The 60,948-nt window shown below is 36.8% G+C and overlaps 3 protein-coding genes and 1 pseudogene across 12 annotated transcripts; 2 read left to right on the forward strand and 2 right to left on the reverse strand.

Moving 5' to 3' along the window:
* The first annotated feature begins 33,817 nt into the window (after nucleotides 1-33,817).
* Nucleotides 33,818-42,180, forward strand: LOC107618033 (RNA-dependent RNA polymerase 1). Of its 5 annotated transcripts, XM_088499266.1 has the most exons (7): nucleotides 33,873-33,902; nucleotides 34,179-34,234; nucleotides 35,161-35,217; nucleotides 36,294-36,835; nucleotides 37,615-39,485; nucleotides 40,334-40,484; nucleotides 41,180-42,180. In XM_088499266.1, exons 4-7 carry the CDS (start codon nucleotides 36,320-36,322, stop codon nucleotides 41,990-41,992), a joined length of 3,351 nt encoding a protein of 1,116 aa, XP_088355392.1. In that variant the 5' UTR covers nucleotides 33,873-33,902; nucleotides 34,179-34,234; nucleotides 35,161-35,217; nucleotides 36,294-36,319; the 3' UTR covers nucleotides 41,993-42,180. The 5 variants fall into 5 exon arrangements, with proteins under 5 accessions (XP_016175444.1, XP_088355390.1, XP_088355392.1 ...); XM_088499264.1 differs by lacking the exon at nucleotides 35,161-35,217 and having other exon boundaries at nucleotides 33,845-33,902; XM_021112433.2 differs by lacking the exon at nucleotides 33,873-33,902 and having other exon boundaries at nucleotides 33,931-34,234.
* Nucleotides 42,181-43,502: 1,322 nt separating this feature from the next.
* LOC107619214 (22.0 kDa class IV heat shock protein) lies at nucleotides 43,503-44,314 on the forward strand. The gene has a single exon (XM_016321458.3). It carries the CDS (start codon nucleotides 43,569-43,571, stop codon nucleotides 44,172-44,174), a length of 606 nt encoding a protein of 201 aa, XP_016176944.1. The 5' UTR covers nucleotides 43,503-43,568; the 3' UTR covers nucleotides 44,175-44,314.
* A 1,279-nt stretch (nucleotides 44,315-45,593) lies between these two features.
* On the reverse strand, nucleotides 45,594-47,634 carry LOC107619213 (uncharacterized). 6 transcript variants are annotated; one of them, XM_021110476.2, is made up of 3 exons: nucleotides 47,469-47,577; nucleotides 47,030-47,092; nucleotides 45,594-46,936 (listed from the first exon to the last, which is right to left on the reverse strand). In XM_021110476.2, exons 2-3 carry the CDS (start codon nucleotides 47,073-47,075, stop codon nucleotides 45,816-45,818), a joined length of 1,167 nt encoding a protein of 388 aa, XP_020966135.1. In that variant the 5' UTR covers nucleotides 47,076-47,092; nucleotides 47,469-47,577; the 3' UTR covers nucleotides 45,594-45,815. The 6 variants fall into 6 exon arrangements, with proteins under 6 accessions (XP_020966135.1, XP_016176943.1, XP_020966132.1 ...); XM_016321457.3 differs by lacking the exon at nucleotides 47,030-47,092 and having other exon boundaries at nucleotides 47,469-47,634; XM_021110473.2 differs by having other exon boundaries at nucleotides 45,594-47,163; nucleotides 47,469-47,628.
* A 9,223-nt stretch (nucleotides 47,635-56,857) lies between these two features.
* LOC110267439 (uncharacterized) lies at nucleotides 56,858-57,319 on the reverse strand (annotated as a pseudogene).
* Nucleotides 57,320-60,948: the final 3,629 nt, after the last annotated feature.

Consider the following 60,948-nt stretch of genomic DNA (forward strand, 5'->3'; position numbering starts at 1 on the left):
ATCTCTGTAGCTCAAGTTATGTTCCATTGAAGAAGACATGGTCAGCCTGCCAGAATTGCAGGCATTTTTGGCAAACACGCCTGTGCCAACGTGCTCAGTTTCTGAGGTTCTAAATGAAGCCAGATTTTGAAGCTTCAAATGAACTCCAATCCCATGATATGATATATGGTTGGAAAGCTCTTGATGTCTACTTTCCAATGCCACTAAAATCACCTCATTTGGAACTTTCTAGCTCAAGATATACTCCATTGAAGAGGACAAGGTCAGGCTGCCAATTTTTGCTGGAGTTGTTACTGGAGTTGTTGGCAAACACGCCAGCAACAACGTGCAAGCCTTTTCCTCCATTTTACATGGGTGTTGTTGCCCAAGTTGTTGGCAAACACACCAGCAACAACGTGCAAGCCTTCTCCTCCATTTTGCTGGAGTTGTTACTGGAGTTGTTGGCAAACACGCCAGCAACAACGTGCAAGCCTTCTCCTCCATTTTACATGGGCGTTGTTGCCCAAGTTGTTGCCAACTTGGTTTCCAAGTTGCCAACTTGCTTGTTCTTCCTTGCTCCAGGCACACACATTGGCGTTGCCAACTTGGTTTCCAGGTTGCCAACTTGCTTCATCACCTAAGATAAACCAAAAGATTTTCCTCAAAGTCTTGCCATCTTATGCAATAATTTTCAAGGGAATCATTCACATCAACTTGTATATAAACTTCTTGAGTCATTTACATGGATTATGCCAAATTTCGCTTAGTTCTTGGTTCATGAATACATGGATGAAAAGCTCACAAAATTGCTTATTTATTTCAAAGAAAATGAATGAAACTAAACTAAAACTACTTAAACTAACTAGCTAATATAGCAAAGATGCAAATGCATCAGCAAGGAAGCTTGATGATGCTTTCTGGGCATATAGAACAGCTTTCAAGACCCCTATAGGAACATCACCATATCAATTGGTGTATGGGAAGGCATGCCACCTACCAGTAGAGCTGGAACACAAGGCCTACTGGGCAATCAAACTCTTGAACCTTGATGCAAAGGAAGCAGGAGAAAAACGGTTGCTCCAGCTAAATGAGTTGGATGAATTATGACTTACTGCATTTGAGAATGCAAAAATTTATAAAGAAAGGGCCAAGAAGTGGCATGACAGAAAGATTTCTTCCAGAGTCTTTGAACCTGGACAGAAAGTTCTGCCTTTCAATTCTAGACTGAAGCTCTTCCCTGGAAAGCTTAAGTCACATTGGACAGGACCTTTCCTAATCACTAATGTATCATACTATGGTCATATAGAACTCCAGTGCAATTACTCTGATAAACGATTTACTGTTAACGGCCAGAGAGTGAAACATTACTTGGGTGGTGAGATTGATCAAGACAAATCCACCCTATTACTGACATGAATGCAGTACCGTCAAGCTAATGACGTTAAAGAAGTGCTTGTTGGGAGGCAACCCAGCCATAATCAAAGTTATTTCTCTTTTTCATTAAGTTTATTTAAGATATCTTAGTCTAATTTTTACATTTGTTTAAGTTTGTGATCATGTGCAGTAGTTAGAACAGAAACAGAAATAGTTAGAGTAGAAAACAGAACACCCTGGGGAAGGCCCCTTGCTGGCATTGAACGCTAGGCAAAAGGGAAAGAGGGGCGTTGAATGCCCCCAGGAAGTAGCAAGACTGGCGTTCAATGCCAGCGAAGAGGTACTGGTTGGGCTTGAACGCTACAAATGTGCAGCAATCCTGGCGTTGAATGCCAGCCAGGGGGCACTGGCTGGGCATTCAATGCCCTGAAGTGGGAGGCAAGGTTGGTGTTGAACGCCAGCCAGGAGCACTGGCAAATGCCCAGAGAGAAAGAGCAGCCTGGCGTTGAACGCCAGAATGGACACCATTCTGGGTGTTCAACGCCCAAAAGGGAGGAGCAGTCTGCCGTTGAACGCCAGAATGGATACCATTCTGAGCATTCAACGCCCATAACAGGGTAAGGAGGATGTTGACTTTTTCAATACACATCTTTTCTATATCTTGTCTTTTTAAATCATATCTTCTAAACAAGATTCTTCAAACTATCATATTTCAACTTCAAATTCCTTTCAATTTTAAAATCTTTTCAAATCTTTTTTAAAAACTCATATCTTTTGCAACTCCTTTTCAAATCTTTTTCAATTCTTTTTCAAATCTTTTTAAAAAAACTCATATCTTTTGCAACTCCTTTTCAAATTTTCTATTTAACTTTAAAATCTTTTTCATATCTTCCATCTTATCTTTTTCATATCTTTTGATTTTAAAAACTTATCTTTTTCTATCTTTTACTAAAATGTGAATCATATCTTACTTATCTTTTATCTAATTGAATTTCGAACTCCCACCCTCCCCATCCCTATTTATACCATTCGGGCACCCTCTTCCTCCTTCCATTCATATTATTCTTCTCCTCCTCTTTATCTTCTTTCCTTTCTTTTGCTCGAGGATGAGCAAACCTTTTAAGTTTGGTGTGGAAATAGCCTTTCCTTCTCATTCCACTCGAATTCCATGGCTCCAAAAAGTGAAAATTCCACTTCAAAAAGCAAGAAAGAAGACAACCAAGTAGTTATTTTTAAACCTTTCAGATTCTACACAAAGCAGCATGAAAAAATTATTACAAAATAATGTGCAAGAGGACAGTGATCCCGGAAGCCAAATTCGAATTAAAAGAATATGAGTACCCGAAGATCCTAGAGCAAATTTGGAAGAGAGGCTGGGAGATTCTAGCTGATCCTGAGATCAATGTTGGAATAATAATGATCCATGAATTCTATGCAAATCTGTGGATGACAGATAAGCAAAAGAAATATGGACAAGAATTCCATACTTTTTGTACCATGGTGCGAGGGAAGATTGTCTATTTTCATCTTGACAAGGTGAGAGAGATCTTCAAGTTACCTCCCCAAAAGGATGATCCAGAATCCCTTAATAGAAAGGTGGTGGCTAATCCAAAGTTAGATCAGATTCTAGAAAACATATGTCTGCCTGGAACTAAGTGGATCAACAACACAAAAGGTAATCCAAACCAACTGAGAAGAGTAGATCTCAAACCAATTTCTAGGGGTTGGTTGGATTTCATTTGGCGTTACATACTCCCTACTAGCAACTATTCTGAAGTTACCATCAGAAGGGCTGTGATGATTCACTGCATTATGATGGGGAATGAGGTGGAAGTCCACCAACTAATTCCTTTTGAGCTGTATAAGGTTGCAAACAGGATATCAACTCAAGCAAGATTGGCCTATCCAAACCTTATCTTTTGCTTGTGTAGAGAAGCTGGAGTCATGATTAACAAAGACTCATTCATCCCAGTAGAAAGCCCAATCACCAATCAAGTTGGAAAACGCCCAGGTACCAGCTGATCAACCCAAAAGGAAGGCGCTTGAGCCTCTTCAGGTGCAAGAGATCCCTCCAATTGAATATTTGACACAGCTGAAAGCATTTGTTGCACAATTACAAACCACCTTGGATCAGTTAAGAGAGGAGCAAAAAGATCATACTAGCATGCTTTGCAAACTGGTCAAGGAACAAGAGAAGCAGGGGCGTGAGCTAGAAGAACTAAAGCGTCAAAAATTTTCCCCTGAAGAGCCTAACGCCTACCATGATTAAGGTGGTTGAGTTCCACCTCCCTATTTCTGTGGCTATTCTAATTCCTATTTCTTATGTTTAGATTTACATGATCACTAGTAGCATGTTAGGTTTTTATTTAAATTTCTGTCTTTTAATTTAAGAATTGCATGAGTATTATTAGGATTTAAGTTTTTATTTTCCAATTAGCTATAAAATGTTCCTTTTATCATCTCATTGAACTTAATAAAATTTTGATTTTTTTAGAAGCAGTAATGATACATAAATTTCGAATTCAATATTAAGAATGGTTCAATTAGTTGATGTGGTGGCATTACTTTTGTTTTCTGAATGCATGAATGAACAACGCATATTTGATGTTGGAGTTAAGAATGTTGGTTCTTTAAAGAATGAGGATACAAGAGAAATATTATTGGTGATCTGAAAAATTCAAAAATTGATTCTTGAAGCAAAAAAAAGCAGCAAAAAGCAAAAAAAAAAAAGAGAAAAAAAAGTAGAAAAAGAAATAAAAATCAGAAAAAGCCAATAGCTCTTTAAACCAAAAGGCAAGAGCAAAAATCCAATAGCTCTTTAAACTAAAAGACAAGAGAAAGGAACCAAGGCTATGAGCATCAATGGTTAGGAGGGCCTAAAAGAAATATCTTAGCCTAAACAATTCAATTGAGCTGCTCCCCTAACTATATGCTTGTGGTGTGAAGGTGTGAAGTGAAAAGCTTGAGACTGAGCAGTTAAAGTCGTGGTCCAAAGCAAAGAGTGTGCTTAAGAACTCTGGACACCACTGGCTGGGGATTCTAGCAAAGTTGAATCACAATCCTAAGGGGTTCACCCAGTTAAAGTGTTTGTGGCATTTATGTGTCTGGTGGTAATACTGGAAAATAAAGTGCTTAGGGTCACGGCCAAGACTCTAAAGAAGCTGTGTTCAAGAATAAAAAAGAACTTAACTAAGAGAATCAATAGTATCATCTGGATTCTAAGTTCCTAAAGATGCCAACTATTCTGAGCTTCAATGGAAAATGAGATGCCAAAACTATTTAGAAGCAAAAAGCTATTAGTCCTGCTCATCTAATTGAAACTGAGCTTCATTGAGAACTCTGAAATTTATTGTATCCTTGTATTTATTTTTATCCTACTTTGTTTTTGGTTGCTTGGGGACAAGCAACAGTTTAAGTTTGGTGTTCTAATAAGCGGATATTTTATACGCTTTTTGGCATTGTTTTCATATAGTTTTCATTATGTTTTGTTTAAGTTTCATTATGTTTTCATAGGTTTTAGTGCAAAATTCACATTTTTGGATTATACTTTGAGTTTGTGTGTTTTATGGTGATTTCAGGTATTTTCTGGCTGAAATTGAGGAGCTTGAGCAAAAGTCTGATTCAGAAGCAGAAAAAGGACTGCAGATGTTCTCAAGATCTGACCTCCGTGCACTCGAAGGAGCTTTTCTGGAGCTACAGAAGACCAAATGTTGTGCTCTCAAAAGCTATGGAAAGCTAACATTCAGGAAATTCCAAAAATATATAATAGTTTATACTTTTCTTTAGAAATAAAGGCCCAAAACTGGCGTTCAATGCCAGCCACCAGTCCTACTCCTGGCGTACAGCGCCCACAGGGGAGTAGCTGGCGTCCAACGCCCAAAAGGGAGCCCAGGGGTGGCTTTCAATGCCTCTAAGGGGTACTAGCTCGTGGAAGACACTCAAGCTCAGCCCAAACACTCACCAAGTGGGCTTGATGATCGTGACTCTCGGCGATTTAGAATTTATCTAATGAGGTCTCGTTGTTAAGTATAGTTTCTAAACCAACCAATAGTCCTTTCACACAAAAATTTAGGTTGTCACAAGTAACAAACCCCAATAAAAATTTACCAGAGTATTTGGACTCCGGGTCGTCTCCCTAGGAACCAATGGAGCGCATGCGTATTGGCTATGATGGGGTAAAAAGGGGGTTTTATTTATAAGATGGCAAGGAAGTAGACTAAGTGAGTAAGTAAAGAAAGCAAAATAAAGAACTCTTGGCTAAGACTTGGGTACTTGAGATCACCATCCTAGTTAACAAACCAATTATTGACAATTATGAGAGGCCAACCCATTAAGTTTACTTCTCGAAGCCTTAAGTACGTAACATTTACTCCTAGACTTGAAGTATGTCAAACATGCTTGATCACATCCACCCATAAGTCCTAACCTACCTACCAATTGGCTTAGTAGTGGGTTAGCGTCAATGGGCTTCAAATTGATCACACAGGGTTCTCAAATTACCAAATCCATTATATCCAAAAACTCAAGACCACTCAAGTCCCTTGGCTTAGGCCAAGAGTTGATAAAACTACTCAAGAACTAAAGAGAGCATTTCATCAAACACTTAGAATGCAATGAAAATCAACATCATAAATTGCAAGATGCTAAAATCTACCACTATCAATTGCAAGAAAAGTGAGACCACAACTCAATTCATCAATTAAAGAAACATCAACATCAAAATTGCATTAAATGTAAACAAATCCAACATGAGTCATCATCACAAAAGAGAGAAAAATGAGAAATTAACATAAAAACTAAGAGAATCAAGATGTAGAAAGGAGAAATTATAGAAGAAACAAGATGAGATCAAGTAATTAAACATGAAATTAAAATAATCTAACCTAATCCTAACCTAATTCTAGAGAGAAGAGGGAGCTTCTCTCTCTAGAAAACTAACTAAAGGCTCATGTTGGCTAAACTAATTGCTCCCCCTTTGCTTGGACTTCAATTCTATATGAAATACACTTAGAAACAAGTTGGATTTGGGCCTGGGCATCTCAGAAATCGCCCCCAGCGTTTTGCCTTCAAGTGGGCCACGTGAGAGTATCGGCGCGTGCGCGCCATGTGCGCGTGCGCGTCGCTGGCAAATTCTCAACCCGCGCGGACGTGGCATGTACGCATGCGAGTCCATAGGCGAAATCACTTTTGCGCGTGCGCGCCTGGTGCACGTGTGCCTCCTTTGGTGCATTCCCAATCTTTGTTTCTCCATGCATTCTCCCTTTTTGTATGATTTTCTCCTCATTTCTTCCATCCAATACTTGCCTTATGGACCTGAAATCACTCATCAAACACATCAAGGCATCGAATGGAATTAAAGTGAATTAAAATCACCAATTTAGGGCCTAAAAAGCATGTTTTTACACTTAAGCAAAATTCAAGGGAGAATTATAAAACCATGCTATTTCATTGAATAAATGCGAGAAAAAGTGACAAAATCCCCCAAAATAAGCACAAGATAAATTACGAAATCGGGGTTTATCAAATCTCCTCACACTTAAACTAAGCATGTCCTCATGCTAAAATCAAGAAGAAGCAAAAGGGTATTAACATTTATTCAATGCAACTACTAAATGCAATCTATCTACATGATGCAATGGCTTAGTCAAAATAAATCAACCTCCAAGAATACGCATATAAGCACAAGGGCTAAGGTATTAGCAATCAAGCAAACCATAATTGGATTGAATCATTGAAAGAGTTCACAAACTTGCAAGAAAAGATGATCATGGGTGGAAACATGTAATTGAGCGATCGAACCCTCACCGGATGTGTATCCGCTCTAAGCACTCAAGTGTATGGGGTTGATTCACTCAATTCTCCCTTAATCATGCTTTCCAAGATTTGTTTTTCATCTAACAATCAACAATTACTTTATGCATGCATACAAATATCATGAGGTCTTTCCCATAGGTTGTAATGGGGCTAGGGTCAAGGTAGGATGCACATGGTCAAGTGAGCTTGAGATTTGAATTTTTGATTAGCTTAAACTTTCCACCTAACCTATGACAACCTATACAATTCTAAACAAACCTAACTACCCATTCTTCACTTTTTCCACACACTCATGTATTCTCTTTTTGATCACCACACCTATGCATTGACTCTTATTGAACTTCACTTTGGGGCATTTTGTCCCTTTTTTATTGCTTTTCTTTTTCTTTCTTTTATATATGAAAAATTTATTTAATTTTTTTTATATACAAGAGCATCAATGCATATGATTTACACATAATTAATACATGAGTATGTACCCAATTCCCAATATTTTTCAACAAGAACATAAACACATTTTTATCTCTACCCAATGTTCCCAACTTCCCCAAAATCAGATGATAAACACTCTCACTAGTTTAGGCTAATCAAAGATCCAAATTAAGGGATATTTATTGTTTTTCACTTAGGCTTGTAATGTGCTACAATTAAGAACAATTGGGTTAAGCAAAGGCTCAAAATTGGCTAACAATGGAAGATAAAAAGTAGGCTATTTGGGTAAGTGAGCTATTTGAACAATGGCTTCACTCATATAAATGCATGTATACATAAATTAATGGACATAAAGAATCAAACAAATCAAGGATTACAATCATAGGAGGAGAATAATGCACACAAGAATGGAAGTAAGTGGTTATGCATGATGTAACCACACAATTAGGCTCAATTCTCACATGCTTGTATTCTCAGCTCAAAACATGATCCACAAGTATATAGCTCAAGCAAGTTCTAAAAAAAATTTCAACCAATTGGGGTGGTGCCCTAAAAATGAGTTTCTTGGAAATTTTCATCATATTGATTAAGCTTATTCTAATGCAATATTGTGATTTAGAAAATTTTAAAAATTCTCCTAGTTTACCCCTTTTTCAATCAAAACACATTTCTTATATAAAAAGGGTTGACTAGATTTTTAGCAATCCATTAATTTTCTAATCACAATCAACAACTAAGATGCAAAACACAACCAAGATGCAATTATATATATATACAACATAAAGTATCTACAATAGCATAAATATGTACAGTAATCCGAAAATGATCTAAAAACATAAAGTACGGAATAGAACAAAATAGAGTAGTAGCGAATAGAAATAAAAGTCTGAAAGTTCACCACATAAATGCAAACACCGGTCACGAACGGTGACCTCCCCACACTTTAGAATTAAGCATCGTCCTCGATGCTACTACTGAAGCTCGGGATAGGGGTCAACAATCGCACCAGGCTGTGGTTCATGCTCAGGCTCGGGCTGTGGGATTGGAGGTGGTACTGGCTGTGGCTCAGGAATGTCATGCTGGACCTCAGGAGGCTGTTGGACCTCAGTGGTGGTCTGCGTCTTTGGTGGTGTCTCCTGCTGTGTCAGCTCCTCACTATGCTCCTCCTCCTGGTCCTGCTCGTCAGAGGTGGGAGAGTCTGGGAGTGGAGGAAGCTCAATGCCCTGTGACGCAAATACCTGGTCTAAGCGGTCAAGATGTCGCATGACACGACGCTCGAAGCACACCATGAAGCGAAGAAGGTGCTGCACCAACAGATAAGTCGGCTCAGGTGCTGATGGAGGTGGTGGCACGGATGCTGCGGCTGCTGCGGCTGCTGTGGAGGAAGAGGGTCCTGCTGCTGCTGTGGAGGGTGAGGGTCTGGCTGCCTCAACTACCGCTCTAGCCCGAGAACGACGTCTTGTCGAGGGCTTTTTGTGCACCCATCCACCCCATGGAATAGTAACTTCCTTGTCGTCGTCATCTGGGGGTGTGATGAGCGGATAATTTATACGCTTTTTGGCATTGTTTTTACTTAGTTTTTAGTATGATTTAGTTGGTTTTTAGTATATTTTTATTAGTTTTTAATTAAAAATCACATTTCTGGACTTTACTATGAGTTTGTGTTTTTTTCTGTGATTTCAGGTATTTTCTGGCTGAAATTGAGGGAGCTGAGCAAAAATCTTATTCAGGCTGAAAAAGGACTGCTGATGCTGTTGGATTCTGACCTCCCTGCACTCAAAGTGGATTTTCTGGAGCTACAGAACTTCAAATGGCGCTCTCTCAATTGCGTTAGAAATTAGACATCCAGGGATTTCCAGAAATATATAATAGTCCATACTTTGCTCAAGGATAGATGACATAAACTGGCGTTCAACGCCAGTTCTATGTTGCAGTCTGGCGTCCAGCGCCAGAAACAAGTTACAACTTGGACTTCAACGCCAGAAACAGGTTACAACCTGGCGTTGAATGCCCAAAACAGCCCAGGCACGTGAGAAGCTTAAGTCTCAGCCCCAGTACACACCAAGTGGGCTCCAGAAGTGGATTTCTGCGCTATCTATCATAGTTTACTCATTTTCTGTAAACCTAGGTTACTAGTTTAGTATTTAAACAACTTTTAGAGATTTATTTTGTACCTCATGACATTTTTAGATCTGAACTTTGTACTCTTTGATGGCATGAGTCTCTAAACTCCATTGTTGGGGGTGAGGAGCTCTGCAGCGTCTTGATGAATTAATGCAATTATCTCTGTTTTCCATTTAAACACGCTTGTTCCTATCTAAGATGTTCATTCGCGCTTCACTATGAAGAAGGTGATGATCCGTGACACTCATCACCTTCCTCAATCCATGAACGTGTGCCTGACAACCACCTCCGTTCTACATCAGATTGAATGAGTATCTCTTAGATTTCTTAATCAGAATCTTCGTGGTATAAGCTAGAATTGATGGCGGCATTCATGAGAATCCGGAAAGTCTAAACCTTGTCTGTGGTATTCCGAGTAGGATTCAAGGATTGAATGGCTGTGACGAGCTTCAAACTCGTGATTGTTGGGCGTAGTGACAGACGCAAAAGAATCAAGGGATTCTATTCCGACATGATCGAGAACCAACAGATGATTAGCCGTGCTGTGACAGAGCATTTGGACCATTTTCACTGAGAGAACGGGAAGTAGCCATTGACAACGGTGACACCTTACATACAGCTTGCCATGGAAGGAGCCTTGCGTGTGTAAAGAGGAGTACAAGAGAAAAACTGAAATAAAGAAGACAAAGCATCTCCAAAACCCCAACATATTCTCCATTATTGAGTAACAAGTATTTGTTTTATGCCCTTTGACTTTTTACAATTAAAACTAAGAATTATTATTGATATTATATCATGACTAAGAGTTACAAGATAACTATAGCTTTCTTCAAACCAACAATCTCCATGGGATTCGACCCTTACTCACGTAAGGTATTACTTGGACGACCCAGTGCACTTGCTGGTTAGTAGTACGAGTTGTGAAACGTGTGATTCACAATTCGTGCACCAGGTTTTTGGCGCCGTTGCCGGGGATTGTTCGTGTTTGGACAACTGACGGTTTCTTTTGTTGCTTAGATTAGGAAAAATTTTTCTTTTTGGTTTAGAGTCTCTTATTATTGTTCTTGTTAAAATTTTAGAATCCTTATTTTCTTTTTCAAAATTTTAGTTTTCGAAAAAAAAAATTTATTTATACCTTGTTAAAACACTTTAAATTTATAGCTTAATTAGTTAGAGCGTGCTGCTTATGTTCTTGGTAATTGGCTATCCTTTTTTTAAAAAATCCTTTTTTCAAAAATAATTTTTTTTAAAAATCTTGTACCAAACTTTAAGTTTGGTGTTTTCTTGTTGATTTTTCTTTGTTTTTCGAAAATTTTAGCTTGGTTTTCTAAAAATTTTAAGTTTGGTGTTCCTTCTTCATGTTCTTGCTGTTCTTGTGAGTCTTCAAGGCATTCTTGAGTTTTCCTTGTGTCTTGATCTTAAAATTTTTAAGTTTGGTGTTCCTTGGTGTTTTCCCTCCAAAATTTTCGAAAACAAGGAGCATTAGATCTAAAAATTTTAGATCTTGTGTTATTCTATTATTTTTCTCTTTTCTCATTAAATTCAAAAATATCTTTTCCCTCTATTTTGTAGTTTTTCGAAAATCAATTTTAAAATTCAGATTTTTTTTATTTTTTTATTTCAAAATTTAAAACCCTTTTCAAAAAAAAATCATATCTTTTTCAAAACTTCCTAACCACTTTCTCTCTCCTTATTTTTTCAAAAATCTTCACCCATTTTTATTTATTTTATTTTAATTTATTTATTTTCAAAATAAATAAATAATTAAATAAATAAAAATATTTTTTCTCTATTTTACATCATCTCCCTTTCTCCATCATAGATCTAAGTGGAAATGAACAGTCCAGAAGGACTCTGGGGTCATACGCCAACCCCTCTACTGCTTCATATGGGAGTAGTATTTGCATACCCTCTATTGGAGTCAGTAGCTTTGAGTTGAATCCTCAGCTCATTATCATGGTGCAGCAAAGCTGCCAGTATTCCAGTCTTCCACAGGAAGAACCTACAGAGTTTCTGGCACAGTTTTTACAAATTGCTGACACAGTACATGATAAGGAAGTAGATCAGGATGTCTACAGATTATTACTATTTCCATTTGCTGTAAAAGACCAAGCCAAGAGGTGGTTAAATAACCAACCTAAGGCTAGCATAAAGACATGGAAACAGCTGACAGAAAAATTCCTGAATCAATACTTTCCTCCAAAAAGGATGGCACAGCTAAGGCTGGACATCCAAGGCTTTAAACAAGGAGATAATGAATCTCTTTATGATGCCTGGGAGAGATACAAAGAGATGCTAAGAAAATGCCCCTCTGAAATGTTTTCAGAGTGGGTTCAGTTAGACATCTTCTATTATGGGCTTACAGAAAGAGCTCAGCTTTCTCTAGATTACTCAGCTGGTGGATCTATCCACATGAGAAAGACAATTGAAGAAGCTTAAGATCTCATTGATACAGTTGCCATAAATCAGCATCTGTACCTAAGCAGTGACCCTTCCATGAAAGAAGAGGTTAAAACAGTAACTGCTGAACTCAATCCTGCAGAACAAGCTGCTGAATTCAATCAGCAATTAGATTTTCTAACAAAACAGTTAGCCGAATTCAAGGAGAGACTACAAGAGACAAGGATGGCTAATATAAATATGGAAGAACAATTAAAGCAAACAAAGCAGCAGCTGTCAAAACAAATAACAGAAGAATGCCAAGCAGTTCAATTAAGAAGTGGGAAAACATTAAATACCCCACCTCAAGGCAGCAGGAAGCCAAGAAATGAGCAAACCACCCAACATTCATTTGAGGACAGTAAGAGCCCAGGAAAAGATAATTCTGGAGTTAAAACGCCAGAAATTGGGTGGAAGGCTGGCACTGAACGCCCAGACCATGCTCAGGACTGGCGTTCAACGCCAGAAACAAGCAAGGAACTGGCGTTGAACGCCCAAAGGAGGCACAGTTCTGGCATTCAGACGCCAGGAACAGATGAGGAGTTGGCGTCTAACGCCACTCCAGCTTCCAACCCTGGCTTTCAAATGCCAGTGAGGGATCAGACACCTGCAAGTGCTGATAATAGATCCCTCAAGAAGGCTTCTCAACCTACCTCTGTAGGAAATAAACCTGCAGCAACTAAGGTTGAGGAATACAGAGCCAAGATACCTTATCCTCAAAAATTTCGCAAAGAGGAGCAGGATAAGCAATTTGCCCGCTTTGCAGACTATCTCAGGACTCTTGAAATAAAGATTCCGTTTGCAGAGGCACTTGAGCAAATACCCTCTCGTGCCAAGTTCATGAAAGATATCTTGAGTCATAAGAAGGATTGAAGAGAAACTGAAAGAGTTCTCCTCACTGAAGAATGCAGTGCAATCATTCTGAAAAGCTTCCCAGAAAAGCTTAAAGATCCCGGGAGCTTTATGATACCATGCATATTAGAGGGTAACTGCACCAAGACAGCTCTATGTGATATTGGGGCAAGCATCAACCTAATCCCTGCATCCACTATCAGAAAACTTGGCTTGACTGAAGAAGTCAAACCAACCCGGATCTGTCTTCAACTTGTTGATGGCTCCATTAAATACCCATCAGGCATAATTGAGGACATGATTATCAAGGTTGGGCCATTTGCCTTCCCTACTGACTTTGTAGTGCTGGAAATAGAGGAGCACAAGAGTGCAACTCTCATTCTAGGAAGACCATTCCTAGCAACTGGACGAACCCTCATTGACGTCCGAAAAGGGGAGATAACCCTGAGAGTCAATGAGGATGAGTTTAAGTTGAATGTTGTCAAACCTATGCAACATCCAGACACATCAGACGACTGCCTGGGCGTTGATATTATTGACTCCCTGGTGGAAGAGGTCCATATGACTGAGAGTCTCGAATCGGAGCTAGAGGACATTTTTAAAGATGTTCAGCCTGATCTGGAGAAACCAGAGAAAATAAAAGAACCTCTGAAAACTCCTCAGGAAGAGGAAAAACCTCCTAAACCCGAGCTCAAACCACTACCACCATCCCTGAAATATGCATTTCTGGGAGAAGGTGACACTTTTCCTGTAATCATAAGCTCTGCTTTAGGGCCACAGGAAGAGAAAGCACTAATTCAGGTGCTAAGGACACACAAGACAGCTCTTGGGTGGTCTATAAGTGATTTTAAGGGCATTAGCCCAGCCAGATGCATGCACAAGATCCTATTGGGGGATGATGCTAAGCCAGTGGTTCAACGACAAAGGCGGCTAAATCCCGCCATGAAGGAGGTGGTGCAGAAAGAGGTCACTAAGTTACTAGAGGCTGGGATTATCTATCCTATTTCTGATAGCCCCTGGGTGAGCCCTGTCCATGTTGTCCCTAAGAAGGAAGGAATGACAGTGGTTCATAATGAAAAGAATGAACTGGTTCCTACAAGAACAGTTACAAGGTGGCGTATATGTATTGACTACAGAAGGCTCAATATAGCCACCAGGAAGGATCATTTTCCTTTACCATTCATAGACCAGATGCTAGAGAGACTAGCAGGTCATGAATATTACTGCTTTTTGGATGGGTATTCCGGTTACAACCAAATTGCAGTAGATCCTCAGGACCAAGAAAAAACAGCATTCACATGTCCTTTTGGAGTGTTTGCCTACAGAAGGATGTCTTTTGGTCTGTGTAATGCACCTGCAACCTTTCAGAGGTGCATGCTCTCTATCTTCTCTGATATGGTAGAGAAGTTTCTGGAAGTCTTCATGGATGACTTTTCAGTATTTGGAGACTCATTCAGCTCCTGCCTTAACCATTTAGCACTTGTTCTGAAAAGATGCCAAGAGATCAACCTAGTTTTAAACTGGGAAAAATGTCACTTTATGGTGATTGAAGGGATTGTCCTTGGGCATAAAATTTAAAACAAGGGAATAGAGGTGGATCAAGCTAAAGTTGAAGTAATTGAAAAATTACCACCACCTGCCAATGTTAAGGCAATCAGAAGCTTTCTGGGGCATGCAGGATTCTATAGGAGGTTTATAAAAGATTTTTCAAAAATTGCAAAACCTCTGAGCAATCTGCTAGCTGCTGACACGCCATTTGTGTTTGACACAAAGTGTCTGTAGGCGTTTGAGACCCTGAAAGCTAAGCTGGTCACAGCACCAGTTATTTCTGCACCAGACTAGACATTACCATTCGAATTAATGTGTGATGCCAGTGACCATACCATTGGTGCAGTATTGGGACAGAGGCATAACAAGCTTCTGCATGTCATTTATTATGCTAGCAGTGTTTTAAATGATGCCCAAAAAAATTACACAACCACAGAAAAAGAATTACCTGCAGTGGTTTATGCCATTGACAAGTTTAGATCCTACTTAGTAGGATCAAAAGTGATTGTGTACACTGACCATGCTGCTCTTAAATATCTACTCACAAAGCAGGATTCAAAGCCCAGGCTCATAAGATGGGTGTTGCTTCTGCAAGAGTTTGATATAGAAATAAGAGACAGAAAAGGGACAGAGAATCAAGTAGCTGATCACCTGTCCCGGATAGAACCAGTAGCAGGAGCATCCCTCCCTCCTACTGAGATCTCTGAAACCTTTCCGGATGAGCAATTGTTTGCTATTCAGGAAGCTCTGTGGTTTGAAGACATTGCAAACTATAAGACACAAGGTTCTCCTTCTATAACCATGGAGAGGAAGCATGAAAAGCTTCTCTCACTGCAGAGTCAACCAAAGCCCCCACAGTCAAACTCTAAGTTTGGTGTTGGGAGGCCACAACCAAACTCTAAGTTTGGTGTTGGGAGGTCCCAACCTTGCTCTGATTATCTGTGAGGTTCCATGAGAGCTCACTGTCAAGCTATTGACATTAAAGAAGCGCTTGTTGGGAGGCAACCCAATGTTATTTAATTATATCTATTTATTTTCCATTGCTATTTTATGTTTTCTTTAGTTTGATGATCATGTGAAGTCACAAAAACAAATGGAAAATCAAAAATAGAATGAAAAACAGCATAAAAAATAGCATACCCTGGAGGAAGATCATTCTGGCGTTTAAACGCCAGAAACAAGCATCTGTCTGGCGTTTAACGCCAAAAACAAGCATCAGTCTGGCGTTAAACGCCAAAAACAGGCTACATTTGGGCGTTTAACGCCAGAAACAGGCAGCAGTCTGGTGTTAAACGCCAGGATTGCACAGTAAGAATATTTTGTACACCTAATTGGAGCAGGGATGCAAAATCCTTGACCCCACTGGATCTGTAGACCCCACAGGATCCCCACCTACCTCACCATTCAAATTCAAACCATTTCCCTCCCAAACCCACCCATTCACACACTTCCATCTCCTCCATCTTCTCCACTTCTTCCTTCTTTTGCTCGAGGACGAGCAAACCTTTTAAGTTTGGTGTGGTAAAAGCATTGCTTTTGTTTTTCCATAATTCAGTGGTAGAGCAATTGACTGCAGATCAAAAAGCTATGAGGAAAGAGCAACAAAGGCAAGGAAGAGACATAGAGGAGCTCAAGAGCACCATTGGTTCTTCAAGAAGAGGAAGACGCCACCCTCATTAAGGTGGACCCATTCCTTAATCTTCTTATTCTTATTTTCCTGTTTTTCGTTTACTATGCTTCATGCTTAATTATGTTTGTATCTTTACTATATGATCACTAGTTTCTAAGTGTCTATGTCTTAAAGATATGAATGTCCTATGAATCCATCACCTTTCTTAAATGAAAATTGTTTTCTGAAAAAGAAAAAGAAGTACATGAATTTCAAATTTTAAAATAGTTTAATTATTTTGATGTGGTGGCAATACTCTTTGTTTTCTGAATGAATGCTTGAACAGTGCATATGTCTTTTGAATTTGTTGCTTATGAATGTTAAAATTGTTGGCTCTTGAAAGAATGATGAAAAAGGAGAAATGTTATTTGATAATCTGAAAAATCATAAAAATGATTCTTGAAGCAAGAAAAAGCAGTGAAGAACAAAGCTTGCAGAAAAAAAAATAGCAAAAAAAAAAAAGAGAAAAAGCAAGCAGAAAAAGCCAAAAGCTCTTAAAACCAAAAGGCAAGAGCAAAAAGCCAGTAGCCCTTAAAACCAAAAGGCAAGGGTAAATTAAAAGGATCCAAGGCTTTGAGCATCAGTGGATAGGAGGGCCTAAAGGAATAAAATCCTGGCCTAAGCGGCTAAACCAAGCTGTCCCTAACCATGTGCTTGTGGCGTGAAGGTGTCAAGTGAAAACTTGAGACTGAGCGGTTAAAGTCAAGGTCCAAAGCAAAAGAAGAGTGTGCTTAAGAACCCTGGACACCTCTAATTGGGGACTCTAGCAAAGTTGAGTCACAATCTGAAAAGGTTCACCCAGTTATGTGTCTGTGGCATGTATGTATCCGGTGGTAATACTGGAAAACAGAGTGCTTAGGGCCACGGCCAAGACTCATAAAGTAGCTGTGTTCAAGAATCAACAGACTAAACTAGGAGAATCAATAACACTATCTAGATTCTGAGTTCCTATAGATGCCAATCATTCTGAACTTCAAAGGATAAAGTGAGATGCCAAAACTGTTCAGAAGCGAAAAGCTAATAGCCCCGCTCATCTAATTAACACTGATCTTCATAGATGTTTTTGGAATTCATTGTATATTCTCTTCTTTTTATCCTACTTTGTTTTTAGTTGCTTGGGGATAAGCAACAATTTAAGTTTGGTGTTGTGATGAGCGGATAATTTATACGCTTTTTGGCATTGTTTTTACTTAGTTTTTAGTATGATTTAGTTGGTTTTTAGTATATTTTTATTAGTTTTTAATTAAAAATCACATTTCTGGACTTTACTATGAGTTTGTGTTTTTTTCTGTGATTTCAGGTATTTTCTGGCTGAAATTGAGGGAGCTGAGCAAAAATCTGATTCAGGCTGAAAAAGGACTGCTGATGTTGTTGGATTCTGACCTCTCTTCACTCAAAGTGAATTTTCTGGAGCTACAGAACTTCAAATGGCACACTCTCAATTGCGTTGAAAAGTAGACATCCAGGGCTTTCCAGCAATATATAATAGTCCATACGTTGCTCAAGGATAGATGACGTAAACTGGCGTTCAACGCCAGTTCTATGTTGCAGTCTGGCGTCCAGCGCCAGAAACAAGTTACAAGTTGGAGTTCAATGCCAGAAACAGGTTACAACCTGGCGTTGAATGCCCAAAACAGCCCAGGCACGTGAGAAGCTTAAGTCTCAGCCCCAGCACACACCAAGTGGGCCCCAGAAGTAGATTTCTGTGCTATCTATCATAGGTTACTCATTTTCTGTAAACCTAGGTTACTAGTTTAGTATTTAAACAACTTTTAGAGATTTATTTTGTACCTCATGACATTTTTAGATCTGAACTTTGTACTCTTTGACGGCATGAGTCTCTAAACTCCATTGTTGGGGGTGAGGAGCTCTGCAGCGTCTTGATGAATTAATGCAATTATCTCTGTTTTCCATTCAAACACGCTTGTTCCTATCTAAGATGTTCATTCGCGCTTCACTATGAAGAAGGTGATGATCCGTGACACTCATCACCTTCCTCAATCCATGAACGTGTGCCTGACAACCACCTCCGTTCTACATCAGATTGAATGAGTATCTCTAAGATTTCTTAATCAGAATCTTCGTGGTATAAGCTAGAATTGATGGCGACATTCATGAGAATCCGGAAAGTCTAAACCTTGTCTGTGGTATTCCGAGTAGGATTCAAGGATTGAATGGCTGTGACGAGCTTCAAACTCGCGATTGTTGGGCATAGTGACAGACGCAAAAGAATCAAGGGATTCTATTCCGACATGATCGAGAACCAACAGATGATTAGCCGTGCTGTGACAGAGCATTTGGACCATTTTCACTGAGAGGACGGGAAGTAGCCATTGACAACGGTGACACCTTACATACAGCTTGCCATGGAAGGAGCCTTGCGTGTGTGAAGAGGAGTACAAGAGAAAAACTGAAATAAAGAAGACAAATCATCTCCAAAACCCTAACATATTCTCCATTATTGAGTAACAAGTATTTGTTTTATGCCCTTTGACTTTTTACAATTAAAACTAAGAATTATTGTTGATATTATATCCTGAATAAGAGTTACAAGATAACCATAGCTTGCTTCAAACCAACAATCTCCGTGGGATTCGACCCTTACTCACATAAGGTATTACTTGGACGACCCAGTGCACTTGCTGGTTAGTGGTACGAGTTGTGAAACGTGTGATTCACAATTCGTGCACCAGGGTGGTGGTGTCGCATCATCGTCCTCCCACGGGACATCAGCTAGCTCAGCCAAACTAGTAACCAGCGTAGGAAATAGTAGCAAGCCGCGGATGTGAGCTCTCCACATGCTATGCCTAATCAGCCAGGGGAAATACACCTCTTTCCCTTCCATGACACACCCAATCAGAATCAGCATATCCATCGAAATCTCTGAGAAGTGAGTGGTAGGCAGGATGTAGTGGGCAAAGATCTGCTGCCAGGTCCTAGCCTCCCTAGACAGATATGCAGATAGCATCCCCTTAGGTTTCTTGTTGTTCGAGTCCATCACCTAGGGAGCGTCTGGTATAGTAATCACACGCCTAAGTGCCTCATAATCAAAAGTCATGGAAAGGATAGCCACCTCTGCCTATTGGTAGGCACAAGTCTCAAGAATACCAACTCTGCAAAGCAATGCATCCCCTATAGCCTCCTCAGTGATTATAATCTCTCTACCCCTTACGTGCACTGAATCCAAGTTCACTCGGAAGAAGTTATAGTAAAACTCTTTAACCTATGAGATGTTAATCCTTCCTAGGTCCCTATCAACGAAATCCAATCCCAACTCCGAAATACGGGCGTTTATGGCACGCCTCACATCATTGGGAAGATTCAGCTTCTTCTCAATGTTCAGATTTTTCTTTGTATAACGGGAAAAAGCGTAGCTCGCAGTAAAGGTTGGGGAATTTGGTTGAATCAGTGGATGGAAGTGACTGATTTTCTATATCTTCTTCATTCAGCGGATTCTTGGCATAGTTAGCATATGGTGAGGGGGTAGAGGTCTTGGAGCGCTTCTTCTTTTTGGAAGTGGTGGCTATAGCTTTTCCTTTAGCCGACATCCTGAAAAACAGAGATAATATAACATAAGCATATAGCCAAGTAGGTATAAAGCACCCAAAGCAAAGCATACTCATGAAGTGAATAAAGAAAGGATATTTCTTGGAATGCAAGCAAACATAATTTAGAATTCAAACCAAACTTCAAACCAAGAATTCAAACCATACTTTGCACATTATTCGTTTACTGAGCTTAGAAAGCACCATATCCAAAAGAATGTAAAGAGTTAAGTTGAAAACCAAAAGAAGTCAGTCGGTTAAACAGGTTAAAGTTAGAAATCAGTTTGAAAATCAGTGATATGGTAATTACTAACTCAATTCGAAAGGAATGCACAAAACAGGGATGTAAGCACGTTCACAATCATTAATTGCAACAAGTCATTGATGATGAAATATGATATAGCTAGAAAGCAACTAATGTGAAACAAACCATCAATCAATGCAAGGATCACTAGTAATGTTGGTGAAATCAAAACCTTGAGAAACAAGTAAATCAAGCACATTTAACACCAATTCTAGCAATGCATACAAGTCACAAGTTCAAATATGAATTGGAAACCTCATGGTCTATGTGACTTAATGAGACTATGTATGAACATAATGAACTATTTGGTCACATAGATGAGAACATTCAAACTTGTGTGTCTATGCAAAAGAGGCACAAAATTTTAAGGAAATCACAAGTGATGGTCAATTAGAAAATTCATTCAAACCATTCAATGCCTATACGCAAACCATCATGCATCACAAGCAAAGAGTTTAAGCAAGACCAAAACTTGTCCCTAAGGATTTTCCAAAACCAATTAAGCAACAAGATTCTAATTGAACAGAAATCATCAACTAGAATTTGTTATACCCATCAAACAAGGTTAATTTAAGGATTATGGTTAAGAAAAATTCGGCAGCATTTCAGCAGCATATTGGCTATTTTCCAAATTCAAACAGTCAAAGCAGATTCCATATGAATTCATCAACAATTAGAAACACAAAATCATATATATGAGTTCATATGGATGTAACAGATAGCCAATAGTTCAGCAACAAAACAATTCAAACAGCACAGAGAGCAGAAGCAGTTGCTTCAATCAGCATTTCCTTCACCAATCCATCACAAGTAAGCAGCATTAATAGATTACATGAACACAGAGCAATGCAGCAAAACAGAGCAATTTCACATAGCAGCAGAAACTCAAACAAGCCTAAATCCACTACTCAGCCCAAATTCGCTAACCACCTAAATCAAGCTAAACTAACTAACTAAGCTAATTCTAACTACACTAATAGAATTACAGTAAACAGTAGAAAGGATGCAGAATAGGGGAAGCAGGAACCTAGGGTGCAAAAACTGAACGGGGCAAATGAGAGGAAGGTGAAGTGGAGTGGTGGCTCGACGTCGCTGTGAAGTGAAGCTCGCACTGGCGACAATGGTGGTCGCGGTGGCGCTGAGGCTGTGAGAGCGAGCAGAGACAGAGAGGGGTGGAGTGGAGGAGAGAAAAGGAGTGAGGAGGAGGGGGTTGGTGATGGCGGCGGCGATGGTCGCGGGTCGCTCGCCGAAGGGTAGCCGGTGGTGGGTTGCTTAGAGGTTGGAGGTTGAAGATGCAGGGAGAGAAGAAATGGAACGTTAGGGGGGTTTTGCGCGAGTGCGCTAGGGCTTCGCGTCTCTGGTTAAATGGGGTTTTTGAATCCACACGCGCGCGCATCATGCGTGTCCGCGTGGGTGATAGAAATAGGGAGGTGGCGCGGGGGCGCCATACGCGCCTACGCGTATATGGACGAGTTAAGGGTTGGCGCGGACGCTTACAGTGCACGTCCACGCGGGTATGCTGGGCCAGAGGCACAAAAGAGGCCCAGAGTTGGCACAACTCTCGGGTCCTTTGGCCTGGGTGATGCTAAAACGCATCGACGTGCGCGCGCACCGTGCGCGTTCGCGTGGATGGTATGAGCTTATGGAATGGGCGCGGAGGCGCGAAGTACGCCAACGTGTGTATGAAGAAATAGGGAGTGGCGCGGACACGGACGCATGACACAGAGTTGGCCCAAAAGTGGCACAACTCTCTGGTCCTTGGCCCAGATAGTTGAAATGGGCAGCCTACGCGCACGCGCACCTTGCGCTAGTGCGTGGCTTGGGTTTTTTTTTTTTTAAAGCATCAAAAGACCTCCTAACTTTCCATCCTTCTCTAAGACTCTAAACTAGCTAAGATGCAATATTAAACGCATTTTGAAACATAAGGACTTTTTCAAACAACTTGAGAAAACTTGCAATTCAAGCAAAAACTCAATTCAAAGATTCATCCCATATTAAAGCATAGAATGCATAAACACCTTAGCAAGCAAATGAAAATATATCAAGAAGTAAAGAAACTATATACAATGGAACCCAATTCATTCATTCATTATATCTACAAGAGAATGGAAAGAGTTTACCATGGTGGGGGTGTCTCCCACCAAGCACTTTTAGTTTAAGTCCTTAAGTTGGGCATTGGGAGGCTTCTTGTCAAGGTGGCTTATGCTTGTATCCATCCTTGAACCTCCAAGAGTGCTTGTCCTTCAATTGGTCGTCAGAAGTTCCAACCTTCTTCATTAAGCTTTGGTGAGGTCCTCTCCAAGATGTGAGCTCCCGAGATTGACTATCATAGGATAATCCAGGATCCCATATCTTGTCCTCGCACCCATCTTCTAGTTGATTGCCTTGACTTTGCCCGGGCGACGAGAAAACAGAATTATCATGGAAGCACCAAACTACTCTCCTAGACCCATTTAATTGAGCATACACCAATCCATGCTCTCCAATTTCGAGCTTCCCACTATAATTAGCCTAGATTTAGAACTCCAACCACTAAACATCCTCCTCTTTCGCTTAATTCCACAAAGCGCCATAAGTTGGCCATCCGTTTCAAGCAAACCATACTCAAGTGGGATAATAAAGCTGAGAGTTAGAAGTTTTACCCACTCAAGCGGTGGATTGGATGACGAACTAGGTGGAGGAGTTCCCAAAGATCTTGATAAAGCATGCTCTACTCCCGTCCATCCTCTTCTAGAGGTTTCCACCACTTGGCGAAGTTCTTCAAGTTCCTCCTCATGCCAAGCTTCCTCAAGTTCACATTCTTTTTCACCAATTTCTTCTATTTCTTCCCCATCACTCTCATCGTAGATGGAAGGTATAGTGAAATCTACCTCATCATCAATTCTATGCATTTTGGGGAAGGACTCTTCAAACTCAAAAGGATCATATGTTGATTTGGAATCATCATAGGTAGGAGCGCTTGTTGCTCGGAATACTTCTCCCAGTTCTTCACCCTCAGTAGGTCTTGGAGGTTTCAAGTCTTCCTCAACCTTACTTTCTAGTCCACTGGGGAAGGGTTCAACAAGATCATCAAGGGAATTGATCAACATGGGCAAAAAATCACTAGTGATGGAATCCACTTCTTGATCAATTTCCTTCAACTCTCTGTTTACTTCCGCAACATTACTCTTCTCTTCAATATCCTTTCCAAACTCCTTGAAAAAGGATTCTTTAATTTGTGATTCCTTTATGTACTCAACGTATCCTAAACATCCACCCACTACTTCCTTTTGTTCGCTAATCTCTATCTTCTCCTCTTATTGTTCTTCTTGCTTCAATTCTTCTTTCTCACCATGGAGCTTCAAGTTCATATCCTCACTAAGCTCCTTGACTGTTTCTCCACATTCAACAATGGGGGTACTTAAGGTGCATGAACTCAGGTGGGACGTTAGGTGATTCACAGCTTCTACCATGCTAGCTATCTTTGCTCTTAGCTCCTTAAACTTAGTTTCATCCTCCTCTTGCCGCCTTAAGATGCGAGATTCAAGGTCTCTCAGTCCTAATATGAAGGCTTCATCGGGAGGTGGTGTTGGAAAAGAGAATTCATCGGTTAAGGGAAGATTGTTGTAATCGGAAGGTGGTTCATATTGGTGGAGTCCTTAAGGCGGTGTATGTGGAATTTGTGGTTCTTGGGAATGTTGGTATTGGGATGGTGGTTGTTCTATATGTGATTCTAATGGTGGTTGATATGGTGTGTATGAGTTATAGTCATGTAGAGTTGAATGGTGATGTGAGGCTTGTGAGTATGACGTGTGGCTATATTGAGGAATAGGGTCACATGCATATGATGATTGTGGTTGACAACCACAATAAGGGTCATTACACACATTGGACTGGTATACATTAGGATCAGAATTATACCCATAGGAGTTCGTAGGAGGTTGTTGCCATGAAGGTTATTCATAAGTGTGAGGTTCCTCCCATCCTTGATTCCCAAATCCTTGATGCATATCCTCATTGGAGCTTCCATTTCCTATAACATAGTTTGAAATACACTCATAGCCAAAAGGATGAGAATTCATAATGAAATAGAAAATAAAAACAAAGAGCAATAAGAAATAAAGAAAATAGAATCCTAACTAGTAAAAACTGGCAAACAAACCAAAGTTCAAGCTATTCACAATATATACAATAGCCAATAACATAGCACCATTGGATCCCCGGCAACGGCGCCATTTTGATGATCGTGACTCTCGGTAGTTTAGAATTTATCTAATGAGGTCTCGTTGTTAAGATAGTTTCTAAACCAATCAATAGTCATTTCATACAAAAATTTAGGTTGTCACAAGTAACAAACCCCAGTGAAAATTTACCAGAGTATTTGGACTCCGGGTCGTCTCCCTAGGAACCAATGGAGTACATGCGTATTGGCTATGATGGGTAAAAAGGGGGTTTTGTTTATAAGATGGCAAGGAAGTAGACTAAGTGAGTAAGTAAAGAAAGCAAAATAAAGAACTCTTGGCTAAGACTTGGGTACTTGAGATCACCATCCTAGTTAACAAACCAATTATTGACAATTATGAGAGGCCAACCCATTAAGTTTACTTCTCGAAGCCTTAAGTACGTAACATTTACTCCTAGACTTGAAGTATGTCAAACATGCTTGATCACATCCACCCATAAGTCCTAACCTACCTACCAATTGGCTTAGTAGTGGGTTAGCGTCAATGGGCTTCAAATTGATCACACAAGGTTCTCAAATTACCAAATCCATTATATCCAAAAACTCAAGACTACTCAAGTCCCTTGGCTTAGGCCAAGAGTTGATAAAACTACTCAAGAACTAAAGAGAGAATTTCATCAAACACTTAGAATGCAATGAAAATCAACATCATAAATTGCAAGATGCTAAAATCTACCACTATCAATTGCAAGAAAATTGAGATCACAACTCAATTCATCAATTAAAGAAACATCAACATCAAAATTGCATTAAATGTAAACAAATCCAACATGAGTCATCATCACAAAAGAGAGCAAAATGGGAAATTAACATAAAAACTAAGAGAATCAAGATGTAGAAAGGAGGAATTATAGAAGAAACAAGATGAGATCAAGTAATTAAACATGAAATTAAAATAATCTAACCTAATCCTAACCTAATTCTAGAGAGAAGAGGGAGCTTCTCTCTCTAGAAAACTAACTAAAAGCTCATGTTGGCTAAACTAATTGCTCCCCCTTTGCTTGGACTTCAATTCTACATGAAATACACTCAGAAACAACTTGGATTTGGGCCTGGGCAGCTCAGAAATTGCCCCCAGCGTTTTGCCTTCAAGTGGGCCACGTGAGAGTATCGGTGCGTGCGCGACATGTGCGCGTGCGCGTCGCTGGCAAATTCTCAACCCGCGCGGACGCGGCATGCACGCGTGCACGTCCATAGGCGAGATCACTTTTGCGCGTGCGCGCCTGGTGCGCGTGCGCGCCTGGTGCGCGTGCGCGTCCTTTGGTGCATTCCCAATCTTTGTTTCTCCATGCATTCTCCCTTTTTGTATAATTTTCTCCTCATTTCTTCCATCCAATACTTGCCTTATGGACCTGAAATCACTCATCAAACACATCAAGGCATCGAATGGAATTAAAGTGAATTAAAATCACCAATTTAGGGCCTAAAAAGCATGTTTTTACACTTAAGCAAAATTCAAGGGAGAATTACAAAACCATGCTATTTCATTGAATAAATGCGAGAAAAAGTGACAAAATCTCCCAAAATAAGCACAAGATAAATCACGAAATCGGGGTTTATCAGGGCTCCAAAAGTGGATTTTCGGATCCCTAAGACTAGTCTATCATATTTCTGTAATCCTTTGGATTTTCCGTTGTTGGCACATACTTAATCTAACAACGACATTTTCTATGTTAATATGGTAAGATAGTATCTATACAATTGATAGCAAGGGTAGTAACATGTTGCACGCAAAGAGAGTAACGCACGCAGAGCATAATGAGGATCGTAACAAGAATGACTAACAAACGCAACTAATAGAATTGGTGCCTATTATGCGAGCGTGACATTGGCAAGAGGGACAGGTATGAATTGTGAGCCTTCCTTTTTGAATCTCTCTCTGAATTCTCTTCATGTGATTCCCTTTCTGTTTCTCATTCTTTCTTCTGCTCTGTGGCTTTATGCAGGTTGAGCCAGGCTACCATTACAAATTTCCAATCCTCTCAGCCCCAATATTGTACACCCATATGTACTCCCATTGACTCTATTTGTGATTTTCCTATACTTACATATTCATACCAATGGTTTTGCTTAATTTGAGTAAGCAGTCGTATCATTTTGGCGCTTTCATTGAGCTGCCATGGAAGACAACACGCGGCTACAAATGATGCAATCAGCCATTACTAGGCTCACTGAGCAAGGGGAGAGTCATCGTGAACAAATATCTACTATCAATAGCACGCTAGCTAACATTCAAGTTCAATTGGCCCAATGTCTTGAACAAAAGCAGTGGCCTGCCGACATGACTCCTGGGGGGGTCGGGCTTCGCTCCACCATGCCAAATGAAATTGATTTTTCCCTTTTTACGGGTGGTGATGACGTTATGTGGTGCACGAATCCCCACACTTTGTACAACTGAACCAGCAAGTGCACTGGGTCGTCCAAGTAATACCTGAGCGAGTCAGGGTCGATCCCACGAGTATTGTGGTTTAAAGCAAGCTATGGTTATCTTGTAGATCTTAGTCAGGTGAATTGGAGATGTAGGTATGTTTGTTTAATTACATAAAAGAAAATAAAGAGAAAAGGGTACTCAGAACTCAGAAGTTGTGTAAACTATGATAAGAAGGTGGCTAAGCCTTGGAGATGCTTTGTCCTTCTGGATTAACTCTAGTCTTACTGTCTTCTTCAATTATGAATGATTTGTTCTATGGCAGGATGTATGTGATTAACGTCTTTTTTAAGAGATCGCTAATTGAAAGAGTAGAAGATTGATGGTTTAGAAGTTATAGAAAACTCTCGTTGTAAGTATAGTTACTAAACCAAGCAATCAACCTTTCTTACAAACGTTTTGGTTGTCACAAGTAACAAACCCCTTTAAAATTGATAACCGAGTATTTAAACCCCGGGTCGTCTTCTCAAGGAATTGCAGGGAGGTATGTTCTTATTATTGGTTATGAGTTTGTAAATTGGGGAAATTTGGAGTTTGGGCAATGGGCACAGTATATTTAAATGACAAGTAAAATAAATAAATAACTGTAAACTAAACTCTTGGCAAGGTAAGAGAAATTGGAAGTCCAGACCAAGTTATCTTTATCAATGATAATGAAAATTGAATCTTAATTCCACTTAGTCAACCTTTACTAAAGCAAAGGAAAGTCAAGGGACTAATTAGTTTGATCTTTGAATCCTATTTATTTCCTAAGAAAAGATTGGGATTATTGAAGTTCAATTCAATTGGCAAGATAACAATTAACAATTATACTGTTGAGTTGGATAACTTCTGAGTTACTGATTTCTTAACCAAAACCAAAAGGGAAAAAGTAAATCTACTGGAATAAAAATGCCTTCAGATGTAACGCAACAATAACAGCAATCATAAATTGAAATATCTCAAATAACATTAATTAAGAGAATTATATGTAACATGGAAGAGTTCATAAATTAAATAAAAATAAAGAACCTGGGATTGAGAGTCACTCCTAAAACTAAGAGAAGTCCTAAATCCTAATCCTAAGAGAGAGGAGAGAACCTCTCTCTCTAAAAAAACTACATCTACTCCTAAAATTGTGAATATGAGAGCCTGATGATGAATGGATGCATTCTCCCACTTTATAGCCTCTAATCTATATTTTCTGGGCCGCAAACTGGGTCAGAAATAGCCCAGAATTTGCTGGTTGCAAATTCAAATGCGCTGGCTTCCGTCACTGCGACGCGGCCGCATGGATCACGCGGTCGCGTCGCCTAGCGTCAGAAGGACTATAGTATATTATATATCAAATCGAAGCCCCGGATGTTAGCTTTCTAACACAACTGGAACCGCATCATTTGGATCTCTGTAGCTAAAGTTATAGCCGTTTGAGTGCGAAGAGGTCAGGCTGGACAGCTTAGCAATTTCTCCAACTTCTTGTATTCCTTCCACTTTTGCATGCTTCCTTTCCATCCTCCAAGCCATTCCTGCCTTATAATAACTGAAAACACTTAACACACATATCAAGGTATCTAATGGTAATAAGAGAGGATTAATAATAAGCAAATATAAGATCAAAGAAGCATGTTTTCAATCAAAACACATAATTTGGAAGGAAATATAAAACCATGCAAATAGTATGAATAAGTGGGTAAAGAGTTAATAAAAATCACTCAATTGAGTACAAGATAAACCATAAAATAGTGGTTTATCACTAATACTCCTCCAGATCTGAACCCCAGGGTTAGTGCGGATCTATTCTGATTGAAGGTGAAGCTCCTACAGTTCATTCTCCTTGGTGATCCTACTCAAAATGCCACAGACAAGGTCGGATCTTCCGGATCAGAGAATGCTGCGCCTTTGGGGTCTAGCCTCTACCACAGAGACTCTAATCTCCCCATACCTCGGCTGAATTGGTATCTCAAAAAGTCCCCAATGAAGTCGTGGATTAGCCGTCTAAGAGATGTATAATCAAGCTGGTGGTTCATCATTATCCGATGAAAGACTCACTCTGAACCCATGTAAAATGTGATAACCTTATGCCAGTTCAACGCATTCATATTGATGAAAAACGGAGATACATCTTAGAATAGAGAATCAAACATGAATTGAGAAAGAACAGTAGTACTTTTATTAATCCATAAAACTCAGCAGGGCTCCTCCCCTCAACCTAGGAGGTTTAGAAACTCATATTGATAGAAAATACAATCATAAAAACGAAATATGGTAGATGGTATAGCTGCTTTGTTTACATTGCAGGTTAGGCAACTTCCAGTGGAGGAAGATTCATCCCCATTCGCCTTTCCTCCTGAGTTAGCACCTGATATCGCAAAATTACTGCATGGTTTCCCTGAGGGTTTTTGCCCTCCCAAAGGGCTTCCATCGAAGCGAGCACATGATAATTATATTCTTCTAATTTCTGGTACTATTCCTATGAAGGTCCGACCCTATAAATGTGCTCATAGCCAGAAGACAGAAATAGAGAAGCTAATGATGGAAATGTTAAATGAAGGAATCATTCATCCGAGTACTAGTCCTTTCTCATCACCGGTGATTTTGGTAAAAAAGAAGGACGGATCTTGGCGCTTTTGCACTGACTATAGGGCATTGAATTTGGAAACGATCAAAGACTCTTTCCCTATGCCAACAGTGGACAAATTATTGGATGAATTGTTTGGCGCTCGATTTTTCTCTAAACTAGATCTCAGAACAGGGTATCATCAAATTTGGGTCGCCCCTGAGGATTGCTACAAGACTGTATTTAGGACTCACCACGGTCTCTATGAATGGCTAGTAATGCCATTTGGGCGGACAAATGCACCGGCCACATTTCAATCCCTTAAGAACTCGGTGTTTGCTGGTATGTTATGCATATTCATGCTGGTATTTTTCGATGATATATTGGTTTATAGTCCTGATTGGCCTTCACATCTGACACACTTATGCAGGGTCCTTCGGTTCTAAGAGACAATTGTTTGGTTGCAAAGTTGTCTAAGTGCTCTTTCGGTCAGTGTAATATCGATTTTCTTTGTCATATAGTCTCCGGCGAAGGGGTCCGGGTGGATGATGCTAAGGTCTCAGCTATTAAGGATTGGCCTATTCCTATATCAGTGCGCCAACTACGGGGTTTTCTAGGCCTTGCAAGCTATTATCATAAATTTATCGAGAATTTTGCTATGATGGCATCTTCCCTCACTGACCTATTGCGGAAGGAAAGCTTTTGCTTGTCTGATTCAGTAGAGGAGACTTTTAATACGTTGAAGAATGCTCTGATGAATGGTTCTATTTTAGCTTAACCAGATTTCTCTAAACCATTTGTCCTGGAAACAAACGCGTCAGGTTCTGGTTTTGGAGCTATTTTGAGTCAGGATAACCATCCAATTGCATACTTCTCAAAGAAACTTTCATTAACTATGCAGAAGTAGTCCACCTATGCCAAAGAAATGCAGGCGATACTCACAGCAGTTTTAAAATTCTGGCATTATTTACTAGGTCATCGTTTTGTCATTCGAACGGATCATCGAAGCCTGAGAGAAATGCAGGACCAAGTGATCCAAACCCCAGAGCAACAAGCTTGGCTTCCGAAGTTGCTTGGGTATGACTTTACCATTGAATACAAAAAGGGCAAAGACAATCAAGGGGAAGATGGTTGTCTTGTGCCTTTATGACATTGTTCACCATGGAGTCCTCTTTTGTATTACAGCTTAAGGCTTCTCTCTGATCATTTACACCAGCTTCTGAGTTCTCGGTGGCTGAGTTGGAGTCTGACAGATTGCAGAAACAGGATGGATTGTGGTATTGGGATGGCAGGCTAGTGGTGCCAAATGATCCATCCCTCATCCCAACCATTTTAGCTGAATTCCATGATTCTAAGGTGGGCGGTCATGCAGGATTTTAGAAGACTCTAGCGAGGGTTTCAGCTCAATTTTTTTGGAGGCATATGCGTGCGGCTGTTAAAGAGTATATGGCTAGGTGCCAAGTGTGTCAACAGGCTAAGTACCTAACGCAGGCTCCAGTGGGTTACTGGTTCCGCTGCTGATTCCCTCTGCATTTTGGCAAGATATCGCTATGGATTTTGTCACGGGGCTTCCTAAAGTACAAGGATATTCGGTGATAATGGTGGTGGTGGACCATTTATCTAAATTTGCTCATTTCGTACCTCTGCCGGTGAATTACACTACAGAAAAAGTGGCTGATATTTTTATTGATCGGATTGTGAGTTTACATGGTCCTCCAAGCTCAATTGCGTCTGACCAAGATAAAGTCTTCACTGGTATATTTTGGGAGTATTTTTGTGCTAGACAAGGAATCACACTGACTCATAGTACAATCTTCCACCCAGTGACTGATGGCCAATCTGAGGTGTTAAATCGTTGCTTGGAATTGTATCTCCGGTGCTTTACAAAACATAACCTACAAGACTGGATTTCTCTGCTTCCTTGGGCTGCATTCAGTTACAATACGTCTTGGCACTCCTCAATTGGCATGTCCCCTTATAAGGCTCTTTTTGGTCGTGATCTCCTTGCTATTCTCTGATACACTCCCCATTCTAATGACCCTCAAACCCTGCAGGATCAGCTGCAGTAAAGAGAGAGTGTTCTGGCAGAGCTCAAATTGAACCTGGAGCGGGCTCGAAATAGAATGAAAACCAAAGCGGATCTGAAATAAAGGGACCTGGAGTTTTAAAATGGGGATTTTGTATTTGTTAAATTGCAACCTTATCGACAGCAGTCCCTTGCTCTACCGGCGAATCAGAAATTGTCTATGAAGTATTTTGGACCTTTCAAGGTGCTAGCACGTGTGGGGAAGGTGGCTTATAAGTTAGATCTCCCGGCCTACGACCGGATTCATCCGGTATTTCACATCTTCCTTCTCAAGAAGTGTGTGGGACATCTTGTTGCAGCTACTTTTCCTTCTCCTTGGTTCACGGGTGGCAATCCTGTGATACTAGAGCCTTAGCAAGTGTTAAGTCACCACATGATTAAAAAAGACAACATATGGCAGGAGGAGGTTTTAATTCAATAGCACTCATTGGCAGCAGAAGAAGCCACTTGGAAACTATATGAGCAGATGAAGCACCAATTTTCTTCCTTTGACCTTGAGGGCAAGGTCCCTTCTAAAGGTGGGGTAATGATAGCAAGGATAGTAATATGCTGCACGCAAAGGGAGCAACGCACGCAGAGCACAATGAGGATCGTAACAAGAATGACGAACAAACGCAACTGACAAAATTGGTGCCTATTAAGCGGGCTTGACATTGGCAAGAGGGACGGGTGTGAATTGTGAGCCTTCCTTTCTAAATCTCTCTCTAAATTCTCTTCCCGTGATTCCCTTTGTGTTTCTCATTCTTCTTATGCTCTGTGGCTTTGTGCAGGTTGAGATAGGCTACCATTACAAATTTCCATTCCTCTCAACCCCAATATTGTACTCCCATATGTACTCCCATGGATTCCATTTGTGATTTTCCTATACTTACATATTCATACAAGTGGTTTTGCTTAATTTGAGTAAGTAGTCGTATCAATAATATAAAATTAATCTAATAATATCACACAATAATATCTAGGAGATAATAATTTTTATTAAATATAGTACTCTTTTAATTATTAAATATTCATTCAATGTTTATAATTATATTTAAAAATATTTTGATAATTAATTTTTCAGTATTCATAAATAATTAGTATAATACGAGTATATTTAATTAATAATTTAATTTAAATCAATAAAAACAAATATACCTATTTGTTATTTATCAAAAAGACCGGTTATTAGTTATTTTTTTTATAAAAAAAATTAATTTTTAATTTATTTATTATTTATTATTAAAATAAAAATTTAAAATTTTTATTTATAAATATATAAATACCTCGAAACCTAAATACCAAGAATTCCCTTTTTCTTCTCTGCTTTCTAATTTTGCTAGGTTCAAATTTTGTTCACAAATTTTCGATTTTAATGGATATAATTTCTAAATTACAAGAACAGGTTAAACAAATAATGTTATTTTTTAAAAATTAATTTTGTAATACTCATAAATAATTAGTACAACAATACAAATATATTTGTTTTTATTAAATTAAATTAAATTATTAATCTAAATTATAAACTATATCATTTAAGTTATAACTCATTATTTTTATAATTTTAAAATTTAAAATTATTTAAATTAAATTGAATGAAATAAAAATCAAACAAACATAGCATCAATTAAATTATACACACATTTCGGTGACTAAAATGCCAATTAAAACTTTGTGCATATTTATGCTACTAAGATCCTTTATGAATTTTGCACGTATTTCGATTCTCAGAATCCATTTAACTCTTGTGACATAAATCGGGTTATGAGTATTTAAGATTTGTTCATCTTTTGAAATTTCTCGGTAATCGAAACATGACACATTGTATTTACGTAATTACGCTGTATTTTATGTATTTTCGTAAATTTTGTATTTATTTAATTTAAATTAAAAAAATCAAGTTAATACTCAAGGTGGTCCTTAAATTTGCAGTCGAGTCTCAATGTTGTTCCTAAACTTAAAATTCTCATAAATTTGTCCCTCAACTTAACAACGGTGGTCCTTGAGATACTTTTCGGTGACGAAACGATGACTTAAAATTCTCCTAAATTTGTCCCTCAACTTAACAACGGTAGTCCTTGAGATACTTTTCGGTGACGAAACGATGACGTAATTGGATGGAGATCACGTTGAAAGCTACGCTGGACTGGTAAAACGTTACAGTTTTATTTTTGACGCCCAAATAAAACATATTCGAACGTCCTTTAGGGTATTTTAAGGGATTTTAAGTTTTAACTCCAAATACCCTAACCCATATCGTTTATATTCGATTTGGACGCTAAAAATAAAACGACGACGTTTTATCACTCCAGCATGACTTCTAACGCACCCTCTATCCAATCGTCCTCATTTCATCACCAAAAAGTATGTCAAAGATGATCATTATTAAGTTAAAAAACAAACTTAAAACAATTTTAAATAATTTAGGCTCTACTGTAAATTTAGGACCAATTTAAATATTTACTCAGAAAAAATATCCCTTCCTTAGCTGAGTCAAAAAATCATAATATATCGGAATTTGGAACGCAAACTTTTCGTGTTGACTTGGCATTGACGAGTGAGGATTCTTAGGTCAGTCTCTCTGATACTTTACTCTCTTGTCTCTTCTCTTTCTTTGTGCCTGATCATGATCATGCTCTTCAGTCGTATCCTCATGCTCATTTTCACTATAGCTTCTGCATTGCTTTACTCTTCTTCCAACATTGATTGGTTTTGTTGTTACTCTTTGGTCGTTGGACTATGATGCATTGTAGAATATAAGTGCCATCTTTGGTTGCTGTAACTGTAAGGAAGAGTCTTTTTATTTTTTCGGTCCATAACTCGTGGTGATCCAATTTCTTTAAGCAGGAAATGCTCAATTTTTTGCCTCAAATTCACGCAAGTTCATCACTATTTGGTTAGAGGTTCGGTTTTCTGTTATTTTGTTCCATATTTATGACCAAGTTATCCTTTTTTTGACTAAGGAAAGCCAGAACTCGTTACCTCAGGTGTTAACCAAAATGATTTTGCAGCCATTTTTGGGGTTCCTTAGTGTGAATTCCTTGACAGTTAGTTTTTATTATTTTATTTTATTTTTAATCTTATGTTGGGCAGAAAAAACTTTTAACACTTATTTTTAAAATCAAATTCCTTGGTGCAAATAGCTGTTTATTCATATCGTAAACGAAAACAAAGGCTCTAGATTCTAGTAATGTGCTTATTTTGAGAAATCAGGTCGCACAATGGATGCAAATGCTTCTGATTTTGGGAAAAAATAATTGATTTTAGTATTTTACAACTTACTTTTTTAATACAGTTGATAATAGCTGAGGACAAATTTTATTTAGAAGGTTTTCTGCTTAACTTTTTGAACAAACGCTAAATATTTTTATACCATGTTGATTGTTTCATAAAATCTATACAAAAATGTGGAAAGTAATTTTTTCAGTAAACAAGATGATTTTTTGTCTAAAAACCAAAAGCATGCATCCTAATTTCATAGATATCTCGAAGCCATTTAAGCCATGTTCATGTCTGTTTCTTCAATAATTTTAATCAAGACTATTATTTATTTATGTTCTTTGCGTTTATTCATGAGCCAGTGAGTTTTTTACAACTTTTTCTATATAAAAAAGGTTGTTCTTGAGCTTCAGCTGTATTTTCTTTTTATTTTATTTATTCACCCTTCAATTTTTATATTTATTCATTTGCACTTATTGACTGCCCATTGGATCTTAAGAGAGTCATGATTTTGTATTGTGCACTTGAATATTTTCTGAAATTTTAGGATCTGGCTTACTTGTTACATTCAAAGCTAGACATAATTTTTATTTTCTTCTTCTCTTTTCAGTTGCATTTGTTTCAGTTGCACATGTTACATATTTTGACAACAGTATACTATATTTTGGTAAATATCCTCTATCCCGCTTACATAACCACTTGGTGGAATATCCATCTCTAGTGCTGAGCAAATTAAAGAGCTTATGTTTTTCTTGTGTTGGCTGAACATAATCCATGTTTGAAACTTTTGACATTTTGTTAACATGATCTTAACTCCATTAACAATTCAACCCATTTAGAATAAGTTTGGATAGTATCACTAGTTCCAGAAATCATTGACAATTTCTGCAGGGTGCACTCATTAAAATTGTTGAAACTTTTTGATAGATTGTGCTGTGCAAACTAGATACTTATCCATATTCTTAACAGCTGATAATTAATGAGTTAGGAAAGTCGTTTTATATTATTATATTCATTGATGTAACTTCTGATTTGTTCAAAAAGTATTACCTTGTTAATAAATGTTACATTACAATACTTATATTTTAAATTTTAACTTTACAGTCTTAAGAGATGTATGTATTTTCAGAAGATGTCAATGATATCTATTGTTACTGTGGCACCTGAGAAAGGTTATGTAATATGAATATACTTGGAATGTTTTGGTTTGGCTATGCAGAAAGTTTCTGAACCTTTCATGTTCCCTTTTTTTTTAACTATATTTACATTGTGGACTGCAATGAGAGCTGAATCTGTGAAATGCATTTTGAATCTCATCCATTAGGTTAAACCTAAGCTTGCAGCCTGAACTGATGTTCGGTTATTCAGATAAATTTCATCATTAAAAGTGTGGAAGTTCTTGCAGACATGGCTGTCTTATAACTAATTTGTGTATTTGGTCAGTTAGATTATGTTAAGAAGGGTTTGTTTTACATGTAAAACACCCATTTGTCAAAAGCAGTGAAGTTTTCCCTTGAAAACAAATTGGCTTGGAAGGTGCATTCTAGTGTCTGGATCAATTGTCATCTATCCATGTTTACCAGAACAATGTGAATAAACATTCAATGCATTTGATATCGTAATATTTTGGACGACAAATTTAAATTAACTGTTTAAATAGAAGATCTAGCATCATATTAGTGTTGCCTTTTGTCACTACTTTTTAATTGTTTTACTTATTTATTTTGTTCTCCTCCTATTCAGGAAAGGCAAAAGAGTGGTTATGAAGGATGGGTAAAACAATTGAGTTGTATGGATTCCCATATTATGTTACTGTGGACGTTGTAAAGACATATGTGGAACATATTACCGGTGAAGGAACTGTATTAGCTGTTAAGATAAGGCAAGGCAAAGGTAAGGTTCCAAGGGCATTTGCGATTATTCAATTTACCTCTGCAAGCAATGCTTCACACATACTGTCTAAAGCTACAAAAAAGTTGTGGTTTGGCAACTCCTATCTGAAGGCTCGGGAAATGATAAAAGATATTGTGCCAAAGCCAAGATCTTCTCAGCATTGTTTGAATAATGTGAAACTTTATTTCGGCTGTCAGCTCTCCAAGGAAAGATTCTCTGTTTTATGGAGAAATATGGATGTCCGTTTAAGTTTCGGGTATGGAATGAGAAAGTTTCATTTCTTTCTTTCCCATAACAATTCAGAATATAAACTTGAGCTTTATTATGAGAATATTTGGAAGATTGAGCTGCATCGACCCAGAGGTGAAACTGCTAATTATCTCCTGATTCAGGTTCTTAAATCTAAACTTATCATTATTGGTTTTAATCTATTCTTCAGATTTAAGTAACACTTTTATTATAGTGGAAAATGAATTCCAACAGAAAAGTTTAACTTCCAACAGGAGTTACCCGCTGTAGTCACTCTCCTACCCATGGACCATAATAAATACATTGCTTGAGTTTGAATTGGGGTATTTCCTTTTGTTGAACCTTGGTTCTAGACTTGAGCAAGTTTCCTTAGCACTGGATTTTCTTTAACTGAAGGAAAATAGTTCTATCAAAGTGACAAGAGACCTGACAACAATGCTGTGATGTTTCTGCAGAAGTTAATAGGTTGGATACCTTGTTCACTGAAAATTCACAATGAAGTGAACCTGAACTGATAAGTCAAACTATATTTAAAAAAAAAAGGTATAAACCAGCTTTCTTGCAAGAAAGCAACTAAATATAATGATACAGGGAGTAGCCTTTAGAAATCCTATTGACAATGCTCATTAACTATTTTCCTTATCATTTCATCTATTACTAGGTGTAAACCCTCGACCATCCACAACAATGTGCATATGGTTTAAATTTGATCTCAAGCGTGTTATTACTTATTGGAACGTTTTTCTTTTTTAATGTATTTCAGAATTTACCATGTCGATATGACTTGGAAAGCCAAAATAATTGTCTTGATTTTCAGTCTTTTATCGTTTCGTGGGATGTTTTTTCCTTGTAATTGCATGTTGCTATGGATGCTCTATGCATGACTTATGACGAACATCTTTAATTTTTCTTCAAATTTCAGTTACTTGGTGCTCCCCGTATTTTTGAGAAAGAAGAATCTACTTCAGGAGATATATATGATCATCCGTTATTCAACTTTTATAAAGATGTTCCTGATGACCAATGGATTCGAGCAACAGATTTCACACCTTGCAGCAGTATTGGGCAGTCATCTGCCTTAGTTATAGAGCTTCCATATGACCAACAGTTTCCAGATTTCAGGGAAAACTTTGGTTATTATGAGGAAAGTGAGAGGCAATTCACTTTAGTGACAGGGGTTCCTTTTTCTAGCAATCTGGACCTTGTTCCCATTGTTACTCCTCCACAAGGCATTCAAATACCATATGACATCTTGTTCAAAGTTAATTCACTGGTTCAGCATGGGAGTCTCGCTGGTCCATCACTTGATGATGACTTTTACCGTTTAGTTGATCCATACAGAATGAAGCTTGAATTTATAGAACATGCTTTAGAAAAAATGTTCTATTCAAAGGAGTTCTGTTATGAACCCATAAAGTGGCTGAGTGATCAGTACAGAAGGTACATTTCTGGCAATGCATTAGGGAACCCTCCTCGATCACCTGCGATATCCTTGGATACTGGTTTGGTCTATGTAAAGAGGGTTCAGATTACACCTTGCAAAGTGTATTTTTGTGGCCCAGAGATTAATGTCTCAAATCGTGTTCTCCGCCATTTCCATCAGGATCTTGACAACTTCCTACGTGTTTCATTTGTTGATGAAGAGCTAGAAAAACTGTATTCTACTGATTTGTCACCACGTACTTCTGTGAACAGGAAGACTGAAATATACACAAGAATTCTTTCCATCCTTAGAGATGGCATAACTATTGGTGACAAGAAGTTTGAATTTCTAGCTTTCTCATCAAGTCAGTTGCGGGAAAATTCTCTTTGGATGTTTGCTCCTACAGCAACTGGATGTACTGCTGCATATATCAGGGAATGGATGGGAGATTTTCGTAATATTAGAAATGTGGCCAAATATGCTGCTAGGCTGGGGCAATCTTTTGGTTCATCTACTGAAACACTAACTGTTAAGAAGCATGAAATTGAAGTTATTCCTGATGTAGAGTTTAATGGCTATGTCTTTTCTGATGGAATTGGGAAGATATCTCTTGAATTTGCCAAGAAGGTTGCTAAAAAATGTGGTTACAGTTCCACTCCATCTGCCTTTCAGATCCGATATGGCGGGTACAAAGGAGTTGTGGCTGTTGACCCAACATCGACAACAAAGCTATCACTGAGGAAGAGTATGCGGAAGTATGATTCAGATAACTCAAAGTTGGATGTTTTGTCATGTAGTAAATTTCAGCCTTGTTATCTAAATCGTCAGTTGATTTCTCTCTTATCTACTCTTGGCGTCAAGGATGAAGCTTTTGAGAAAAAACAGAAAGAGGCTGTTGATCAACTGAACACTATACTAACAGATTCATTAAAGGCGCAAGAGGCTCTGGACATGATGTACACTGGGGAAATCAGTAATGTTCTGAAGGAGATGCTCATCTGTGGCTACAAGCCGAATGTAGAACCGTTTCTATCAATGATGCTGCAAACATTCAGGGCATCAAAACTTTTGGAATTGCGACTCAAGACGAGGATTCTGATTCCAAAAGGACGAGCAATGATGGGTTGTCTGGATGAAACTGGAAGCCTAGAATATGGTCAGGTGTTTGTTCATTTCTCTGACAATAGGCATGGGAGTCTTTCTGGTAGTTCTTCATATGATCCTGCAAAATCTTACATAGTCAATGGTAAGGTAGTAGTGGCAAAAAATCCCTGTTTGCACCCGGGAGATGTGCGTGTTTTAAAGGCTGTGAATGTGCCAGCCTTGCATCACATGTTAGATTGTGTTGTTTTCCCACGAAAGGGACGCAGGTACTTATATTTCTTAATATCTCAATTATTATTTATGGTAAACACTATCTCAGAAGATACTGTATCATGTATATGTTAAGCGCAGTCCACATCTTAGTGACTAAAATTTACATAAAACAAGTTTGGGGAAATAATTAATACCTACTTGGCCTTTACCATTATGTATAGGCAGCTGCACTATGAACTGCTAGTTTTACGTGTTGAAAATTGTCCTTGCTTCTGTTACTTTTAAGATGTATAGCTGTAACTTTTTTTTTTTTACTTTTTTTATGGTTGTTTTTTAGTTTTTCTGTTAAAAAAACATCAACTATGAACTCCATTCAGTCAAATAGACGTTGCAGTTTTACAGTCAATGGTGGTTTCTTCCACTGCTTTCTAATTATTTTTGATACTCCATTAATATTTTAGTTTTCACTTATATACAATATTTAGGTTGGATAATATAAATTTCTTAAAAGATTATTTCTAATGATGACATCATTTAAAATAAAAAATAGAGAGAAAGAATGAAGAAGAAAAAGACCTGCATGCAATGCAATTTGGGGGTTAAAAGAAAAAAAAAAGTAAATCAGAGTGAGAATGAAAGAGAGAAAAACCTGGAATGCAGTTGCAGCTAATAATATTCTTTTAGGCATCAATATTGTTCTTTATTTCTCTTAGATATGTTCGTCAAATGCTTATGAGTTTTGAATCATACATTATACATGATCTGAATGGTACATCAAAGTTGATCTTCTTTAAATATGCTTGAGCAAGTTATTTCCATTCATAAATGATTTTTTAAACTTTTGCATGTGGCCATCCTCTCAAACTGTCTCTGGGCATCAATAACTGATTTTCGTTATAAGGCCTCATCCAAATGAGTGTTCTGGAAGTGATTTGGATGGTGATATCTACTTTGTTTCTTGGGACCCTGAATTGATTCCACCAAGAGTAATTGAACCAATGGACTACACTGCTGGTCCAAGTACGGAACTGGATCATGATGTCATGATTGAGGTATCGTTTTTAGATATTGTTATCTTTGATATATTTGTTATTATTTTTGTTTTTAAATCTTATGTTGCTATTATGTATAATCTTTAATCATGTTTCAACATTTCTGCTGTTGTTATGGATTATGTTGTCACATCCATCCAAGGTTTCACTTCAATACTGATTATAAGTTATAACAACTTGAGCCAAGCTATACTTTCTGTCAGAGTATCTCCCTTAAAATAATTTCCCATTTTTCTTTATCTTTTCAAAGTGTAAACACAACTTCACTTAGTCACTTAAATACAGTCCACGTCAATTCTATTATCTAAATCCAATAGTCATTCTAAATTAAAATATATGTCGTTTTGTTATTTATTTTTTTCTAGTTTCATTTCATAAGTCAGAAGTGTTAAACAATCTCATAAATATTAGTTATGTTCAAAAATACCAAAATCTAGCCTCAAAACACCCAAAATGTCTCCTGTTTTAGTCATTCTCTTCTATCGCAGATCACATCTGAAACATTTCTCTTTTTCATCCACGAAGCTTGAACTCTATAACTTAGATATCTCTATTTTCTTTTCTATTTGTTATGAATTTACGATAGACCAAAATACTGAAACGATTTAACTTTTCGTATGGTCTTTGAGTTCATCTTAGTCTCTTCTGTACCAATTCACTTTTTATTTCAATTTTCTTTTAATTATTTGGTACAGGAGATTGAGGAGTATTTTGTAAACTACATAGTTAATGACAGTCTAGGAATAATTGCCAATGCACACACTGTATTTGCTGATCGAGAGCCCTTAAAAGCAATGGCTGAACCATGCCTCAAGCTAGCAAAGTTATTTTCAATAGCGGTTGACTTTCCAAAAACTGGTGTTCCAGCTGTTCTTCCTCGTGAACTTTATGTCACAGATTATCCAGATTTCATGGAGAAGCCTGATAAAAATCCCTATGAGTCGCAGAATATTATAGGAAAGCTTTTCAGGGAAGTGCGAGGAATCGCAACCAGTGCCAGCTCGATCACATCCTTTACCTGGGAAGTGGCTATACAGTCATATGACCCCGACATGGAAGTTGATGGTTTTGAGGATTATGCTGATGATGCTTTCTTTCACAAAACCAACTATGACTACAAATTGGGAAATCTGATGGACTACTACGGGATCAAAACAGAAGCGGAAATCTTGAGCGGGAATATCATGAAAATGTCAAAATCTTTCACCAAAAGGAGGGATTCAGATGCAATTAATGCAGCTGTGAGGTCTCTAAGGAAAGAGGCTCGAACGTGGTTCAACGATGGCAACGGTGATGATGCCTATGCAAAGGCTTCTGCATGGTATTATGTTACTTATCATCCTGATTACTATGGTCTGTATAATGAAGGCATGAATAGGGACCATTTTCTAAGCTTCCCATGGTGTGTTTACCCTCAACTTGTTCAAATCAAGAAGGAGAAAGCCTGGATTAGAAGATCTTATAATCTATCATTGGAGGATAGTTTCCCGCAGTTGAGTTTAAATTGACAACTCTGCCCTTCTCTTTGTTGACTATGTGTGTATATTTAACTATTTATGTTGTGAGTAATTTAAGGCTCTGCTTCTGTTTGTTATTTCACTTGCATGCATGTAAATATGATGAAGATGTATATGGATGGGTAAAAACTCTGGCTATTGCAGATGTGTTAATGATATCCTTTGTGTTATTTCCCTTATATGTAAAGTAGTATTAATGCCTGCGAAATAACGAATGTCAATTCCCACATGATGAGTTTTATTAAAAAATAAGTAAAATAAATTTATTCTTGTCTACATTTCCAAACACGATGATCATTATATGAAATTAGACAAATTGAAAGAGAATAATGAGAGTTTCAACTCTCAACTTTACTTGTATAAAGTAAAATTCTCTATGAATTTTAACATTATTCACTAATATTTAAATATTTCAAACTTCTCTTGACTATAATTCGTTCACTTTTTCAAATTGTGGAAGTCTGATATAAGTATAACTGACTGCCTGCATGTGCTGCACTTTTTTTTTGTCTCAGCTTGACACTCCTTCACCTTCGTCTCCTTCTTGTTATATAGCTTTATATTTTAGTAGATAGCAATTGCAGGTAGCCCATCAGTAACCAAATTGAACTAAAATAGCTATGTTAACATATCTCTCCAATCAATCTTTTCTTTTCTCTCTGAATTATATATAAGTCAAATAAGTCCCTTAAAATTTTGTTATAAGTAAAAAAAATCTCTAAACTTATAAAATATATGTCAATTTAGTCCTCTCAAAAGAAACAACTAGAAGGTGGGGAACAAAGGTGGAGGACGAATTTGTCTATTAAAAATGGCATCATTTGGTGTTTTAGCCACGTGTCTAGGGACTAATTTGTCTCAACGCAACGCGTATTATTTTACCTGATACCTTACACCTACAATCTCTACGTAAGAAAGAAAATGTTGTGTTAACTTATTTAACTTGGCTTGGGATTTATATAATATATATCTAACAATCTTAAAAATTGAAAACCTAAATTTTTTTTATGACAAATCTGTTGGAGCATAAGATTTTTAGAAATTTATTTAAGATATTAGTCTTTTTAGTAATTTTTTTTATGATATGTTTAAAATATGACTTTAGGACATATATGAGTAAGATCCTGATAAATAAATTTTTATGTCAGATTATTTTATTAGTAAATTTTGTTTGTCTTTAATATAAAAATTTAACACTAAAACTTATTTATTTAAAAAATAAATAATTAAAAATTAATTTAATAATTAAAATTTATTAATAATTAAAATAGTTTATTAAAAGTTTGGACTTTGGATACTACTAAATTTATTAATAACTAATATTAATACTCCACAGTTGAAAGTAGTATGTGCAAAAGACAAGAAGGCTCTGGAACATTTAGGAAAACTCTTGCACTCGCTCTTACGTTCCTATACTATCGAATCATAATGGAACATTCTCCATATCTCTACCACCAAATTAAAGCACATCCTTTCACACTATATATAGACACCAGAATTACACTTAACTCATCAGTCATCATCACTGCCAAGTCCAACCAAGTTCTGAATTCCAAGCACAACGAAAATGAGGCCACAAAAACTCAAGTTGCTGCTAGCATCATTGTTGTTGCTTATTGTTGCGCAATGTTGTTCCAACACAAAAGCTTCTCTCCTTCCTTTGATAGATCCTCCCACCTCTCTCTTATCTGACCTCTGGCCGGACCCGTTCCGAGTGCTGGAGCAAGTACCATTCGGGGTAGGCGGCAGGGACGAGCAAGCGGCGATGGCGCTCTCGCCGGCGAGAGTAGACTGGAAGGAGACTCCGGAGGGTCACGTGATCATGCTGGACGTGCCGGGGCTGAAGAGAGACGAGATTAAGATCGAGGTTGACGAAGGAAGGGTGCTGCGAGTGAGCGGAGAGCGCAAGAGGGAGGAAGAAAGGAAGGGAGATCACTGGCATAGGGTTGAGAGGTCATATGGAAAGTTCTGGAGGCAGTTTCGGATGCCGGAGAATGTTGACTTGGATTCTGTTAAGGCGAAGCTTGACAACGGTGTGCTTACTTTGATTCTTGATAAGTTGTCACCTGATAAGATCAAGGGTCCTAGGGTGGTTACCATTGCTCCTGGGGAGTCTGAGGGTGAGGGTCCCGCCAAACTCGACAACAGTGGCGCCAAGCGTCAAGAGCTTTGAATTTAGAGTCTTTTCGCGAGTTGAAGGGGATCATCATCACTATCGTCTTGCGTTTAATTTGTGAATAAGAGTATGTACAATGTAATGTTGCTTGCATTGTGTCTCCATGGATGAAGTTTGAGGTCCTATATATATGTGGCATATATACGCTACTAATACACAACTGTTTTGTTAATCTGCTGATGAATGGAAAAAGAGGTTTTTTAAATAACTAATTTTTCTTTGATCAATAATCAACCAATAAATTAGTGAATTGACAAATCTTAAAGGTTAAAAAGAAAAATTCAAAGGAGGATATTTTTTTTTTCCTCTTCAACTAATTTATTTTGATTGAAATAATACTAAGTTAATATTAATTTATTGCTTAAATTATTTTATTTATTTTAAAATTTAAATTTTTTATTTTAAATTTTAAATAATAAACAACAAAAGATCTGAAATAATAAATTTTAGTTTTAAAATTAATTAATATTAATTCATTATAAGTTAGTTTTTATATATTTTATCATATAACGAGAATATCAACAAGCAAATCAACTTGGCATAGTTTGGTCAGAGTTAGGCCATGAGATTGGTTTAAAAACAGTTTCTTGATCCGTAAAATAAAATTAGAAAGTCCACCAAAATCCATCCTCAATCGGCTTATCAAATTCTCTTCCGAAGATGTCTCCACAAAGCTCAAAGCATTTTTAGCCTAGGTCACTAGCATTCTTAGAAGAATAATGCTATATATTTAAATTTTTTTGTTAACTAAATTTAATTTAGTCTAATATAATAAAAATTAATTATAATTAACATTATTTTAGGTCTTATTGTTTAATTTAGATAAATTTAATTCATAAAAAAATTTAAATGTATAGCATTATTTTTGTTAAAATTGCAACCAAAAGAATCCGAAGATCTGTTGTCTCCATTTAAGATAAAACATAGATAGCTAGCGATAAATTAAATTTAACTTGTAGCACAAATTTATCAATGTCGTGCATGCTTTTGATTTGTTTTCTAGTTTTTAGAGGCAGATGTTTTGTAAGTCCGGAGATTCAAGACCTTTTCTTACTGACTTTCCATATATCAAAAGCAAATCCTCTAGTCTTGTATTATTTATCTGATTCTAGTGGCTTAAATTACTTGTTTTTTTTTTTTTTTTTGTTCTTTTAAAAAGGGGGTAACAGTGATTGATTAGCACTTGAAACTGGAAAAAGAATTATTTAACTTTACAGCATCTTTAAAATGTTTTAGGTTTGTGTAATAAATTTCGATAAAAGAAAAATTCCATGATTTGTTCTTTGTCATTCACCCTAGGCAATAGGCATCTAACATATAAATCCCCTGACAAAAATAGTTTTCTTTTAGATACAACCAACGTGACTTCACTTAACAGTAGACTGTAGACCTCTACTTTTCTACAAAAAGTTCTACATACGAATGAATTAGATTACTCAAATTTCTAGTAACAAGAATCCAATATCAATGGTAAAAGAATTAGAAGTGTCTGCGATTCAATAACTAGAATTATAAACTTTTCAAGTTTCAACTGGAGTATGCCATATATGCACATAAAATCAAATGATTAAAAATCTACAATCAAAGACTAGATTCTTTACTGTCACCATTAACTGCTTCTATACTTCTTTATCTGCATTATTTGGAAGTTGGAAACTCTATTGACATCTTCCCCAAAGATTTTGTTAGCATGTCAGTCATAGTATTAGAGCCTGCAGATGGCATGGTTGCTTGGACTCCGCTTGTCCTTTCTTCTGGCTTCTCACAATTGTCTTGATCATAACTTTCAGATTCTCTCAAAAATGTTTCCCCCGTCTCATTTGCTTTCTGGCTATCATTAGTATCCGGATTAAGAGCAGCTAGTTTTGTACTAAGCGCATTTACAGCAACGTCCATAAAATGGTTACGAAGCTCCACCTGGTAGATGCCTTTTGCAATGCCGCTCTCTTTAGGTTGGCTTGTCCCGCTATATTTGAAATCTGGCTCCTTTGTGTTTCGCTCATCAGAGCCGGTCAAGCTCATATCCTCCAAGGCACTTCTTATCTTGGAAGGATTAAAGTAACTTCTTTTAGCAACAGGGTGCTCCTCTTGGGAGGCATTTTCCCTCTCTGTTACTTGCTCCTCATTGCGCTTTCGCTTTACTTTCTGATACATCTGTTGAACATCTTTTTCTTGAGTTGCAGAGGAACCCTGACAAGTTTTTCTCAGTAATGTACTGCCATGAAAGTTGCTTACATCATGTGCCTGTGGATTGACAGTGTGCAAACCCCTGGAGCGCCTCCTTGCTGATAAAACCCTCCGTCTATCTAGTTCAACTGCCATAAATTCTTTGTTGCAAACAAAACACAAAAGTCTACAGTTAACTTTAACTCTAGGGTACAGGAATACAAGCTTGCACCTACGGCACATAGTCCAAAATGTACTTGATCTTGATGCAGGTGAATTGTCCTTCTGAATCTTTGCATTTGAAGAGGCAGCCTCAGTAACATTGTGATCACAATTATCCCCCTCTTGTGATGGTATATATTCACACTCAGTTGCAAGTTTACATGTTTCCACCTTCACCTCCTCATCGAATGCTGGGGCATTAATCTTCTCATCGAACATTGCCCTCTTAGCCTTATCCGACAGCACACTCCATGCTTGCGAAACAAGTTCAAAGGCCCCATCTGCGCCAACAAACTTGTTCTCCTCAGAGTGAATCAGGGAAGCTAAACTCATGTACGATTCCCTCATTATGGCAACATCGTCTTGCGCACCTACACCAAGCATAGTGTACCAATCAATTTCACCATTTATTTTGATCTTAGCAGCCAGGTATATACCAAATATTTTTATCATCTGCTTAATACCCTCAAGACCAGGAAACAAATTTCGAGCCATACAAGCGAACCTCATTGCAGTATAAACATCACCTGCAGCAAACATTTTCTCAGAAATCTCTTTGGCTCTGATGGCCTTATGCTTATTTGACTCATCCATGTGCCTGCGGAAATATTAAGATACAATCCACACTTCTCTTCTGCACTCAAAAACTACACAGCAGGATCCTCCATTGATAGGGTTATGAAAACAATTTATAAATTTTCATAGGAATGCATTCATTCTCTACTGTGATCAATAAAGTGCATTATAATCACTAACCATCAAATGATCGGAAACCCCTTTCTTTTCCTCCCTCTTCTTTCGTTTTCTACAATTCTAAGTTTCTAAGTTCTAACTGCTACCTAACAGCATACTGAGAGTAAAATTGAAAAGAGAAATAGAAACTTCGAAGATAATTTGAAATACCTCAAATCTCGATGATGCTGTTGGAGAACTGGTGGAAGAAGGAGAAGAGAAGAAAGATCAAATAATGGGAGAAGAAAGAACTTATTTTTAGGCAAATCCTGCTTTTGCTGACTTGATTCTTTGCTTGTGGAAAAAACCGCAGATTCGGGGAAGTTCGTTTTGCAATTTTCAAAATTAATTCAAATATGGGAAATTGGGAATATATCTATTTATTATGTCTTTTCTCTTAATTGTTTTGTCTGGTATAATTTTTTATTATATAATTTTTAAATTTAATTTAAAAAATATGTGAGAAAAGATATTAAATAATAAGATTATATTTAATAAAATAAATAATTAAAAAATAAAAAATAAAAATTCCATTTCAGGAGAAGATACAATTTGTTACCAAAATCCAACCTTTTTTTTAATATTGTATTGTTAGAGGTGAAATCCTTTATCATGAACTAAACTGTGTATTAAACACAACTATGGTCATTTACAAAACGTCAATTGTGTTTCTTCAATTAAAATAATATTTTTCTAACAAAACGTCACTAATATTTTATGTTTTAATAATTAAAATAATATTTTTTATTACAAAACATCAGTGATGTTTTGTTTTTTGATGATTAAAAAAATTTTTTATTACAACACATCAGTAATATTTTTATATTTCACATTAAAATTATCCATATATAAAAATTTTAGCCTACCAAAATCCCTCCTAACGTGTTTGGATCACTTTTCCTTTTTTGCATTTAGTCAAACTTTTACGGAGGAGTATGTCAATTTTTTTTAACTTGTAAAATTTTTAAATATTTAATTTTGAGAATTTAATTTTTAAAATTTAAATTTAGCATATAAAATTCAAAATTTAAAATTAAGTTCAAAATTTAGAATGAAAAAATCAATTGATATTGACATTGAAAAAGTTAGCTCGCTATTAAGTTCAAATTTTATTATTCAAATTTCTTTGACAATTTTATATTTTATCTTTTTCATTTTTTTCTTTTAATTTTAAGCAAAATTTTTAATCATGTCATATATATACAAAAAAATCAGTTACTAAATTAATTATTTATAAAAAATATACATTAAAATAAATTAAATAATATATATTTATATATAATATATAGTAGTTAATTTGATTGTTAATTTTTTGTGTGTATGTATAACATTACTTTGCTATTTTTCGATGTGAGGATTATAATATTTTTGTTTTTTAAACTAGAATTATTAAGATGATTCTTTGTATTAAAATAATTCTCTTGTTTTAGTCTTTAAATTATATGTAAAACATAATGTTTATAATTTTATATTTAAAAAGTACACCAAATCTCTTTTAAGCCTAATCTAATAGTCAATAGATATAGTACATAAGCTTACGTTAACAAGAAAATTTTCATAAACAAATTAAAAATATCTTTTCAAAAACAATTAAACAACATTTAAATATCAAATTATTTTTTGGAGCAAAAATCAATTAAGTCCATCTCGATTACGACCAAATTGGTTGGATTCCAACAACCGATTATGTTTTTTTGTATTTTTTTTTCTTTTTACATTTGTAATATATGTATTATTTTTAGTAGTGAAATTTTTATAGTTGCTAGAAATAAATTTTCAAAGTATAATTTGACTTAAATATTTTTAAAATTAGTAATTCATTATTTAATATTATTTAAAATATTATTACATAGTTCTAAAATTGAACTGTATCGGTCGGTCAAATAAAAAACTGAAGACTAATCCGATTTAGTTTGTAAGAACCATTAATAGAAGTGAGGTTTGGATGAGCATCGTTGCTGATAAACATCCAAAATTGAAAGAACCATTATGTCAAGAATCAAGATACTAATAAACTAAGTTCGTGGTTATGTACTGATTTTATACGAGAAAAACAAATTTTTACTATTGGCGGTTATCTCTCACATGAAAATAATGATAGGATGGTATTTCAATTTAGGTTTAATTACTCTGTTGTTTTTATAGTTTTGTAAAATTTTTAATTAAATTTTTATATTTTTTTTTAATTGAGTTCTTGTACCAAATTTTTTTTTAATTAAGTCCTTTTTAGTAGTAATTGACTTAATTTTATAGAGACCCAACTAAAAAAAAATGGTACAGAACCTAAATAAAAGGAAAAAAAAGTGTAGTCAATTAAAAAAAAATTGATTCAAGGGCTCAATTAAAATAAAAAAAGTATAGGGACTTAATTGAAAATTTTGCGAAACTATAGGACCAGAAAAATAATTAAACCTCCAGTTTATTGTTACAAATAATCATATTGCAACTGTGCCACAAGAAGTTGAGAATATTATTTAATTTAGAGTAAATGTCGATCCTAACTATTTGTCCGATGAATTTTGCATTTCTTAATAAATATAAAAATTTAAATTGATCTCTATCTATTTTTATATATGTACAATTTCGTCTTTACAATCGATTTCCAACAAATCACTTGCTGATGTGTCAGTAAGTTGTACACGTGGATTTTTCTCTTTCATAATTGAGACAAATCACCTCCTGGACCTTTGACAAAACATTGCATTCCATAAATAAGCGTTATCATCTGGGTGTTCAAAGTTGTTTATGATTTTTTCTTTATTATTCATTATCTTCATTATATGTAGAGTGAAAATAAGCGTTTTTCTCCCAAAGAAGACTATGGCTACAGAAGTTAGAGACTCTTCTTTACGAACCATGGAGAAAAGTAGTAAAGCTGGAAACAATTTGTGCTGGAGTCCAACTCTGAGTTCCACTGGGAGTATAGGAAAAAGGGTAAACCAAGGCAAGAAAAAATTTGTGGCACCCAGATATCATTGTGGCACATATGCAATATTGTTTAAATTTAGCACCGCAGAAAATCTGAACATGCTTTTTTTTTTCTCTTATTTTAAGGTAAGATTCTTTAAATTTATTTTGTTTCAAAATTTGTTGTTGTTACCATGGAGTGTTATTTATCGCATACCGTAGCTCCACATTGCAAATATTTGCTTGGCTTGAAGAATATATTGCTTTATATACACATAAAGCCGATATCAATCAGAATGGAGTGGTTGAAAGTTTGAAGAAGATGGAGGAAAGATTGGAGGCACTGGAAGTCATGATGACAAAGTAGAGAACTGAAAAAATATTTGGAAGCAACACTAAATGCAGAACCCTAACCACTTTTTTAATTGGAATTGCAGTTACACTTCTAATTTTATCAATTTTCAGTGGATTAATTGATAAAAATATAAATTTGTTTGGTGTTGTATTTTGTGTAGGTTTGCTGAAGGAAAAGGAAAAGTAGCAGCTAGGGTTTCATTTAGGAATAGGGTAAAAAGTGTGTTAATAGAATTAGGGTTTGTGTATAAAATTGGGGATTTTGGGTTTAATTTGAATAAGATAATTTTAATAAAATTGGAGCATAGAGTACTAATTTTTAAAAAAACTAATTTAATCTCTAAAGTTACTTTAAAATATTTGTGGTATAAAAATATTAATTGATTCTCAATGAATTATTCTAATTGAAAATACATGGTAATATAATTAAATTTCTTTATCTTTAAACTTAAGGTATTAAATGATATAAATATAAATTATCTAAAATTAAATCATATAAAATTATTATTATTTCATAACTTCCAACTTCATAATTTAAACATAAAAAAATAATTCAATAATTATAAAATTAGACAAAATTCTAATTTAAATAGCCAAACCTCATTATTTTCGAATTTCTTAGAACTTTAAATCATAAATAGGAAAATAATCTATAAGTATAGAGTTTGGATAAAAACCTTAATTTTTATTTCAAATCCAATTAATTGCCTTTAATTATTTTTCAATAAAAATAATTTCTAAAATTAAAACTATAAATAAATATATATAATTTGAGATTAGTTCAAAATAGGACTTTTCAAAAGTCTTTGGTCTTACATCCTACCCACCTTATAAAAATTTTCGCCCTCGAAAATTGATACAAAATGAGAGAGATTTTCATATTACTTCACTTTTGAACTTATTTAAAGAAATGGCAACAAGTCCTCAATATATATATATATATATATATATATATATATATATACACACACAAATAGTTTCAAATACCAGAATTTTCATATGGCATAAAAATATAAAGGATATAAGTATGATGTGAAACATAAGTTACAAGATAGACTTGATGTGCAAGATGATATGTTTCAAATATTTGATGGTAAAGCAATGCGGCAAAAGGTTATAACACAAGTTGGGGTTAAAATGATGTGCTTAACGTCCACATACTGATCTTATATCAACTTTAGAGATTCAATTATTCAAACTTCAACATAATTTATCTCCATCATTTTTAACCGTACTTCATTGAGCAACTCATCCGAAGGTTCTCAACTTTGTTAAACACTTTGCAATCCTTACTACTGGTTATAAGTCCCACATCAACAAAACTCTTTCACGTAAAACAAGGTTTCACAACTCCCTGTGATGTCGTACACTTATTCACCTTTTGCATTCACCAAACGTGTCCTAAAGGACTAATGTGTCGTATACTAAGTCTAATGGTCGCACAAAATGCTAAAATTAATCTCGAGTATACTTAGAAGGATAGTAGACCATAGAAAAGAAAGAAAAGTAAAAAGGATCGTGTTCGTGAGAATTTGAAAGAATTATTGAAATCACAAGTAGACAAGGATAAACAAGTAATGAAGAATGTTGGAAAAAGCATCAACTGATAACTTTAAGAGTAACTCTTGAGTCAAAGGGATTGGATAGGATCAATAAGATGAAAAATAACACAGTATTTTGAAACGAATTCAAGCTAAATCAAGAAATATGAGGTTTACAGAAGAAGAATATCCAAACCAAAAACAAAGTTTATAGAACTCAAGAGTATGGTTTAAAAATATTTTCGAATGCATTGTTCGTAAAGAATGGAAAACTTAAGGGAAAATCATTTCATGTTCTGAAAGAGAAAATGGATAACAAACATCCTTCAAAAGATTAATAAAAGCATAAATGTGGCACTATTTCAATATAAATTCAAGTGGAAATAGATTACACAAACTTTGTAAATGGAAAGATTAATTTGGCTAAGAGCAAAATTGTATTTTCTATTCTTTTTTTTTAAGCATGTATGAAAACTATAATCTTGTTGGAAGAAAATCTGAGATAAATTTTTACTCATAAAAGAAAAGATGATGCATTACAACCAAACAGGTTTAAATCACATAGAAATTTTCAGAGTATAAGGTAAAGGAGTGTACGCTAAATTGAAAGCGATTTTATTAAAACTTCAATAGATGTATCGCCCCAAAACAAGTTCAAATTACACCAAAGAGAGGCACTGCTTAAGTAAAGCAATTCTAGTCAGGGACAACTTTGCATAAAAATAAATCGAAACTTGTTTAAAAAGGTTTAAGACAAAACTTCAATAATATACTTTAAGTCACAACTTTATAAGGATGTTCAATAATATTTTTTATGTGCTAAAAAAAAGAAACTAACTCATTTTAAGAAAGAGACTTAAATTAAAGGATTTCAATTAGGATTCATAAAGCATGTCACTCATAGAAACAAAAAGCTTAAGAAGAAACTTAACAACTTAAAAAAGTTGATTCAACACTTAAATTTCTTCAAAAGAATTTAAAACCTTTTCAAAAATGGTTCAAAACAAAATTCTGAAAGTATACTTGAAATAATCGCCTCGCAAGTATCATTTAAGAAGATCACGATGTGCTTAAAATGAAATCAGTCCATGGAAGAAAGGACCTTTAATTAAGGGAATTCAAACAAGAACTCACTGGGTATGGATTATCAAATGAGTTTTCAATTGGTCTAAAAGAATACAAAACACGCCAGGAAGACAACTCAATCAATAGAAAATTCTCAAGAAAGAACCTTTGACTAAAGAAAGACAAATAAAAGGACAAATGGTGCATTAGATGGAAACGAATTAAAGTTGATTCGGATGAGAATGAGATTCGCAAGAAATGGAAAACTAAGACTAATGGTGACGTTTAAAAAAATAAAAGGGTAGTTAAAAACAGAATTAAATATGACATCCACAGAAATAAAAAAGTTTAAGAAAGAAATTGGTCCATTCATGAGAATAAAGACATGAGTCCAACATTTTTTTTGTAAGAACAACAATTGCATAAATAATATAGTATGCTAAACCAAATTCGAATGAAAAAAATAAATTAGGTGAAGCTTACCAAACAAAACCAACTGGAAAGAGACAAAAACCTTTCTTTGAAAAATATCTAAATATATAGTCAAATCAGGATATTCGCAAAAACTGTAATAAAATTGTTAGAAAATCAAATTGTATTTAAAGTATATATACATTTCCATAAATCAGTGAAGAAACAGGCGAGGTATTGGAAACAACTAGTTTTAAACTGTATAAGAAACTTTTAACGTTTATATAAAGAAGTACATATCAAATTAAAAGTGGTTGTATATTTCAAATCAAAAACGGTTTTGTTAAGATTTAAAGAATGGCTGTAATTATTGTCAAATAAGAGGAAAACTAAATTACAATTTATTTACAAAAGACTCGAAATATGAATTTAAAAAGCTGTCCTGCATCAAAACAGATTCAAATGTATATAAAAAATATGTGATTCAAAAAGAAGTGCCTAAATAAAGAAGGTAAATACACCAAGGGTTTTAAACAGGCATATGCAGTTAGGATCAAACAAAAGCGTACGTGAACAAGAGAGTAGGATTGAAAGATAATCTGTTCACTTTCCAAGAAAAGTATCGCAGACAAGAACCTTAGAGCATACCAAGCAGGAATAAGATAAGTGATATTCGCAGAGTTCAAGACACCTAACCGAGTAACCTCAAGAATTAACTCCTAACGTTCCCAAAACCTGCGATTCGCATTACCTATGACTCGCATATTGTCTATGATAACCCATTGGTGTTTCCATATACATAATTCACTAGTGTTAAGCCGGCCAAACTTAATACCAGGAATTATGCAATGCAAGACTATTGGCATTAATCAATAGACCGTCATGTGCATAAAGCTCTAATTCTCGTTATTCAAACAAGACCTGCTACATGACAAACTCTCAGAGTATGCAATTGAAGCATAAACAATCCATTCGCAAGGCTCTACAGGAAAGACTGCTTTGATACCATAATGTAACACCCTCACTATTAGAAGTCACGCTTTCGGCTGCGCTACTCTGATAGCAAGGAGTATTACGACTACTTTACATACTAAATACTAAAATAGGAGCATGTGACTCAACACTGTATCGCTGATTTCCTTGAAAACCGGAAATAAACACTTTATCTTAAGAAAAATACAAACAGGCATAGATTCATATACAAGATTCCTTACATAATAACTCATAATATAATATACATATAAAACATACAATTCCTATCCCTCTTACAAACTTGTAATAACAAAGACGAGGGAATAAAATAATCTAATTAATACAACAACATATCAACCAAACGCAGTATAACTCTTCTTAACGCTTCTTCATCCGGTTCCTGAAAAGGTAAAGCTGTAGGGGGGTGAGAACCTAACCACACGGTCTCACCACGGAGTTTCAAAGTTGTCATAAGAAGATATTCAATAAGAAAACTGTTTTCAGATTCTGTGATTATCATTGTCTTATAAATACTTCTAAAATCCAATAGCTAATCGTTCAAAACCTTTTCAAAAAGGCAGTGTTTAACATTTTTAGAAATTCAAAATCTTTCCTTTCTCATAAGCAAATCTCAATCAGAAAAAAAAACCACACAATCAAACAACACAGTCATTAATTCAGCACCAAGGTTCATTCTCAAATGTAGCACGCCAGGACAAACACAGGCAAGACAGACAAGGAAAGCACAAGTAGGTAGCAGCTACAGCAAATAGTTCAAGTAGCAGTTAAGAACAGTTTAGAAATTAGGCAAACCAAAACAATTTCAAACCCAAGCAAAGCATACGAATGCATATGATGCATGCCTGTCCTATGGCTGATGAGGCTCATCTGTCGGTTATCCAGCCAACCCAACAAGTCTGAATTGTCCTTAGACCATCCCCCGACGTGCATCCCCAAGAGTCTATGCATAGCTTTTTCTCAAATAATCAATATTGCTCAATAGGGGTAACATTCCCGGGAATTTATATAGTGCCCGGTCACACTTACGTCGTAGGGTCAACAGAGTATCGAGTTTTCAACCTGGTACACGTGGTGGCAAGCCACGGCACTTAATCCAGGGAACCTCGTATCTCAGATATTTCAAATTCATAAGCCATATAAATAATTCATTCATCATTTATCAACATCTAAGCCATTCTCAATATCATCATCATTCGTCAATCCATATCCATTTCCATATTCATTCAAAAATCATATTTCAAATCAATCCTCATCATCCTTCTTTTCGTTTCGTTCACTAACAATTCTCAATCCAAAACATAACTTTTTCTTTGATAAATGAAGTATTCTTAAATTATATAATGCTTAAAATTAAACCTTTTAAAATAACTACTTCAAATGAAACTTCTAATTTTATAAAATTTCGGCAGCATCTCCTCTAAAACTCGGATTCTGCTACCCTTTTCGGGTCCCATCCAAACATTTCTCAAACCTTTCCAAAACCTCAATCATTTTCCAAGATTCGGCTAGTTCCAATATCAAATAATTTTCAAAGCGAATCAGTGCCCATAATAGATCTCTTTTTAAAATCAAACCAGCTCAAATACTAATCATTTATAAAGTCACTAACTCAAAATTAAACCATTTCCAAAGCCAGTTCCTTTACATCATCAAAAATAGCTTCAAAACCAAGAAAAGCCATTTTTCATAATAATCAACTAAATAACCTTTCAAACTAATTTCTTTTCAGCAATCACAAACTACTCAAGCAGTCAAGCAATCAGTCATTCAGTCCAGCAAACAACCACATTTAGAAGACAATTATAATCACAGGCATATGTTCTCTCGCATTAATATCTATTTATCACAACTCTGTAATATAAATTAGATTTTAAGAAAAAACCCTACCTCATTCGCGATTCAACTACGCGACAAACTGCATTTCTATTCTTATCCCACAACAACAGCATCAATACTGACCATTCCAGGAGTAGCCACAGCCTCTAAACACAACCTTAGCTCAATCCTAAAACATTAATGTTGCGTAAAACTCAATAATCTATAACAGAACATCAGCTAAAAGAGTTTGGAACAAGGAACGACTTACTGGGCTGACGAATGATCGAGAAAACGGAGCAACAGCAGCCCCGATGACGACGCAGCACCTTGATGCTGTATGTAGCAGCCATAGAACTCAGCATTCAAGACCCGTAACTCGATCCTATGACACCAAGACCCCAGATCCTCAAACAATTTAAAACAAAAATACTAATTTAAAGATTTCAGAATGCATCGCTTACCCAAACAGACTTAGGCCTCAGTGGTGGTTTTTGGTGGCAGTGGCAGCGGCGTGGAGCTCCGGTAACGCAGAGGCGCGGCTAGAAGCTTCAGCAGCGGCGGATCTGGCGACGGTTCAGACGGAGACGGCGCCGACAACGCGAGCTACGACTGGGCACGGCGGCTGGACAGGTCGCGGCCTTCCCTGGTTTCTCTCTCTCTCACCTGGGGATCCTCTCTCTGCCCGTCGTTCTGCTTGACGGCGACGGACTCCGAGGCGGCGACGGCGGCGTCACGTGCAGTAGCAATCCATGATGATGACGATGGCAGCGCTGGTTTCATGGCGAGAAGGACGGCGGCAATGGGCTTCACGGCAGAGACGACGATGACGACCGGAACCCGCGAAGACGACGACAGACCCAGCTTCGACGGCGACAGCTCCTTCGCGAGCTCCTTCCCTCTCTCCTCGTGTTCGCCTCTTTCTCTCTCCTCCATTGTTGGCGACGACAGCAGTGACTAGCAGTGGGCTGGGCGCAGCTGGGCGGCGGCGGGATGAGCTCGACGGCGAGGCGTGGTGGCGCGGCCGCGATGCTCCTCCTTCCCCTCTTCTCTTTTCTCTCCGTGGATCCCTCTCCTCCTTCCCTTTTTGTTTCATTTTCTTTTCTGAAGGAGTTGTGTGGTGTTGTATTTTATGTATGTTTGCTCAAGGAAAAAAAAAAGTAGCGGCTAGGATTTCATTTAGGAATAGGGTAAAAAGTGTGTTAATAGAATTAGAGTTTGTGTATAAAATTGGGGATTTTGGGTTTAATTTGAATAAGATAATTTTAATAAAATTGGAGCATAGAGTACTAATTTTAAAAAAAAACTAATTTAATCTCTAAAGTTACTTTAAAATATTTGTGGTATAAAAATACTAATTGATTCTTAATGAATTATTCTAATTGAAAATACATGGTAATATAATTAAATTTCTTTATCTTTAAACTTAAGGTATTAAATGATATAAATATAAATTATCTAAAATTAAATCATATAAAATTCTTATTATTTCATAAGTTCCAACTTCATAATTTAAACATAAAAAAATAATTCAATAATTATAAAATTAGACAAAATTCTAATTTAAATAGCCAAACCTCATTATTTTCGAATTTCTTAGAACTTTAAATCATAAATAGGAAAATAATCCATAAGTATAGAGTATGGATAAAAACCTTAATTTTTATTTCAAATCCAATTAATTGCCTTTAATTATTTTTCAATAAAAATAATTTCTAAAATTAAAACTATAAATAAATATATATAATTTGAGATTAGTTCAAAATAGGACTTTTCAAAAGTCTTTGGTCTTACACTATGCACCTGGCAGGGATGGTAGGTCAATCCCGCCTGTCGAGGTCGCGGTGGCGACGTAAGGGCGGTGGTTAGTGCCGCTTACGTTGAGATGTGAAGTCTATGGCAGAGTATCTCGCTCACATCCGGATTACAAGAGTGTGCCCGACACTATATCCGTGGGTAGTGTGCCCGACACTATATCTGTGGGGGGATCCCAGTTATATTCATGACCGAAAGGCGACATCTCCATGGGGATGTGTCAGGTTGGCAGTTGAACCGACGATGAGATATCACAGCCAAATAAGACAGACATTCATCATATGCATATTTTATCTGTTTGTTTTCTTTGCTAACTTGCATTGTTTACCTAATTGTATAACATGATTATTTGCTTCTTGAATTTCTTGATATACATGATTATACTTATGTTTTACTTGCATTGTTATTACTTGTGTTTTCTGCTGGGATTGAGGAGGTTCGGAAGGTGGTGGCGATGGGATCGCATGGAGGTTAGGCTGGTGAAGACTGTGGGACAGCGGTGTAAATGTTAGATTACCCTTACTTTCATTATGGTTTTAAAGTGATGGTTTTAAACTTTAGTATGCTTTAAGCTTGAATATTTATAATTGATATGAAGTTCTAGGATTGCCTCTGGCGTCCCAGAGTCTTATATCTCACATTACTGGGCACTGTTACCATAATGAGAACCTCCGGTTCTCATTCCATACTTTGTTGTTGTTTTTCATATGCAGGGCATAACCTACCTCGGTGAGTTGCGAGATGGTGACAGAGCGAAGGATCTTGATTATCTTTTGGAGTCTTTTAATTTCTTTTGTTTAGTACTCCTACTTTTGTATTTATATTTGCCTTAGAGGCTTACTTTGAGAGAGATATATTGTATATGTTGGTTTTACTTTCAAAGCTCTGTATGTCTATATGTAACTAGTTGGCCTAAATTCCGCAGGCTGAGGCTAGTTCCTTATGACTATTATACTCATATATCTATTTAAGCTTTCTAATCTTGTATCTATATCCTATGTCTTAAGTTTGTGGCTTCGTGTGAATGTTTTGCGCTTTTGAAACTCTGTTTTTGAGCTTATTTCTTCATCGGGCTTCTAGAATTATTATATCCTTCTATATATATTAATGTATAATCCTTAGAATTGTCGTGACCTTTAATTAACCTTTTCTTTATGGCATGAGGTAAGGCTTAGGGTAATTAGGGTGTTACATTTAGTGGTATCAGAGTGGTTCGTCCTTGTGAGCCTGAGGGATGGACCGATTGTGCTCCATTGCATACCCTGTGTCTTTTTCTTTGATGCTATTTAGGTTATTTGCTTCATATATGCATAGCATGCTTGTTTGTGAGTACCTTTTTGGGATAATTGAAGCACTAGATTTTTGATATTGAGACTGGTCACCTTGATATCGACTGTTTGTTGTAGACAGGAACCCTAATGGCTACTCGCGGACGAGGTTGTACTCGTACATGGGGAGGAACTAAGAATGACCAATCGGCCAACAACCATGCCGAGTTCATGGCGGCTATGACTAATCTGGAAAATACTATGCAAGCTAACGCTGCGGCAACCATGCAAGCCATGGAAAGGATGGGTCAACCATTGGAGAACGATAATGGAAACAAGAATGGAAATGGCGAAGGAGACAGTAATGACTTAGGAGGTGCTCCGATGACCTTGGATTCGTTTCTCAAGGTTCATGCACCGATTTTTAGAGGTTCAACCAACTCCACTGAAGTGGACAATTGGTTTCGAGCTATGGAGTGCGCACTACAGGCTCAGCATGTTCCAGCTAACAAATACGTAGAGTTTGCAGCCTATCAACTGTTAGGAGAGGCACAACATTGGTGGTAAGGAGAGTGCTAGTTGCTGCGACTTCTAAATGCGAAGATTCCTTGGGACGTGTTTCAAACGGCGTTCTATAGGAAGTATTTCCCAGGGTCGGTAAGAGAAGCTAAGGAGTTAAAGCTTATGCAGCTGAAGCAAGGCTCATTGTCTGTGGCCGAGTACACTAGTTGGTTCGAGGAAATCTGTAGGTTCTCTAGGGTGTGTCAAGGTGCCCCAGAGTCCTACGAGAGTTGGAAGTGTATAAAGTATCAAGGGGGTTTGAGGGACACCATTATGACTGCTGTGGCTCCTTTGGAGATATGAGTGTTTTCTGAGCTTGTAAACAAGGCAAGGGTGGTGGAGGAGTGTGCTAAGAAGGTGACATTGGCGAGAGATAACCGAGGAGGAAACAATGCTAGAGGCCAAGGCAAGTACTTTCAGCCGAGGGGTCAGAACTTCAAGAGGGGAGGACATCTCTCTCAAGGTCAAGGCAACATTAGAAGCCCACTTTTGATCAGTACCACCAGGCGAGAGGAAGAGGTAATCAGGGTAAAACATCTCCGGATTTAATTTGTAATCGTTGTGGGCGTTTCATCCTTATGATTCGTGCAAGTTGGGTATAGGTAGATGCTTTACATGTGGATTGCCTGGACATCTGGCGAAGGATTGTCCTCGTGGGAGGAACCAAATGCAGGTCAGAATCAACACCAAGGAAGGGTGTTTGCTGTGAACGCAAATGATGCGGCTAAGGGGGATCCCTTAATGAGAGGTATATATTTAATTGGTGATAAAACATTGGTTGCATTATATGATACTGGAGCTTCGCATTCGTTTATTGCATTTGATAAAGTTGAGGAACTAGGATTGAAAATGCCAGAATTATCTTTTGATTTGCATGTGCATACCCCGTACCAGATGGTTGTGACAAAGTTAGGTTGTAGG

Source organism: Arachis ipaensis, chromosome B9, assembly GCF_059453495.1.
Source record: "Arachis ipaensis isolate K30076 ecotype BB chromosome B9, ASM5945349v1, whole genome shotgun sequence".
NCBI classification, from domain to species: Eukaryota; Viridiplantae; Streptophyta; class Magnoliopsida; order Fabales; family Fabaceae; genus Arachis; species Arachis ipaensis.

Coding starts and splice junctions, on each gene's coding strand:
- LOC107618033 (XM_016319958.3), top strand. CDS start 36,320: ATGGGTAAAACAATTGAGTTGTATGGATTCCCATATTATGTTACTGTG. Junction 39,486..40,333: donor TTCCCACGAAAGGGACGCAG/GTACTTATATTT, acceptor TTTCGTTATAAG/GCCTCATCCAAATGAGTGTT. Junction 40,485..41,179: donor ATCATGATGTCATGATTGAG/GTATCGTTTTTA, acceptor TATTTGGTACAG/GAGATTGAGGAGTATTTTGT.
- LOC107619214 (XM_016321458.3), top strand. CDS start 43,569: ATGAGGCCACAAAAACTCAAGTTGCTGCTAGCATCATTGTTGTTGCTT.
- LOC107619213 (XM_021110473.2), bottom strand. CDS start 47,159: ATGGATGAGTCAAATAAGCATAAGGCCATCAGAGCCAAAGAGATTTCT.